Source organism: Arachis hypogaea, chromosome 7 (genome assembly GCF_003086295.3).
Source record: "Arachis hypogaea cultivar Tifrunner chromosome 7, arahy.Tifrunner.gnm2.J5K5, whole genome shotgun sequence".
Taxonomy (NCBI): domain Eukaryota; kingdom Viridiplantae; phylum Streptophyta; class Magnoliopsida; order Fabales; family Fabaceae; genus Arachis; species Arachis hypogaea.
In genome coordinates, this window is record NC_092042.1 from 5,641,019 (window position 1) to 5,692,399 (window position 51,381).

The following is a 51,381-nucleotide window of genomic DNA, read 5'->3' on the forward strand; positions in this document are numbered from 1 at the left end:
TAAGGTGGCAGTAAAGGTGAGGGTATGGTGACGTACCTTGGGGGAGGAGTAAGAACAAGCAATTTTTTAATACAAGAGAACAGAAAAAGCTATTTTTACAAATACAAAAAAATGGATCGTTACAAATTTATTAACGGTTGGGAGCAAATTTATATGGAAATCACTTTAATAAAGACACTAAAAATATCTTTTTTTTTTTAAAAGAGTTTACATGTGTTATGTTATTATTGGACGTCTTTATTAAACCGGTTAATAATTTGTTTTTAATAAATCAGAACAAAATCGATTTATTATAACAACAATCGTAAACCCGATTGTTCGTATTATAATTATTAAACCCGATTCGATCCAATTGATTTACACAATTTGAATCGAATCATATTTAAATGTTTTAATAAAAAGACAAATATATCCCTAACTTAAAAGAGCTCTAGATTTATGCGTCTTTGTAGAAATATCTGCCAATTTAAATTTAGACAATATATTCTGTACATCTGACTTTTTACTTATACCATTTAAAATTTTTAAATGAAAAATTTGTGGTTGGAATTATAGGCCACACAACAATAATTTTATTTTTGTGGTATTCTCATTTTTTTAATTAGTTTTTATTTGTAAACTTTGATGTTTAGATTAATTGACTTGTTGTATATATATTGTGTATAATAATTTATGATTCACTTATCTTATTTTGATTATAATAAAGTTATTTTTTAGATCTTGATGACTCATAATTTTTATATTTCACGTTGAAAAAATGTTTTTAAGTTAAAAATTTTGTTGTGTTCTTATTTTTGTTTTATAATTTATTGTACAATTTTTTAACTGTGCTAGCTAGTGTATGTTAGCTGCTACCATTATTTTAGTAAAGAAAGTGTTGTTCTTATTATTCTTATAAATAAAAATTATTTATATATTAATTCATATAATTTTGAATAAAATAATCCATTGTTAAAATAACTAATATATTATAATAAAATATTTTAATGATATAATTAAACATTTTCATAAATATTAAAAATGTAAAAAAAAAATCAATTTTCGAACACAATTTACTCGGATTCATATATAGTTCCACACAAAATTTTCAAAGACAATTAATTATCTATCCTTGGCTAGGGACCTTCTCTCTCATTGACCCAAGTCACCCAACTCACTCAACCAAGTTTGGGGTTGAGCTGCGGGTCGGGTTGGGAATAGGGTTTCTGTTTCGGATCTGGGCTAGATTGGTGGCCCGGGTCCCTGACAAAAAAAAAGTTTGGGGTTGAGCTATATATGATTTAGGCATTTAGCATTAGCAATCATCAATAGGCTAGGGTCAAATTTGGCATGGCCCCACACAAAAATTGACACATTTATCATTCTCTTATGAAGAAAATACAGAGTATAGACCATTTAAACTTTCAATTGAAAAAGCCAATTAGACATTTGAGGTTATTCAATTATTAAATGCTATGTCAAAATCTAAACAAGTACTTGACATATACCCAACATCCATAATCAAGTAGTCAAAATTCTGAAACAGATACACAGCTAAGTAGAAAGTAGGTAGTAGTCACAAGTTAGTTTGTAATAAATGCATTATATTCTAGTAAAAAAAGTTTTATCAATAAAAATTGCTTTTTTAAATTAAATTTATTTAATTTTTTGTAATAGTAGTCTTCACTAAAAGCATGTTAAATTGTCATGTAATAAGATTTCATTTAAAATTTCACTTTTTTTGAGACGCTAAAATAATACTTTTCTCTTCTTTATTTTATAAATATACATTTCTTTTTTTTGATCAATTTTAAACTTTTTGTATTAACTAATATTAATTTTATCTATTTTTTAAGAAAAAAATATTTTTTTAAAAAAACCATTAACAAATATTTTTATCATTAAATTTTACTTACCAAAATATCCTTTAATAAATTATTCTTTTATTGATTAAATTACTTTTAAAAAAAATTTAATAATTATATTATTTTTTTTTAAAATACCATTCAATAATTTTATCAAAATTTTCGTTAACAATTTTTTTATATTTTACTATTAATTTTTTGATATCTATATATATTATTTTAATATTAAATAAAAAATTTTAGTAAGATTATTTTTCAATATCAATATATATTAATTGTTTACATATTACCAGTGGTAAGATTTTTTATTTAATGTTAAAATAATATATATTAATATCAAAAAATTAATAGTAAATGTAAAAATAATTGTTAACAAAAATTTTAGTAAAATCACAATTTAATAATTAAAAAATTATTGAAGAATAGGTATCTTAAAAAATAATTTAATTATTAATTTTTTTGAAAATATTTTGATAAAAATATAATTTAAGCAATAAAAGAATAATTTATTAAAAGGTATTTTGGTAAGCAAAATTTAATGATAAAAAATTATTTATTTTTTCTTAAAAAATAGATAAAGTTAACACAAAAAAATTAAAATGGATTAAAGAAAAATTTTTTCAAAAGTTAGAAAAGAAGAGAATGTACATTTATAAAATAGAAAGGAGAAAAGTGTCATTTTAGCATCTCGCAAGAGAGGGGAGTAGAATTTTCTCTTTATTTTATGTTTATGAGACTACATTTGATTTTAATGGTAAGTGATATATATATAGATATTGACACAAAAATTAATATCTTTATATTCTGTCTAACAATAAATTAAATACAAACAAATTATAAAAAAATATTTTTATCTTTATTTTCTTTCTCACACTATTTCCACCTTCACGATCTACCACAATTCTTTTTTTCTACCACCATTTCTTCAGAAAATTTCAACCAAAACGAAAAACTACAATAACAATATCAACATAAACAAAAACAATTAAAAAAATATTGGCACCATGTCTGTTAAGACGAGCTCAAACAGATCAGACAGAGCAGGAAGGACTATGAAGCCATGGCAGTTGGTTCTACAAAGAAGACGAAGAGCATAAAGGAGAAGTTAGTCAGAATTTTGGAAATTCTTGTGTTAAATATTGGAGCATATTAACAATATCTTTATATCTTTTTCTTTGTGTGTCCGTCTCTCAATTTAGAGAGCATGTTAATTGTTAAAGACACTTATTCCAGACATAATTTTGTATTTTCGTGTGGATTTTCTTATTGTCTTGTGCTAAGTTGCTAACAAAACAAATGCCCATCCAAAAGACAATAAACATAATAGCATATGTTTACCATTTATTTGCTAAGATAGATTTTTAAAACAAAATATACATATAAATACATGCATTTAAATACAAATATTTATTACAGTTTTATCTTTATAAAAATTTTAAAGTTCCATTATGTTACATTGTAATTCACATACACCCAAGCCAAGAATTCTAAAGGAATCATGGATACTATAAAATATCACTCCATAAATATTAAATAATTCGCACTCCATTTTTAATTTTTCTTGGTCAAGGTACTTTGCATCCTCAACCAAAAATTTCAGCCTAACAACACTACACATGGGCCTAGGTCCATTACATATGCATGGCCCCTAATTTGAATTACCCCTCAAGATAATCCTTTATCCATCACACTTTAGATTAGTAATGCAGATTTGAGGATTGTACCAAAAAAAAAAAAAAAAAAGAAAAGAAGAAGAAGAAGAAGAAAAAATTGAGGACTTTATTTTAAGACCAAATACATAAAATTTGTAGTAAATTTTGTTTAATATTTTGTTCACTCAAAAAATGATAACAATGTAATATAAACATGACACAAGTCGTTTATGTATTCTATTTTTGTATTAAAAAAAATAATCACTAACCACAATATCAAAATATTTGTTAAATATATCTTATTGTTAAATTTTAAATTCGAAATTCTAAATTTTTTTAAAATAATATTAAAAAGGTAATTTATTTTATAATAAAAAAAATAATATTAACTAATTAAAAATTAATCTGTTAATTATTCTATTTTTAAATGTTCAGATATTATATTTCATCATTTCTTACTAAATTGGTAACATCTACCAAAAAAACCATAAATAAATAAAAAAATTGAAATTGGTAAGGGTAGGGTAAGGTATGGTATGGTATAATGTAGTTGATCAGCTGAAAGAGGTAGTTCTCCTACCCCAACTGTATTCAATTAATATATAACATGCATTCAACCGTAATTTCTAACATCTCCACTCCATCACCACACCAATTAACAACTTTCATTTATTCTTCTTCCTTTCACCTTAAAATTACTTATTATTATTATCATTATAAAAATTCCAATTTTTCAAACCCCATTTTCCTCACTCTTTTTTTGTGTGTGTAACTAGCTAACACACAAAACACACACACTCTCTCTCTTCCCAAATCCAGGTAACACTCTCTTCTCGCCATTGATTTTGCATGCTTCTCTTCTTCGTCAATTTTCACTGAGGAAACTCTTCTTAAGTATCTTAAATTTATTTCCTTTTTTTATTTTTTGGGCACATAACACTGCTAAACTCTGTTAGTTAGTTGCGTTCTTTGGAATCATCGAATTCTTCCTTCGTTGAAGTTCGAATCTTTTTGGTAGTTCCTGCAACCCCATTTTACTTTTTCTCAAAAAAAGCTACGAATTTTTTCCATTTCCTGCTTCAAAATTGTATGATTCGAAATTTGGAACTTCCGTGTGATATCGGTTTTTTGGATCTTAAATATAATCCTTCGATTTTGTTGCTGATAGTGTTTATTGAAGTCGGTTTGTCTCAGTTTCAAGGATGAAGGTCACTTTGGTTTCTCGGAGCGGAAGAGAGATTGTGAAAGGTGGCATTGAGCTCAATGATTCTGTATGTCTCTATTCTCTTCTTCTTCTTATTTTTTTTAATTATTATTATTATTTTTAGTTCACTGGTAGTTTTGATTTATGATTTTGATATCCCTAATTTTTCACAAACCAAAGTTCCCAATTTTGTGCATCTTTGTTAATTGAGAGCTTTGTCTTCAGAGTTATAATTTATGGTTTATTTCATTGTTTCTTTGACACAGGCTACTGTAGCAGATCTTCAACGTGAAATTCACAAACGAAGTGAGTGAGTTTGTGCTTTTCTTCACTATGTTTTGTGTATAATTTTTATTTTAGAGATAATATAATATCACGGTTATTTATCTGGGCTAGATTCATGAAAATGTCTGATAGATATTACTAGATATACTGTAAGCTTCTCCATTATGGCCTTATTGGTTTATGCAAAAATTTCTGTGCTTACTATTTAGTGTTTAATAAGGTATTCATTTGTTGAAATTCCTTTGATCTTTTAATTTGTAAATAAAGCATGAATTAATCTTTTTTCACACTGTAAAATGAACTTGAAGTTTTAGTACCACTTATTAGATTCACAAGTCTTTCTTCAGTAGTTTCTTACATGAATCTAGTCTTTTGCTATATTGTTGAACTTGAAACTTTTGGAAACCTTCGGCTAATGAAATTCAACCTAAATCTTGTTGAGTAGGTGAACTAGAAGAATTGTTTTTCATAATATTAATTCACTACACTTGAAATGATAAAATGCTTATATAGGCAGCATTGAGTTATATTGATCATTAACATGATTGTAAATTTCACTTTAACAGCTAAGAAGTATCCTGAAAGGCAGCGCTTGACACTTCCGGTCCCAGCAGGATCAAGGGAAAGGCCCATTGTCCTTAATTCCAAGAAGAATCTAAAAGAATATACTGATGGAAATTCAGGAGTCTTAACTGTAGTATTCAAGGACTTAGGCCCTCAAGTTTCTTACCGCACACTCTTTTTCTTTGAGTACCTGGGACCTTTGCTTCTCTATCCAGTCTTCTATTATTTCCCTGTCTACCAATTTTTCGGGTACAAAGGTGAACGTGTCATCCACCCTGTGCAGACATATGCCTTGTACTATTGGTGTTTCCACTATGCCAAACGTATTTTTGAGACATTTTTCGTCCATCGCTTCAGCCATGCTACTTCTCCTCTTTCCAATGTGTTCCGCAACTGCGCATATTACTGGACATTTGGGTCTTACATTGCTTACTATGTGAACCATCCAAATTATACCCCAGTAAGCGACCTCCAAATGAAGATTGGGTTTGGGTTTGGCATAGTGATGCAAATTTCAAATTTCTATTGCCACATTATACTTAGGAGTCTTCGCAAACCTGAGGGGGACGGTGGATACCAAATCCCTCGCGGATTTCTCTTCAATATTGTTACCTGTGCAAATTATACCACAGAAATCTATCAGTGGTTGGGTTTCAACATTGCAACACAAACTGTTGCAGGTTATATTTTTCTTCTTGTTGCTACTTTGATCATGTCCAACTGGGCTTTTGCAAAGCACAGGCGTTTGAGGAAGGTATGTTTCGTTTCCCTCTCTAGTTTGCAGTTATTTAACTATATTTAAGTAAATAAAAAACAATTATAAGTTTGCTAACTGTCAGATTTTAGAGTTTTGAAAGATTCGATTCCAATATGATGTTAAACATGTTGATTGAAATCTGCTACTTATAAGAGTCTTATCTGTTCTTGGCTATCTGAATTTAGTTCTTTTGTTGCTATTGTTTGTGGTGGATCAAATGTGATATAAACGATTAGCTTATGTTAACCTTTTAGAAAATTTTAATTGATGAATGTTTCATTGTTGGTGTTTGCAGTTATTCGATGGAAAGGAAGGCCGACCCAAGTATCCTCGTCGATGGATAATATTGCCGCCATTCCTGTAGACAAGTTACCACTTGCTGGTAGGATTCAGAGACTTAAAATTGTAGTATGATGAAGTTTTTAGTGAATCCTTGAGAAATTGTCTTTCAATTCTTAGAATGTTTTAGACTATAAATTTTATTCCCAAAAAACATTGATGTTAGTATGTTGCAGAAAAATCTGCAATATCATTTTAAGATTATACTACTGGGAATAACCGTTCCTTTAGAATATGCATCTTGTGTTGATCAATTTGATGTTTGTGTTTTGTTTTGGGGCGGTTTGTTACTTTTAATCTTTACTTGGTCCAATGTTATTATGTTGGAGACTCACATACAAAATTGTTAATTGAGAACTGTTAGATGATTTGATATGTTTGGCTAAATTGTTATCTAATAATTTTCAACTAGCAACTTTATATGAAAATAATTACATGTGAATTTTCACCTGTTATTTTATTATTCATCAGTTTGGAAAATGATCGGCTAATATTCCACGTCTTACAACCCCACAATATGGAGGCTTAAAATCTACCATACCATGTAGTGTTGTTGCTTATTTTTGTGCTTTTTATTTGTTGCTTGAAAAAGTTCTCCAGCTTACCAGCTATTCATTAAAGGCATTTTATTAAGGAGTGTCATACTTTTTATTATTTAAATGAATTTTTACTCTTCATTTATTATGTATTATATTAAAAATTCAGATTTAAAAAGGTAATTTGCTAATTAAGTTAATTTTTTTAGTAAAATTATATAAAACATGTACGTTTAAAATTTATTCATTTATTTGTTACTTCTAATCACATATCATTTTCTAAGATGCGATACATTTTTTTTTATTTTCTGAAGTGCATTAACATTTGTTCCACATCTCCTTATTTTATACTATAATTCATCAAAATATTGAGTTTTTACTTGTTATTGCTCTTGTCCGAACCTTTGACCAGGTTTATGTGCAATTAGAGTTTTAAACATATTGCTGGTTAACTAGGATAATATAAAGCCACTAACCTTTACATAAATTCCATTAACCTTTTGAAAGTGCAGATACGGATACACAGTGCTACTTGGATTTTTGTATCTACACTAGTTATGTTGTAAGGGTTTCTCAAAATCATATTTAACAGAATCCAAAAGTCCAAGTATAATGCCTTAATCTTGTGGGATATGGCAGATATTTTATCATATGTTAGTAACCTTTAGCCATGGATTTTATGCGACTAATAGCTTGTTTTCCAGTCATTATCGAGGATTAAAAACATTTTGATTCTCATATATAGATGGAAATGATCCAATACACATGAAATTCGTTCTTATTTATGTTCTCGAATATATTTATCACGTCTTCAACTTTTCTTCTAACTTAAAGCTTTGATAAGGAACAATAAACTTCCAATACCTATTCTTACTAATTTGTGGCTGCCACAAGCCTACAACCCACTTTTAAACATTATAAAAAAAATTATAAAATAAAATAAACAAAAAACTGTAAAAAAAAAAAAAAACGCACTAGTTCACAAGGGAAGAACAATAAGATGCAAAATTAACTACCATCCCAATCCTCCAGCGTATAAAATGAGTAAATGTCGTAACGACAAAATTCTTGAAAATTGTTACCATCAAATCCCACTCTGATGATGATCCCATATACCGCATTACAATTTCATATCATCATTTGTAGATCCAAAAAATAAGGCATGCTTCTAGCAGTATCAACTAGCAGATATAAATATGCACTGGCCTTCCATGTATTAGACAAACATACAAATTAACTAAGATAAAAGCCAACCCATTATACCACATTTCTCATCATCTTCGCATTCCTCGTCCACGGCCACGGCCGCGGAAGGCACCTCCACGACCTCTACCGCCCATAGCACTTGCGGCAGCATCTCCTTGTGCACTCTCAGACTACACATGTTGAGCAGACGAGACATTCAAAACCAAACACATACATTTCTCCTACTGATATACCGTGAAATTATAAATATATTCACTTTACTATTTTTTACATTGCTCGAATCATGAACATGAAATGGACTATGAAGTGATTTTAATTGCAATCAAATGAACTAGTGATGAATTGATAATAGCTATCAAAGGAATTGACTGGCAGTGACACTATAATTATTATAATGGTAAGTTAGGTATATCAAAAATCCAAGTCCAAGGCAGTATGCAAATTACTAGCTGCTTAAAGAGCATGTGTTTCGAGCTTTTTGAAACTAATGGTGGAGAGGAAATAAGTCGATAGGAGAATAGTGTCATCAATGGTTCTATCGAAATATAGTACATGAAATAATTAAAAAGATGGAGAAATATAATTGTAGAACTAGTCAGAAATTCACCTTGGGGTTTTTAACTGTTTCATCCACACTTAGTATTAAGCATGCGGCTTCTGTAGCAGCATTTATAGCATTAATCTGCAAAATTGTTGATTAGATTACACAACACTGACATCAAACATTAAAATAAGAGTACAAAGTCAGGCAGATACCTTGACAATTGCAGGCTCCCAGACAAAGTTAGTAAATGAGTTAGCAATTCCACCAGTGCTTATATCCACTCCATATGGTGCTCCCTCACCTGTAACAATCAGGAAACGATAACATTAGCCAAGATTGTTTATTATGCAAATGATCTTAATTATCCATGAGTATCAAACAAGCAAAATTTTAGCACAACACAAGCATCATGCATAAAAGAAATTGTGTTTTAAGACATTGCAGAAAAGCATGCATATTGGAGGAATGGCAACCAACCAGATGGAAGTGCATGTTTCTGTCTTAGTTTGTTCAGCACATCAGTCGCATCAAACCCAGCATTGTCACATAATTGTCTGGGTATAACCTGAAAATTACACCATAACTCTAAGCATCAAAATTTAAAAAAAATATAATATAAAATAAGAAGGGAAAACCAGGGGCAGGGGGAGGGGAAAAACGAAAACCTTCATGTCTCACTTCTTACACTACATAATCTAGCATGCCTATTACAATATGTATTTATTGACGCAACTTCAAGATAAGGTCATTCTAACGTGAATTCAACTGCCAGACTACTTGAATTGATAATGCTTTCTTCCCAGCTTCCAATATTTAGTACAGAAATTAAAGTCTCAGATGCAATGAGTACTTCTAAAAGACTTGGAATAAAGAATAATACTAAGATAGAAAAAGTTAGGATAGTCACAACATTTAAAAAAATGCAAAAGAGGATCCTTTTGTTCACACCCCAAATATGATATTGTTGTTGTTCTTTTTTCGAAAAAAAAAAAACTAAGAGTCTAATTTCAGTAGAAAATAGAATTCTGAATTGTAATAAACTATTGTTATCATTCTAATGAATGATAATCAAATTTTAGTAAACAATTTCTACTTAGTCTATTTAGTACTTAGTCTATTTATAAAGTAGAACATTTTTATCAGTCTCTTTTTTTTATTTAATGAATAATGATATCTTCTTTATATTGCTATTTTCGATTATTCCAATAATAAAATTTCGAAACATTAAAAAAAAAGTAAGTGGACCTAACCCATTGAATCAGAACTATATCTACTATTCTGATATTCAAATTCGATATAGATGAAATTTATCTTTTTTTTTTAGACTTCTTTTTGATTTGTACTTCGTAAGAATTAGTCGATATTTACGATTAAATCCTCCCGTTCCTCAAGATTCTATAGGAATATTTTTATATTCCCTTTCTACAGCTTATTCCAAGCTCCAAAAGCAAGGCATAATCTTCAGCGAAAATACTAATTCATTTTGAACATGACAATGCTGGAACTTAAAAATTATTACAGACAACTTTTCGTACCACTGAAGTTTGACTGAAAAAAAATATACATAATAAAGAAAAGTAGTATTCATTGATTTGCATCGTTTTACAACTTAAGACATTAAACAAAGAAGCTTTTGTTGGAAAGTTATCAAAGCACCCATTACTCAGCATTGAATGACTTATAATAGAATAATAACATAACACATAATACACCACAACCATAGCCATCATACTCAAATTCCAGAGACACTTACCTCTAGAGCTTTTGCATATGAGTTAATGAAAAGCTGAGACTTTCCTGCTATTGTTCGTGCATGTTGCCTCAGGTATCGACTTATCTCCATCTGTCGACATGAACCACATATTTACATCCACATCAATCAATTCATAATTCATCAAGATATCAAACTTATAAATTTTGGACACGTACATCTATAGCACCTCCACCAGCAACTACAGTTGAGTTTTTCAAAGCCCTCCGAACAATCATGATTGCATCATGCAAACTTCGCTCTGCTTCCTCTATGAACTGTAAGAGAATCAATTATAAATCCAAGAAATGATAGATCTATATAGAAGGACATATAGACAGGCACTGCACAACCACTAACCCACCTGATCAGCTCCTCCACGAAGAACTATGGTGGCTGTTTGTCCAGATGGACATCCATTGAATATGTTGAACCTTTCATTTCCAACCTGCTTCTCCTCAAAAACCTCACAAGTTCCAAGTACCTTCATGCAAACAAATCACAAGAATTTCAGCAAATAATATAATACAAAACACACAAACCATGATCAATCCCAAAAAATAATGCACAACCTCATCAATGATGTTATTGACAGATGTTTGTACAGTTCCACCAGTTGCAGCAGCAACCCTTTTTAAATCTTCTTCTGCTACACGACCAGCACAGAAAATGTCTCGATCTGCAAAATACTGTTAAAATAGGACAAATAATAAATGTCTCTGGAAGTTGTTACGAAAGCAAGTAAAAAAGAAGCATGCAACATAAGTTGCAATTTGGAAAGGTTTAATGATTTCTGTGTGCCTGAAAGGACAAAGAATATGGAATAAAGTATGATAAGATTTGACCAAGATTGGAGAATTAAAAACCTGTGTAGCAAGATCACCAATAGCCAATCGTGAAAGAACTACTTTTGCACCACTGTTGACACATTTATCCAATTTGTCATAAATAATATTCCATTCGGCGTCAACAATTGATTGATATTGTGATGGATCAGATAATCTGTAAAGAAAACGAGAAATAGAGGGAAATCCATTTAAGCAATTAATCTTTCAATAGAATCTCAGCAGTATCAATAAATAAAAGACCAGATAAAATTTCAAATATGGCCACCTGATTTCAGCATTTTCTTTCTCCGATTTTAGCTCCAATTCAACGTTTAGCAGTAGTATCTTTGGATTGAGAAACTTCTTTGGCTGTTGCTCAAACCCAGCATATGAAAATGTCTTTTTGAAGGCAACACCATTTACTAGAAATGAGTCCCGCATGTTACCACCGGGAACCTGTAAATTAAACACCAAATCGATTTCCAAAGCACAACCTCAGAACAACACCATATCTGCCAACACAATGGTGCAAAAACAATCAATGCACATACCTTCTTGATTCCAATCATGTTCAATCTATCATCATTTCCAATTGCAATAACAGCATCCACAACCATCGATGCAAAGAATTCTTTCTCTCCACCAATAAGTTTCGAAGAGAGCGTGGTAGAAGCACACTTTGCAAGCAAGCTTTTCTTCTCTTCCAAACTTTTACCCTCTATGCTAACCGCCAGCTCTTTAATCTTCTCAATCGCCTACACCAACAATCAATCAGAAATGAGAATCTCACACAAGGCCACAAATCAAGACACAATCTCAACTACAGAAGAACCAAATTTCAATACCAATGTGCATGCAGTCCTATAGCTCCTAATCAAATTCTGAGAGTGAACACCGTCTTCAATGAAGGGCTTGGCCTCCTTCAAAAACTCAGCAGCAAGCAAAACCACAGTGGTGGTTCCATCACCAACCTGCAAATTAACAATAATGGTGGCCATTCAGTTATAACTGTTACTAAACTAGCAAGCTAGTTAGTTTCCTCCTTCCATCATCATTTCTAAATTAGTTAGTTTACTAATATTCTAGCATTTCTAAACCCGAAATGGAAAGAACCATTCAATCATTCTCCAATCTCCAATTACATTAACAATGACACACATCAGAAGCAAAAACAATTAAAAAAATGCAGGTCCAGAAGATGGATCTGAGCCGAGGTGAGTGAGTGAGTTGAGAGTGATGTACCTCGGAGTCCTGTGACTTGGCGATGTCGACGAGGATCTTGGCGGCAGGGTGGACGATGTCAAGAAGCTTCATGATGGTGGCGCCGTCGTTAGAGATGGTGACGGATCCCTTGTCGTCGTGAATGAGCTTGTCCATGCCGCGTGGGCCGAGGGTGGACCTGACGACGTCGGCGACGGCGGTGCAGGCGTTGATGTTGCTGACTAGCTGAGCCTTCCCCTGAGACGTGTCTGTACCTTCCTTCAGCAGTATGATCTGCGGTTGCTGCAAAAACAGAGAGAGAGAACACACCACACATTTTCTTCAATCTAACTGCACTTTCACAGAGAAACATAAACAGGGAGAGAGAAAACATACCAGCATAGCTGCCATGGTTGCGAGAGAGAGAGAGAGAGAGCTAGGGTTTAAGTTGGAAGTTAAACGAGAGCAGGAGGGTGAAGTTTCTGGTTGGTTCGTTCTGTTGCACAGGGAAAGTGAGTGTGAGTAAGTCACTAGTGACGCTGAGTCCGATTCAGTCACCTTTTGGGCCTTTCACCCTCACAGCCCGTTTATATATTTTTTTCCACCCCACAAGGATTAGTATTCACCTTGCTTTCAGAACCAAAAAAAAAAACATATATATATTCACCTTGTTTTGTTAATCACCAGTCTAAATAAACATGCAGTATAGAGCATAGACCACAGAGTCCCCAAAAGGAGAAAGATATAGACATATAGTATACAGAATATAAAGGAAACAAATGAAAAAAAATACTTACTTTGGTTTCTAAAGTTACACTCCAGTCACAATTTAGTCTTTGAAGTTTCAGATTAATAAGACATGCTCCCTTACAACATATTATATTATATAAAAATTTTCAATCAAATCAATAGATGCAAAGTTAACATTCACGGCAAAAACCCAAACTAAAGCCAAACTCTTTTCTATGGGTAATAACTAATTTCTTACGGGTTAGACTCTATAAGCTCTTGGGGTGTATATTTAGTTAGAAGATAAAAAGAGAAGCAAATTTTACTTAAATAAATTTCACAAAAATTATATGAATCTATAATACTCGAGAGGAATAGCAACAACCACACTTGAATCCATATCTGTCCACTATATGCTCATAATAAAAAAGATAACAAATGGTGCAAAACAATATATAGGATCAGCCTAGTTCAACACTATTGACAAGCTAATTGGCGTAAGTTTTCTGCAATTCAGTGTTCCGCTGTTGTGAATCAGTTCTAATTATAAAGATAGGGGGTGCTCGGTATGATTAAGTGATAATTCTTATGCTTGAAAACAGCAGAGCAATGTGCCTATGAACTAACTTCAACAAAACAAATAAATAAGAATATCTCTGTAATATCCAGTGTGGCTAAAAACTGAAAGACATAGGAAAGGAGTTGTTCAATTCAATGAATAAAAGATACTTCAGAAGCCAATGCAACAAGACAAACCCCTATCCTTTCTGGTCCCCCAACTAAATAGAAATTAATGTATCAATGGACGTTGGTACATACACTAATCATATTATCATAAAAAAGAATTATAATACAACACATCAAATGTCTCGGTTAAAGAAAATATCAACACCCATCCAATGATTCTGCAGGGTTAGGTTGTCAAAGCTTGTATTGTGAGCAGAGGATGATCCAAAAGGAACCCCAAAACAGGTGGTGAAGGATCGACAGAAACCAATCTAAAGCCAAAAGTTGATGCCAGCAATCTTACTCATGTTTTCAATTTTCCTCTGCAATTCAGAAAATTCCCCCCCAACTCAAAAAGACCCTTTTTTGTGCTTTTTTTTTTTAATTCCAAAACTTCACAACAAACAGTGACCTCAACCACATCATCTGGTCTTCAAGAGGTGCAATTAGACACATCTCTGCTTGATCTGTTGTATTTCATATGGCTCCTGACTAGTTGTCCAGCCGCAATAGCAGACATCAGAGACAGCTCTCCTGCTAGAACAGCGCCAGCGACAATTTTGGCCAAGAGTCTTGAGTTAGATCCCGGTGATTCCTTGCTCGGGCCCTTTACACCGAGCAAGTTCAAGCATGCAGACTGAGATGCAAGTTGAGTCCCACCCCCAACTGTTCCCACCTGAGAAGACAAGCAGTCACACAAAGATTTAGCTATTAAAATTGAAGGGAATAACAATAATGAAGTTACTGGATTAAGATGCAAAATTTTAAATCACCTCAATGGAAGGCATAGTCACTGAGATGTGAAGGTCCCTCCCTTCGTTGACGGCTTCCATCATGGTGATGCAATGGGAACTCTCAACATTCTGAGCTGGATCTTGACCAGTGGCTAGGAAAATGGCAGAGACAATGTTACTAGCATGGGCATTATATCCTCCAAGAGCTCCGGCAACAGCAGAACCAGCAAGGTTTTTCAGCATGTTGAGCTCAACCAAGGCAGCAACATTGGTCTTCAGTACCTTTGTCACCACTTCTTCTTTGATAATTGCTTCACAAACAATTGATTTGCCACGACCCTCAATCCAATTTACAGCAGCGGGTTTCTTGTCCGAACAGTAATTTCCTGAAGACCAAGTCAGCAGTTATTTAACCATCACATTGTAGATCTAATATTCCCGTTAAAATAATTTCAAGCATACTGTGATTATAGACATCAAAATCAAATACCGGACAGAGAGATTAATAGAGTATGACAGAAAGGATACCACCAATTAAACTGGAAAACTAATAAAATGAGTGGATTAACATGGTAAAAGAAATAATCAGATAAAATACTAGATCATAAGGAATCCAAGCAAATGAAACATAACTGTTGATGATAATTCTGATTGTGATGTCATGATTCCTTTTTTCTATTTTTAAGTTTTTAAATTAAAATTTTGATTCAGTGTTCATAGTTTTAAGAATGTATGGATACGCAAATTAAATATGAACATTCTAACAAATAAGATTAAATTGAATGCATACTATTTTCACACACACACACACACAGAAATTATGTGCATGACATTTCTTTTTATCAAAAACCAATTAATAATAAAGGTTTAGGAATATTGGTCTGATTTTAACAAGCAAATGGAACAAACAAATCAAAACTCAAATAACTAACCAACTTGACAATGTCCACACAATAACCTCTACAATCACACCATCGCAAGGCACAATTCTCCAATTCAAACAGATAAATGATAACAACATAATATAATATATATATTTAAAAAGCAAAAATTTCACAGATGATATAATGAAATTGGACCACTTCCATAATTGAATGGGGACGAAAAACCAAACAATGTGATCGCATATGAAAAAAAAAATGAATTATGTCAATTGAATGCTATCCATCACATCAGGCATACCAAATAACATCACAATTAATTTAAGTTGTGAAAAGGAATGTAAAATTACCAGAGATGCCAATGACATCCATGTCAGGGAAATCGTTTTGAAGAAAATCAAGAACATTCTGCACTCCTTTGGAAACCATGTTCATCCCCATGGCATCACCAGTGCTGCAAGTGAATCTCAAATAAACGTTCTTCCCTGCCATAGCACACTGAACACCCTGAAGCCTTGCAAATCTACTGGACCTGAAACCACGCATAAAAAAAATTATCAGATCCAAATTTCAACACAAATAGAAATATCCTAGAAACGAATCCACAATCTAGCCCTCCGTCTCTTCACTTTAAATAAGGGATCAACATCAAACTCAGGAACACCAAAAATACAAATAAAAACAAAAGAGAAAAAAGGAGGGGGATATTTATAACAATAATCTCTCCACCAACAGTCTTTCACAGAAGAGGGGGCGCAAAATCAAAGGCCAAAGGCCAAGGCATTAAATTGAGAGGAACCTCTAAGAAGAAACAAAAACCATTAGACTAGGGTCTAAAACTAAAAGTGCTCTACACCTTAACACCCTCAAATTTCCTCTTTTACCATTTTTGGAAACAAATCATGCAACTTTCAAGTGAATGATGTAACTACAGCTATAATTCTCACCTAACAAACACCACCCAACCCCAAAAAGAAAAGACACACACTTGTCTTATGAGACTCTAGTCCATGCAAGAACAATCCATCACCATCAAAACAACAAGATTTTCCCACACACAGAAGTACAGAACCATCAACCACCACCATTACAAAAAGAGGCCACATAACGCCCATCTCATACAACTTCTGACCCAACAAAAATAAAACAACTTAATTATTATGGCATAAATAAAAAAGTTTACTCCTGGTGCACCAAACTTAAATCCTTCAAACAAATATTTTACCCTTTTTTTTAAAAGCATCAATTTATATGCATGCATGCACAGACATTCATTCAATCATATACTGCCAAAGTCATTCAAATGAATCCACAAAGGATTAGATGACATTTGCCGGCAAATCAATTAAAATATAAAGGATAAATTAAAATAAAATAAACAAGAACACCAACCTGTTGAAAACAACGGAAAGTGTATCAAAATTAAGTGGGTCCTCCAAGAAGAACTTCAATTCCGCCGCCCTCTTCGCAGTGCCGAACCTCACCACCGGAGCCCTCGACATCCCATCCCTCAACACAACACTGCTGGCCCCACCGCAGGCGCTGATTGCCTTGCATCCCCGATTTGTGCTCGCAACGAGGCACCCCTCCGTCGTCGCCATCGGCACAACATACTGCACACCGTCCAGAAGCAACGGCCCCGCCACACCTACCGGAATCTGAACGTACCCCACCGGCATCTCACAACACTGCCCCAAAATCGAATCGTAATCGAACCCTTCCAATGGCAGACCCTTCAAGGATCTCCCGGTAACGCGTTGCAGCGCGTCGCGGCGAATCGCTGCAGCGCGAAAACAGTCACCGATACGCGACTCAAGCGAGTACGACGGTGTCCTGCCGTCGACGACCGAGCAGACAATCTCCTCATCGTCGGCGGAAGAAATCGACGGAATTAGGGTTTCAGGCTGCTGTGGCTGCGGCGGAGGAGTAGGGAGGATCTGAGTGGCGCGGCGGTGTTGCTCAAGTTTTTGTTGTTCGTTTTCTTCTTCTTCTTCCCATGCGTCGTTGGAGTTGCGGGCGATGAAGGATTGGACGAAATCGATGCCGAAGAAGCCGAGGAGGTAGATGAAGGAGGCGATGAGGGAGACGATGGCGGAGATCTCGGAGAAGGTAAGGAGGTGGAGAGGGGTGGAGGTGCGGATCTTGTCGCGCCAACGGTGGAGGAGGTAGTAAGCGACGGAGAAGAAGAGGGTGAAGAAGATGGCGTTGGTGAGGTAGAGAGGGAGTGGGAGGGCGTCGGAGGCCTTGGGAGGTGTAGTGGTGGTGGTGGTTGTTGGTCTCTTGGCCGCTGCGGTCGCGTTGGGGGGAGGGCGGCGGCGGAGGTCCATTGTGAAGGGAGGGGGGTGGGAATGAGAAATGAGGAATGAGAAGAATAAAAAAGGGAATGCGAAGAGAGAGAAAGAGAGAGAGAGAGAGAGAGAGAAGCGTGGATGCCAGCGAAGGTGGTGAATGGGGAATGCTGAGCTGCCACCGGGGACCCTTCAGCTGCCTTGCTGTTTCATTTGCTCTTTCTTCTCTTCCCCACTACATGCATACCTCCTCCAATTTTCAAACCCTTCTTTTTCAAATCAAATTATTCATTTACAATCTCCTCAATATTTAAAAGCATATAATAAAATATGTCGATCAATTAATAGACCAAAAGAATAAAAGTAAATCCTCTTAATTTTTTTTAATTATTTGATAAATTATTATTCAATATTTTTTTTATAATTTTACTTAAATAATTTAAAGTAAAAGATTGTACTTTATTAAATAATTAAAAAAATAAAAAAATTTCATTTTTTAAAAAAATTAAATTAATAATTAAATAATAACTAAAAATAATAAATTCTGATAATTTTTAATATTTTTTTTACATATTTCACTAAACAAATGATATAAAAATATATAAAGTAATCAATTATTTTTTATAATTATTTTGTATTTAAGTTAATAGTCAATACTAAGTCATTTCGATTTTTTTCTAGATCATTGACTTTCTAATATTATTTATAAAAAAAATTCACAAATGTAAATAACTATTTTTTTCATTATATTTACTTTATCTTTGAGATAATGTTAGTATTTTTTTTTTTTGATAAAAATGGTTGTCTATTAACATTTTTGTATGCATGATGGACAATTTCGCAATTTAAAAAAATGTGATTAGTCACCTAATATTTCTATATTTGTCTCATTAAAAGTCAAGAAAAAATAATATTTTTTAGTAAAATTTGTTTTTTTTCTTAAAAACTAATTATTTAATGTAGAAAAGGGTCAAAGGAATGGGAAACTATTGGTTATATACTTATATATTAGTTGAAAAATTGTAAAATAGTTTTTTTTCTTCGAAAAAGTTTTGTTCTTTTATTTTATCTATTCATTTGTGTTATACATGAAATGTTGAGGGCCATTGGACATGTGACATGTCTATTCCCTTCTTTCCTTTGCGTACATTTGTCTGCTTATAAGTCATAAGAAGAAACAATTTGGATTGGTCGAGTAGTCAGTCTCACTCGTCTGCTTAAATAAGTGTTGGGAATTTGAATTTTGCCTTGTGCATGCAGCAATTCATTGGCCAGCAACAGACCCTTAAATAAAATTTAGATTCGCAACAAATTACTTCTTAATATGTCAGGTTGGGAAATACCGTAGAAAACAAAAAAAAAATTATAAGAAGAAAAAAGTATCCACCCTTTAATATTTAAATCCAGAGATCATTATAGTGTTTTTGTTTAGAGATCAATTTTAAAAAAATTATAGTGTTTCTGTTTAGAGATCAATTTTAAAAAAATAATAATATAATTTAAAATTTATAAATTAAATCAATGTATAATGTGAATCTTTTTCCTTTTTGACAATAGAATGTAGGTAAAAGTTAATAGTTGTATGAATATCATTCCTGTAATTTTTTAAAAATCTTATTGAAAAAAAAAAACATTTTAGAAAATAGTGAGAGTAGTTTTAAAGAGACTTCTACTATGTTTAAAATGTCCTTGTCAGTTTGCTTTGTTATTCTTCCAAGTTCCAATACGATTTTGATTTTGCTTAATCAATAAAAAAAGTCATCTTCACAAAAAAGTGAAAAACATACCCAACAAGGCATGCTAGAAGTTTCCAATTTCAAACTTACTTTGCATTTTAATTAATTATATATCATATCGTATCTTATCTAGTTATATCTTTTCAAATGGGAGTCAAATAATATTTGTTGTTTTTACAATTATTGAAAAGGTATAGAATAGATAAAGGGATCGCTTTAATATTCTTTTAGTATAAGCATTAGTTATCTTTTAAGGAAATTTTTTTCCCTTTAGGCTTAGTGTTAACTATTGAGGTTTATAATTATAATGATCAAAAGAAAAATTAGGAATATTTACCATGATCTAAAGCAATTAAACAAAGTTCTATATTAAAACCATAATATTTGAATATTTATAAGAACCTAAAAATATAACGTTGAGACTTAAACATTAGCACTCGTTGAAAAAACTTAACACATAAGCAAACTAATATCAGTTGATTAATGATCAAGAATTAAAATTTTGAAGTTTCAAAAAATTTAAAATGAAACACATTTACATTTAGATACAGAAAATGATTTGATGTGTTTTACACTTAATAGAAAAAATATTATGCCAACAATAACATGACCAATTATTATATGTTATTCATTTATTTTTTCATTAAAAAAAAATTTGATCCTTAAAATAGTTTGGCCAATTCATATGCAATTTAAGAATTCAGTTTCATTGGTACAACATTTTGTATGCTTCTTCTTAAAAGAGTAAATGGCTTTCCACATAGAAACAAAATAGAATAACTTTAAATTCATTAACACGTTCTCATAATTCCATCAATTACTACAAATGACAACTATGCAAGTTCAATCAATCTACATGGGGTCACTCCATATATGCATTCATGTCTTTTTGCATTTGCATTGTACCTTTCCACCATAATAAAACCCTAAAACCAATTGCTTTTTTTCTTTCTTTATTATCCTGAAACAAAACCAATTTCCTTTAAGGAATGATCCAAAAAATACAACAAATCATAGGGCACTGACAGCATGACTTGCCAGGGAATAAGCCAAATTGTTGGGCCTCTCTGAATTCATGAAAAGCTAGTTATCAAATGCACACAACTTTGAAATCCTCGCAATTGGAAAAAAATCATGGTTTATGTGAATTAATTCCTAGTGATTGTCTCTAATTTATTGTTTTTAGTTAGCGTGATGAGATTAGAGGAAATTAGGGAAAGAATTGGTTAAGTTAGAGAGAAATAAAAGAGAGATCATTCCTGAATTCTAAAGATGAAAAGATATCGATTACCTTTTTTTTTCTTTTAATTACATTCTTACTCTCCTAATTGGGTCTTGAGTTTGCTACTTTACTTTTACTCATTAGTCATTACATTTAGCTAGGGAATTATATCATTATTTCCTCATAAATGTTTCATAAACAATTGAGCCAAATAAATATCCCAACTTATAACAACTATTTAAAGTTTAAACTGTTGTTAACTATGAAATAAATTTTCAATGATAGCACACAAAAAAGACCAAGAAACCTTGGTATAAATAATGTAATTACAAACTATTCAAATGTCCTCTATCTCAGGATACCCCTTGCGACCCATAATGGGTTTGAATTTCATTGTTTGCCTGTATCTATTCCTAATACCTTCTTTTATTTTCTTATGAACTTCATCCTCTAACAAGCTACTCTCACCTGCTTTGCAAACTGCATCACAAACCAATGCATATGTATACTCTCTAGGTATTAACCCTCCATCAACCATCTCAATAAGAAGATTCCAAGCATCAAGAACCTTGCCAACTTCACAAAGGGCATGAATGATAGGTGTGTATGAACTCGAACCGGGTACTCCATGATTCGACCTCTGCATATCCCTTAACATCTCAATAGCTCTATCAATCTCATTCACTGCACTGAAGTATCTTATTAAAGAATTATAAGTAACTCTATTAGGGACACATCCTTTCTTCTTCATGTCCTCAAACAACTCCAATGCTCTAGCAATGCGATAGGTCTTGCAGCAACCATCTATTAAGGCATTGTAAGTCACAACATCAGGAACAAATCCCTTGAAGAGCATGAGCCGGAAAAGGTGATTCGCTTCCCACAACCTCCTCCTTGTGGCCTTCTTGCACCCGGTTTGTGTAGCATGCCTACAATAAGAGCTTATCAAAATGGTATAAGTAAATGTATCCGGTGGGCACCGGAACCCTGGCAACTCCATCTGCTCAAGAAAGAACCTAGCCTTCCTGAAATTCCCAACCCTACAAAGCGCATTGATTAATGTATTGTAAGCATAAATGTCCGGTCTGCAGTGAAGCTGCCTCATCCTATAAAATGCAAACAATGCTTCATTAGCCAGCCCTACTTCTCCTAGGACTTTTATCAAACACGTAACGGTCTCTGTGGTCACAAGCTTGGAACTCTCTTTTCCAGACATCTCTTTCAAGAAATCCCAAAGAGCAGTGAATCTATCTGCTCTGGCCAACACAATTGCCATCTCGCGACACGTGACCTCAGTGTGGTGGAACCCAAAGCGAGTCTCAACCCATCGGAAGAACTGGAGGGCTTTGTGAAGACCAAGGTTGACCCTGCCGGGGTCCCTGTGTGCAGCAGGGCCAAGCACAAGGAGTTTGTGGTGGAACTTTCGTTGTTCTTCATTGAGGTTGCGCTGTCGGAGAGGAGTGCGGTGTCGGAAACTGGTTTGGCAGCCAATCGAGCGAGGGGCCCTAAAGAAGCATGAGGGGATGAACCGAATCACTTGTGAAACAGCATCTTCTGTCCACGAGGGAGAGGGGGAAGGAGGTCGATGAGCATGTAAGGGAAGGTCTTTGATTATAGCGACGAGTGTTTGCTTAACGAGGTGTATGTGAGAATGCCACAGAGGCTTTGCTACCATCATCCAAGAACTCTAGTCTTCAATAAGAGACATGCAAAAGAATACACAATGCATCTTAAATCCAAGAAAAATACTACCTAAACAAGGTTAACTATTCAAATCAGAAATTCAAACTATGGACGATAAGAGCAGAGATTTTATTACAACTGACTTCAAGTCTTAGGGACTTGATTCTTGAAATAGGTGGAAGCAGTTAGTAAGCCTACAAAGCATATTAAAAGCCACGTAGAACAGAACTATATTTTAGGAGTATGTAAACTATCAATTTATATACCAAAGGTTTTATTTATAGTTATACTCAATCCAACAAAGAAATATTAAAATAACTAGCTTGCAAATATATAGTGCTGTGTAAATGGAAATTCTTCTGGAAAATCAGTAAATGGAAATATATAGTGCAGTGTAAACTATCAATTTATATACCAAAGGTTTTATCAATTCGGTTTTGGACCGAAAACCAACCGAACTGACCAATTCGGTTGCTACAAGATATCAACCAATCGGTTGTGTTGTTTCCACCAAACCGAACCAAAAGCGATTTGGTTCGGTCGATTTTATCGGTTTTTAAATCTTAATTGATAGGAAATCATATACATTCTCAAATCCAAATGTTCGATAAACAAGAATAATGAGTACCACACATCCAAAATTCAAGATACAAATGTCTTATAAACAACATCTATACACTAAAAAATTTAAGTAACTAAATAAAATCCTGTCACAAAAATGAACACCAAGAAATTCTGCATATTAGTAGCAGAATAGCTAGTTTTGCCAAATTAGACACATTCAACTATCGAGCTTCAAGATTTTTCATCAAGCTATTGAAACATATAAGCTTCAAGAATAAAAAAATTGAAACAAGAAGTCAACAACTAAGATAAAAAACCAAAGCAACAACATACACCTCAATTCACTTCAACAACAATATCAAGCTAAGAAAGCGTTCTTTCACATCATTCATTTGTAGCAGCAATAACAATAAGAATTATATTTATAGCACCAATAATAACTACACTTTTAAGTATAATAAAACTTACATGGTTAATACAAATTGACTACCTAACTGAAGATAAAATTATAGAGCCAATTAGCCAAATACACAATTAACTTTCATACACCAATACGCTAACAGACTTTGAATATTTAAAAAACAGCAAAGTTCATATCGACTAAATTGAAGAGATTGAAAGAGAGAAGAAATCATTACATTAAATTGAAGAAATCTTCCCAAACGCTCCGACAAAAGAGACCTTCTTATCAGTGTAGAACTATATTCATACATAACTATAGTCAGGGCTTAATTAAGAGAAAAAAGAATCAGAGAAAAAATAAGAGAGCAACAGAGATTCAGAGAAGGTTATTTTCAAAATAGAAAAAGTAAATAAATAAAATACTAATCTCCGAGGAAGACAGTAGCAGGAGAGGAAGCTCCGTCATGGACTGCTCGGGGACGGAGTGAGGAGTGAGGAGAGTGAGAGCCGCTGGTAAGAATGGAGAGGGAGTGAGACGGTGGGAGTGAATCAGATTCAATGGGAGAAGAGAGTGAGAGGACAGGGGGAGGGTGGGATGGAATGGGAGATTGGAAGCTCTGATTCAGAGGGTTTTTTTCGCATATTTCTTGTCAAGAACTAGTCCGCGGCAAATCTAAAACTTACTGTTTGATACTGGGCAATAAATTACTGTATAAACCAAGGTTCCAAGAACCGGACCGGTCATCAAACCGCTCTGATTACTGGTTCACTAGTTTACTGGTCTAACTGGTCCAACCGTAGTTCAATCGGAAAAACCGTTTTAGAATAAAATAATAAATAAATTATAAATAAACATCCTAAAATATAGAAGAAGCTTATGAGTGACTATCGTTGGAAGTTTAGAACTAGGAGGATTGGGATTAACAACATCATTCGACACAGGAGGTAGACAAATTGTTATCCATAGATGTATTATTATCAAGAATTGCTCCATGATTAATATTATCATCCATAACTGAAATCAATAAATCATCAAAACAATCACAATCTAATCTAACTATAAACTAATCTATCTATCTGAGCATAATTAAGTCACAAAATTGCACAACACAGCAACAGCATATTAGTATTACTCTCCCAGCAGCTAAAAGCCTAAAAGTAAATAGAAGTCATTCCTCTGCTCATCAAACACACACTACAAAGCTAACCTCACCTATTACCATCTACTTCTCATTCCTTTGATTCCTTCCCTTAGCTTCTTAATTCACAATCATGGCCGTCTTCACATTTGAGGATGCAATCACCTCCCCCGTGCCCCCCTGCCAAACTTTACAATGCTATGAAGGATGTGGATTCTATCACCCCTAAGATTATTGATGACATCAAGAGTGTTGAAATCGTTGAGGGAAACGGTGGTCCTGGAACCATCAAGAAACTCACCATTGTCGAGGGTCAGTAACTATTCAATTCAGTAAACATACTATATATGAGATAATCATAGTTGTGAATTGTGATAATAATGATATATATGCAGATGGAGAAAGCAAGTTTATATTGCACAAAGTGGAGGCAATAGATGAGGCTAACTATGCATACAACTACAGCGTTGTTGGTAGAAGGACCCAATGGAGAATCCATTGGGAAGCTGAGTGTGAAGTTCCACTCCAAAGGAGATGCGAAGCCTGACAAGGAAGACATGAAGAAGGGTAAGGCCAAGGGTGAAGCTCTCTTCAAGGCTATTGAGGGTTACGACTTGGCCAATCCTGCTCAATATTAGAACACTTTGTTCAATGTTGCAGTTGTTTTTTCTGGGCATGTTTGTGTGCAAGTGTTTCAAGTAATTGGTTTTTTTCTATATAATCTAAAACACAAAACACAAAACACACAACCCTGAGCTAAATAATTAAATAATCATCTACAAATTCAACAAAAACACAAAGCAGCAGCAGCAGCAGCAGAGCAAAGCCAGAACCCAAAAATCAAATAATCATTCACGATTTCAACAAAAACACAAAGCAACAGCACAGCAGAGCCGCAAAACACACAACAACACACCAGAACCCAGAACCCACAGTAGAACACCAAAGTCAGAGCAAATCAATGATTTCAAGAAAACACAAAACCCTATAATCATTCAATGATTTGTTGATTTCAGAACAGAGATTCAAAGAATAAAACGAAAATCGAAGAACAAGTGCACACCAAAGCCACTGACCTTCGAGACAATGGCGACGAGACGATGGCGACAGGACGACCGCGAGCAGGACGAATCCAATGGAGGATGGGCGCCGAGCGAGGAAGAAGACATCGAACAGGGGATTTGACTTGGATAACGCCGACAGTACAAAGAGAGACTCCTCGGACAGCCACGGGGGGCGGCAATGGGTCACTCCGTTCGGCGGCGATGGAGGCTAGCTAGGGTTTTCCCTTTGTGTTTTCTTTGAATGAAAGTAACAAAAAAGAGGAGAGAGACCAGCAAGCAGCAACGCGTTATTCTTTTCCCCTCGAAACGACGTCACATTAGGCAAACCGGCCGGTTCAGCAGTTTTTCTCCGATTCTATTATGAGCGGTTTTTAGTGATGAACCAAACCGTTTACAGTGTCGGTTCCCGATCGGACCGGTTTAACCGACCAATCCAATTCAATTTTAAAATCATGATATAAACAAAATAAAATTCGAATTTCAATATTTATTTAAATAGACTAAGGTTTAATTTGAGTAAATAATTTAATTAATTTAAAAAAAAAAATTTAAATAGATGGTTATATTATGTTTGAATTTTTAATTTTAAAAGTATTTTATTTTAAAAAAAATTATTTTTTTCATAAACACTTAAATAATTTATTAAAAAGCTATATTTTAATTTTAAAAATCGTACTAGATATTAATAATATTTTTTTCATAAGTTAAAAATAAAAAAATTACTTATAAATTTATTCAAACAAATGCTAATAAAATAACCATTAAATTAACCTAACTTGATTGCACTGTTTGAAGGCTAATGATTACAGAAGAGACAAGTCAAAGTTGGAATATGTGTTATTTCTGTTCGATTTGGTTCAATTTTTTACGAATCTATCATAAATCGAACCGAATCGATTGATTTAATAAAAAAATTCTAAAATAATATAATTTTTTCAGTTTTAAAGTCGGTTGTTATAAAATTCGATTTGATTTTACAATAAAGACTAAACGGATTTGGATCCTCTCAAATTTGAATTTCGAGAATAAATATGAAAAAGAAACTATTTAAGTGTAGAGGATACAAATCCAAAATAAACCTTATACATGAATTAGGAATTAGAGTTTAAAATTTAAAATAAAAAATAAATAAGAATAATAATTTTTTTAATAATTAAATTCGTACTGTTTTATTTTATTGATATATTTCACTTTACATCATTTATTCTACTGACCAAATAAATAATATAGTATAATTGAACAAAATGAATAAATAAAAGACCTTGCAATTTACATTAAAACACCGCAATATTAGTCACACTTAATTAATATAAATTTGTTAAAAATTGGGAATAACAAAGTAATGAGTACAGAAAGGAAAAAAAAAAAAGTCTAAAAAGTTAATTATAATATAAGCCAATTTAAATTAATCTCTTTTTATTTTTAATTTTAACATTTTAAACATTAAGATAGTGGGAGGTTATAAAATAACTAACCTATTTTTCAACTGGCTCCACTTGACTATACTCCTAGTTAGTTAAACTGGAAAAAATTATGAACGAGTTACAGAACTTGCACAATCTGTTCCTGTATCATCAATTCCATCATCATCTTTATCATCATTGGATTTTGATTTTAATCCTTGTTTCTTCTCCACTTGTTCCATATCATCATGATTATGCTTATCCACTGTCTTCTTTATTCTTCTTCCGGAACCGCTTTTGTGTCTCCTCTTCATACTCACTCGAAAGGATATTGGGAGTGGGAAGCCCCTTAGTGATGAATCTGATAGAATCCTCCCACATGTATTACAAGAACTATAACACACACAACGTTGGAAAACATAGTGAAATCATGAGTATAATAAAATTTTTCTGAATCATAATTAATTATATATATATATATATACATATTATACTTACTTGGACCAAAAATCACTAGAGTAGGTTTCGCGTTTGACTTGGGAAAACTTCACACAATGGTCGCACCACTCTTTGTCCTTCTGTATCTCCGTCTTTGTCATTGTCACTTGTCAAGTTGAAGAAAGGATTGAGAATTGGCTATAAATATAGCTTTCTGTTGAGTACTTGGGAACCAAGGAATGAGACTTTGATTAGGTTATGTGTGATATACTGATATGTTCAACAGTTTCACACTATATATAACAATAACAAAGATTCTGTTTGATTCTAAAATAACACATTCCACCTTTCTAGATTGATTTTTATTTATTTATTTTTTAAATAAATAATTGGTACTAACAATATGGAAAAAATAAATAAATAAATAAAAAGATTCTTTCATAAGTAGTTGTAATTTGAATAAGATTCTTTAGATTTGATTTTTAAATTAAAAAAAACTCTAAAATTAGATCGAATTATGTAATTGTAACCATCCATTTACATTCATGTAATTTTTTAAATAAAGATTAATCTAATCCAAATTTTTAAAACTTTAATTGATTTTTAATTTTGATTAGATAAACAATTTTGACAACTATAAAGATAAATATCTTAAAATCTCAAGACTAGTTTTATTTTTTATTCCAAAGAAATATGCTCAAAAGTGTATTTGCATCAAATAACGTAAACTAATTATACGAGCTATAAATTCGCAACTTTGCCTACATTGAAGGTAAATTAATTACTGCTAACTTTGGTAGAAGAAAATTAAACTAATCTTTTTAAATCTTTTTTCCTTTTTTTGCTTTCTTTGTTTTAAGAGTAAAGGACAAATCCGTTCCTAACCTTTTTTTTTGGACATTTTCGTCTTTGAAGATTGGAAAATATATTTATGTCCCTAACCCTTTTAAAATGCGGATAAATTTATCCCTCCGTTAAAGTGATTTCGTTGGGCTCAATGAAAAATGCTAACGTAGCTCCGTGGCGCTGACCTGGCCGTTACGGAAGCACACGTGGCATGTAACTTTATAAAACAGGACATATTAGTTCTCTCACACCAAAATGTGTAACTTTTTTAAAATATGACATATTAGTCTCTCGCCCCAAAACGATCTCGTTTCAAAACAGGACATATTTTCCCTTGACTCCCTCTTCCACCATCACCTACGCTGCCCTTCCTTTCCTTGCCCTATTCCCATCCCTTTCCATACCCTCGCTTACCCTAACGCACTCCACTCCCCTTCCCATGCGCACCCTCTACACCACACCCAACAATAAAGACAAATATTCAAAGAACAAAGAAGAAGATAAAAAAAAAGGTGTTGCTTTTCTTTCTTTCTCCCTCTTTCTTTCTTGGAAATCAGTGTGAATGACCCATCAAAATTTCATACACTGAAATGCTTATTTGATTTCAAAGCTTGATTCTTTTCATCGTTTCCGAATCTGAGTTCCGCTCTGTTCCTTAAGACATCACCAAATTACTCTTTTTTATATTGAAAACCAAAGCCATTGGTATGGGAAGAGGCAGAGGAGTTGCGGCTCTGAAACCCACGGCGGCGGTTGCAGCGGCGGAGGTAAACGGATCAGGACCGATGCCAGTATTAAAAGAAGTTAGATACCGCAGCGCGAGGAAGAGACTGTGGGGAAGATTCGTCGCCAAAATCAGAGACCCGTTGAAGAAAGCAAGGGTTTGGCTCGGAACCTTTGATTCGGCGTTGTCCTTCTCGTGTGCCTCATCTAGTATTGTGGTTTCAACATGATGACCCTCCCCATTGGTTACATTGGCTTCAACACCGTTGGACTTTTTGGGAAGCTTTCTTTCAAGTTTTTGGGCAGCTTCGAACTCTTCGGACTCATCCTCTTCAAATCGTTTAGGAAGTTCAATAGGACTTTGAACAGCTTCCGCATCATGCTTTGCAGTGTCAACATTTGGAGGCTCTTGTGCCACAGGCCGTTGAGCAGCCTCCAACTCCTTGTACTTGGAAACTATCTGCTGCAACTCATCATTAAGATACAAAGTCTCAAAAAGTATCTCTTCATCATCTGTGGTGCTTTCCGCAATTTCCTTCATGATAGAGACTGAGTGCTTGCACTTGTCTAGCAAACTGAGAGTTAAATCTTTCTGCGAAGGAACGATAAAATTATAAATTCTATCAAGAAAATGTTATCCCACAAACTGGATTACATGGGGGGGGGGGGGGGGGGGAAGGGGAACACATCATTTTCTATCTACAACCTATCTCCATTTGATCCATGCCCTTGCATTTAAAAGCAAGTAACTGAATCGGAATTTCAATCTTCACAAATATATAGAACATACAAAATCTCCATGATGTAGTGAATAAAACACCAATTTATTATACTAGATAGGAATTAGACCTTCAAGGTTTTGGGCTCTGTCTCAGAATTTATTATGCTAGATAGCAATTCAAGACTGTTTCGTGCAACTACAAGAAGCTCTTTCTTCTCTTCAGCTGACATGTGTTGGGACCGGAAGAAAAAGCCAAGTCATCCATAGAAACTAGTCCAGCTTCGGGAACAGGGTAGCTTGAAGGAGGGTCTAATCCCTGTTGTTGAAGATAAGACCCTAAATTGTGAGGAACACCGGGCGAACTTCCTCCTCCTACATCAACTGGTTCAGCCCTTTCTTGCAAACTCTGCCATCAACCACAGAAAAATCAGAACTCAGTTAAACCCTAAATTAAGAATGTAAAGCGCTCCAAAATTAAGCACTTTCATCTTCCCATGGCAAATTCAATTCTGACATTCAATCATATATAATGATGCAAAACAAGAAAAGGAGGGGCAGCGTAGGTGATGGTAGAAGAGGTAGTAAGGGAAAAATGTCCTGTTTTGAAACGACATCGTTTTAGGGCGAGAGGACTAATATGTCCTGTAGCTACACGTTTTGGCGTAAGACTAATATGTCCTGTTTTATAAAGTTATGTTTTATAAAGTTACATGCAACGTGTGCTCCTGTAACGGCCAGGTCAGTGTCACGGGAGACACGTCAGTATTTTTCGTTGAGCCCAACAAAGACACTTTAATGGAGAGGTAAATTTGTACACATTTTGAAAGGGCCAGGAACATAAATGTATTTTCTAATTCTCGAGGACGAAAATGTCCGTCGAAAAAAAAAATTAGGGACAAATTTGTCTTTTACTCTTGTTTTAAATAACCTTGTAATGATGTGGTAAGTGATAAAAATACTAAAATAGAAAAGAATAGATTGTCAATTGATATTGTCAAATATAATATTATCACACTATATATTTTAAAAAAAGTATTATTTGCACACCAAATTCAGCGATTAAAATCACCTGTATAATTAACTTACTTTTAATATGTTTTATACTCCAATGTATACTCTACATTGATAACTGATTTTTTTAGCTAATTTTAGTGTATATTTTTAAGGAAACTAAAAATTTGAGAGATATTATATATTAAAAAATCACACTTAATAACACCAATTAAAAGGAAAAATTGAAAAGATCCATTTTGGCCAATACATTTTGAAAAGGGATCATTGTCGTACATGTTACAATCTAATTAGGCAAGAACGAGTGAGACACAATGCAACCCACTCACACTTTCTCGACAAATTGCGGCAGCAATGTCCATAGACTTGCACACTAGTGTCAAAACTTTTCTAAGAGACGAATTTTTGGGATCGATTTCAATCCACAAGCCCATCTTCCATCTCCAAAGGATCAGATGTTAACTAAGATTTTTGCTTCTTTGATTTCTTTCCTGATGGTTGTTCTGATGATCCTATGATGTATGTCTCAGCATTTATGTTTTCTTCGGATTTGCGCATCCCTAGCTTCTTTGCTTTTTGCTGTTGATAAACCAAATTTGGATTCAAGTTAGATGATAACACATTCAAGAGACACTCCTAGTTCGACATTCATTTTGGCAAAATGGAAATTCTGCTGAAGTTACCTTTAAGGACTTTGCCATGTCAGCTACATTATTATTATTAGCATCTTCAGATTTATCCACCGGCTTTGCAGGTTCCTGAAGAGTGCAAATAAAATTTTTACAATGCAATAAAGAACATTAAAAACAATATGCACGGCAAAATTTGTATCGAAAAGTAGAGGATATTGCAAAAGAAATATGAGAAAAACCTTGGGTGGAATGAAGGCCTCTTCTCTTTTTCTTTTGTTCTCAGCAGTTTTTTCCGCTTGCTTCTCCTGCTTCTCTTGCCATTTCTTTGCTGATTTCTTCTTAGCACTTAAGAAGTATTCTCCAGTTTCTAATTCAATATCAACCTGAAACACCATCAATTCATAAATTAACAACAAACCACAGGATGTCAAGACAAGAACAGAACAAACACAATTTAAAACTCGTATGAACATAACTCCTGAGAAAAGGGGAACAAAGGCAGGAGGTTGGAAGTGATGCTAGAAGGGGTCAATAGGTCAGAAGAGATTATACTAAGCAATGATAGAATGAAATCCAACATGACAGGAGATGGTAGTCATTGTCTCACCTTACTGGGCTGTTGAGGAGGCGGGAAAGGAGTATATGGCTTCTTTTCTTTAGATTTAACCTTCTTTTGCTGAACATTTTTCCTACAAAAGGTGTGGTGTCATAAAGCTGCAGCAGAGTGTGGGTACTATGAATGTTAATACAAAATATCAAATGAATGCAGGCATACTTCTTGAACTTTGGAAGAAACCTATCCCAGTTTTCTTGTGCAAGGGCCGGATCCTTTTCAAGTTCTTTCTTCAGCATAAGAACCTGACAATGTGAAAAAGAGGGGAAATTTGAGAAATTTTTGATACCTGAAGTTTCATACAATAAAATTAGTCTACAGAAAATACAAGTACACTAACCTTAATGTTGTACACAGGATGCATTTTATTCAGCATGCATTCTTCAACAATCCTCCTTACTTGCTTCAAGCCTTTAAATGAACCCATTGCAGCAACTGTATTTCCCTGTGGAATTGAGAACAAAAATTCAAAAGAAGTCAGTTCATTCTCTAGTCCACCCAAATCTTGGATCAAGTTGAAGTCCATCTTAACAATCTAGAGCAACAATTAAAAATTACCTGGACAAGAATGTAGCAACCTGTGAGTATTTCAAGGGCCTACACAATAATATAGTGGGAGAGAAGTGAGTTACAAAGGCGAAATCAACAACCAGCAGTATGAATATGAAGACCTTGGAAGAGAGCTAACAAAGAATCCATCCCAGAGTCGAGAAAAATCAAAATCCTTAAAAAAACAACATACCTTCAATGTGGAAGAATTGGGACCCACAAGATGTTGTCTTCTTTTTACAAAACGCTCCTGCAAAAGTCAATTGAAAGGCTTCAGCTTCACTAGACAATATATATACCACCTGAACAAGCAGAAATAATATCTAGCAAACCCTCTTAAAATCTAGGGGAAAATTGAGAGAATCTGCAAAGGCGGCTAGAAATTCAGGCAATGCAACGTAGAAATTACCTTATTGCGAACCAAGCCACTAATTTTAATGATGTCACATTGCACTTCATCGTCAAGTATTTTGATTGCCTGAAATCAACGGAGCCCAACATAAGAACCAAAATGCAGCACCAGGTACAAATATATGAAATAAAAAATATCACACAGAACACAGAATTCATCAGTTTGTTTAGGCGCAAAGACAACAATGCTAGTATGCTATGTCATAGGTTTTTATCAGTTTATCAATTTTCAAAAGAAGTCACTCCTTTTAGGTCTATAGACTCAAGCTTATGAGAACAGCACTTAACACTGGACCTTCGGGGGTCATATTTTTCACTTCAAAAAACCTTTTTCAATAGTCTGAAACTTCTTATCCTAGTAAAATAAATACTTGTTTTCCTATATCATATTTGGATTCCATCAGAAAGCATTACATTAAAAATTGTTTGAACCTAAAATAAACTAATTCAATCACACACTTATTGCACATACTTGAGTACTTGACCATACAAGCTAGGCTTATATTCACTCTCAGAAACAGAAAACACCAATGCTGAAGCACAACAAACAAAGCACATACAAAAAAACATAACAATAAGAAAACCGCTACAATTATAAACTATTCATAGCTTTAAGATAAACACAATATCGAATACCTGAGGAGCAGGAACACTTCGTGAAAGAAGCTTAATAAGATCCCTAGCTTTGACAATAATGTAAGGATCCCTCGTCTTCCTGGTCGTGGAAACCGTCATTGAACCCTCAACCTATAAAAATTCCAAATTGCAAACAAAAATTTAAAACCATAATTAAGCACATGAATACTCAAACCCTAGCGGTAATACTTAGTGGTAATACTTAAGAGAATTAATTAGGTTTTACCAAGTTGAGCTCGCAAGAGATGCCAAATTCCTTGAGCGCAGACTTCACCAAAGGCCAAGCTTCCTGAAGGTACTTCTCCCGGTACTGAGGGAAAAGAGTGGAGAACGAGCTAACCTCAAGCATGCCGCCTTCGTTCCAAGAAGGATCGAACTTCTCGACCTTCCAATGATCGATGTGAGGGTCCTCGTCCCATGGCTTTGGCTTGTCGTGCTTCCCCTTCCGCTTCTCGTTGGTTGGAAGTGGTGGTACCAAAGCGTCGCCGTTTTGGTCCGTCGCGTCGCCATCGCGTACCATGGTGGGTGTTAGGGGTTTGCGGTGGAGCCGCGGTGGGAGGTTTCGAGGGTTTTGGAGGGTTCAGTGGCTGCTGGAATAAGTGGAGAGGAGTACTATTTGATGGTTATTCTGTTCTTTTTTAACTCTCTCAAACCTTTTTAAAGGGGAAAAAATGACGAAGTATAGTTATCAGAACCAAACCGATAATCGATCCAATCATGCAACTGGGTCACTGGTTCAACCGGTGGATTACCGATTGAACTAGTTAATCCGGTCACAATTAAATATAAATATAAAATTATAAAAAATAAGCTTAAAATTAAGAATTCAAAAGCATGTATTCACAAACACATTAATAACAAACAAGTATCAATTCTTAAACATAACTAATGATGCAAAAGTAGAAAATAAACTAGTCACCAGTACAAAATACTTTTTCAATTTAAATAAAGAGAGCAAATCATGACACAATAAGTAAATTAAAAACTAATTAAGAACGAAATTCAACAAATTATACCAAATCAATACTGCTTATGCAAGAATCAAATCAATCAATACTAAAAACCAAACCTATTCTTACAGCAACAAATACAGCTCATTGCTATTCAACAATAAATTCAACTATGATGATTAACAGCAACAAAAAATTTAGCTAAGTAATTATTTCAGCAAGGCAGCAACAAATTCAACTCAGTGATGATTTTCATCAATCAAAAGATTAGCTCAGTGATATTTTCAACAACAAATTTAACTTACAACAACAAATTCAACTTACAAAAACAAATTCAACAAATCCTAGTTCAGTCATGATGTAAAGCAACATTTAGATCAGCAACAAGGCATATTAATTGATTAGCAATTCAGTAACATCTCAAAATACAGGGAGAAGGGAAATCTGGAAAAGAGAGAACAGGGGAAGCAATGATGCAGGGTCTCACCAACTATCCACGGCCCACGGCGACGGAGAGAACCCGAAACCAGAAGACGGCGAGGGACGACAACTCCACGGAAGGCGACGAAGCAAGCGACGACCCCCACGAGATGCTTCCTCCTCCAGCAACGAGGAGCTCAGGGACGAGACTCGAGTGAGACGACGAGGAAGGCCGCAAGACGAACGACGAGACTCCGGCGAGGGAGACTGAGAGAGACTCCAGTGGGCTAGGCAGTGAGAGAGAAGATAGAGTTTAAGTCTGAGAATTGAGGGAGAAAGACGTTCTTCGAGATGAGCGACAAGAGTTAGGGTTTTGGTTTGAAGTTGGCGTACGACGCCGTTTCATTTAAAAATTAAAAAAAAGTAAAAAATAACCTGGTCTGGGTTGTATCACGTGGTTATGTAATTAATGAAACAAATTCTAATTATAGTGAGTTAAATATGATGTGTGTTACTCAATAAAAAAAAATTGAATTAGTAAAATTTTTAAAATAATAAATAAAAAATACTCCTCCCATTTTTTGTACAAAACAGAAAAATAGAAGTTATGATTTTTTAAAGAAATATGTGACAAAAGAAAAAAAAAGTCCATGAAAAACAACCGTTTTATTTTTTTTTCCTAGCCATCAATAAAAAAGTGAAAGGTAGAAAAAAGAGATAGAAAAACAACCAGGAACAAGAACTTATTGGGAATTCGTAGAATAGCTTAATTGAATAGAACATTATATACTCAACTGTCAATAATACAAAGATTATTAGAAACGTAAAAGTGTAGTACGTCCATAAGTTATAAGTTTTTAAATTAGAATAGATTCTGACATCAAAGAATAACCATAGCTCAAAAACAATCTAATATAGATTTGGATATATTTTGAATTATATTCTTATAATTGATAATTATAAATTTCAAGATCTTCTATTATAATTTTTGAATTGATTATAGAAACTAAAGCTAACAGACCAACAAGCTAATCTTTTCGCAAGGTTCTGACCGGACCAGTCATCGAACCACTCTAATTACTGATTTACTGGTTTATTAATCCAACCGATCTAACCTTAATTCAACCGAAAAAAACCATTTTGAAATAAAATAATAAATAAATTATAAATAAACATCCTAAAATATAACTCAACCCATTTTTGTCTCATGACAACACTATCATTCAGACAACATAATCATTGAATACAATGCAAAGCTACTTATTCATTGAGATCTCACATTATACAAACAACTTTCATGACTTAAGTTTGCACATTTTCAGCAAACAATTGTAACCAGTGTTATTTTTTCTTTTACGATGATATGTACAAATCACGTATAGTACAAAACTACGAACTAACTGGAAATAGATATGACTTATGAGCTTAGATGCATGATTATATAGTGTAGTGAGGTGAATTTTTGTGTCTGTTGCTAACATGAGATTATACAATGCTCCCCCTGTGAATTTGCCTCCAAGAAACATTATAATATTCATAAATTCACAAAATGTTTAGTCTAGGGAACCAGAGAACATACATACTGGACTAGGCAAGTAATGCTTAACTACATTGAATAAATTTGCATGGCCTTGACATGACTTTGACTAATAACACATATACAAATATGCATTGAAAAAGTACAAAATTTCAATAAACATTACTAAACAGAGGCAAGAAAGAACAATCATCATTCAGCAACAAACATTACAAACAGCAACAAGTAATCACACTATTACCAAATTCAAAAAGAATGAAAACCAGATAACCCCAATCATAAACACCATTACCAAATTAAATAAAAAAATCAACCCAAAATCACCTTGCAAATCAAAAACTCAATCTCTTGAACTCAATAATTACATCAGATATCCAACTAAATAATTGCATCACAGTTATCATAAACTGATTTCAAAGCCTAGATGCAGAGTGAAATTAAAAACATGAAGCATATAATAAATCAAAAGATCACCAATTGCAAATTTTTTAATAAGAACAGAAGTTAAGAACAATGAAAAATGAAAAAAGATTCAACAGTTTTCAACCCAATTTTAATAAAGCTCATCACAATTATTAACAACAACAAAAAGTACTGAAGGAACAGTGAATCAGTAACAGGCAGTGCAAATTTAAAATTTAAAAGTTATCAATTTAAAATTTATCATCAAATACAATCAGTAAGCAAAGCCAATCAACCAAGCACTAACTAAGTATTCTGTTCTGATTATGTGACTGGGAAGCAACAAAGTCAGCCACAAATTCAAGTTACAGCAACAAATTTAACAAATCCAAGTAAAGTCCCAATTTACAGTAGCATTTAGATTAGCAACAAGGCAAATTTGATTAGCAATTCAGCAACATGCAAAAATACAGGGAGAAGGGAAATCTGAAAAAGAGAGAACAGGGAAGGATGGTGCAGGGACTCACCAACGGTCGACGGCGTGTCGGCGACCACCCCACGGAAGGCGACGAAGCAAGAGACAACCCCACGAGTTGCTTCTGCCGCCGGCAACGAGACAGACGAACCACGAGATGCCAGTGACTGAGACAAGACTCGAGTGAGACTGGGAGGCAGAATCGAGCAGAGACAACCACGGACGACGAGCAGCAACCAACACGCACAGCTCGAGCACTCACTGGCGGAGGGAGGCGCGAGCAGCCGAGCACAGAGGAGAACGGCGAGATGCGAGCACCCAACGTGGAGGATCCGGCGAGAGGCCCGAGAGCACGAAGACGGAAGTTCTTGAGTGCGATGGGCGGCGGCAGCAGTCTCTCACTCCGACAGACCGCGACAACTATTGGTGGAGGCTAGGGTTTGAGGCTAGGGCAGTTTGCTCTTTGCTGAAGGAAGGAGTTGGAGAAGGGGGAATGGGGGATAACGCGTGCTTTTTGCCTTTCAAGGAAGGAACGACGTCGTTTTCTGTAAACCGGCCAGGTTCCGGTCCGGTCCGACCTGCCGGTAACCGGCCGGTTCAGCGGTTTTTGATTTTGCGTTTTACACACTAAATCGGACTATTTTCTTTGCCGGTTTTCGGTTCAACCGGCCGGTCCAATTCGGTTTTCAGAATACTTGTCAGATTTTGATTTTCTGTATATAAATTCAGTATATTTATACTTTTTTTTGACGGACAGTACATTTATACTTATATTACACACAACTTTTCACACAATTCAGGGTAACGAAAAAAATATTATAACTATAATTTTAGCTACATAAATTATTATATTCTATTTTTTATTTGGTGAACTAAACGGGATCTAGGCCCAAAGAAAAAAAACCAATAAAAATTTGACTGGGGCGTAACTACCACATCATGTAAGGACTCCTTCAAGTACTGTGGCACAGTATCTAGAAAGATGAAGTCGAGGGAGGGTGAACTTAAGGCCTTAAGCTCCTTCTACATAGTTGGCAAGAAAATTGTCCACCTTCTAGCGGGCTCATTATATATTTGTATTCTATAGCATTAGGCCTATAAAATGTTGGATGATTCGATAAACGTTGTAACAGCAAGATGGAGATATCTTTGATGGTGGGACCAAAAAAAAAAACTTTGATGGTGGAAATAATTTATGGTAAAAACTCAGGTGCACCTGAAAATTAATAACCAAGAATCGTTAGATAAAAATTTAATCAAATCAGTCAAATTAAATTATTTAACGGCTCTCATTCTCTCAAGTATCAACTGCACACGGCTCTCAACTATCAAATTCTCTCGACTATCAACTTCTGACTGCACCTAAATTTCTACTATAATTTATAATAACTTGTTTCTTTGAATTAGACACATGGCTTTTTCCATTCTTTTTCCTCTTCGATTAGGGGAAATAACTTATCAAACTTCAAAATGCATTAAAACAACCACCACCGAGATTATCCATTGCCTATTGAAGAATTCAGATGAAAATAAAATGAGTAATTACAAAAAATTCCCGGATTCACGTACAATTCGATCGTGCACATACCCAAACACTAGTTGCACATAAATGTCTGCTAAAATTGAGCAGACCCGTAAGAGTAAGAAAGTGGCTACTCAAGTTTAAAATTCATAAATTTCCAATAGCCTGAAACCAGAATACTTAGAACTAGCATTCCCATATAAGGCCCTAGTCATCTATTGCTTATATCAGAGAAATATATTATTGTACAAATAAAATGTTGTGAGCTAGTCACTACCAATTGTGATAATGTTATCATGAAGAAAATGATTGCTACAAAATGAATATTTTTTGTACATGGTACACAACAACACCACCTAACTAGAAGGGAGAGAAATGAATGACTTGACTGAATCAGAGTCGGTTCTCAAGCCCTTCCCTTCACTCTTTTCCCCTTCAAGACCCAAACTCACAAACACATGCTAAGAGGGTTAAAATATAGCACAATTAACTAGAACGAAGACAGGAGCGATAGTCCAGCAACCCAATTATCCACTTCTAAAAGTATATTCAGTGTCAAAAGTCTACTACTCCAGAGGTAGCTCATTTTTAGTGACTTCTCTGCACTAGCAACATACACATCACTTGTGACATTGACAATAAAAACCTGCATACGCATACCACTAGTAGTGGTCTACCTCTTTTTCCTAAACTACTACCCATTGAAACATTGGGAAGTTGGACAGAAAAGGGTTTTCCCTCTCCTTTGCCTTTATCATTTTTATCAGCATGATCACCTGCATTTACAAAAGATTCAGAGAGATACCAGTGTGTGACAACAGATATCAGATTCTTTGCCTGACCCTCCTACCATTTGTGTCACCACCTTCTGATAGCTGCGCCCACACGCTCTGAGATTTTTCCCCTCCGCTGCAATTGTCACTCTCACAGCCCGCAATTGTCTTCAAGATCTCTGACTGTAGCCATGGGCATTTTTCTTTCATATGCTCAAATCCATCTGACCTCATAACAGCTAAAAGTCCATACAAAACAGGAACCGTCATATGAAGTATGTAAAAAATTAAGGTAAAGGAAATAACAAGGTCAATGTTTTTAATTAACTCTTTACGCGATTCTCTACAAGTGTATATGTATGTGTGTGTGTAGCCTGACATGTTTGAAAAATGAATCAAGGAAGTCCATAATACTGATAACTAATTATGACGCTAATGAAAATCTAATGATTGTGGTGTCCAGTGTGTTCATCTAAGCCAAGGAAACTGCTCCTTGTGCCCCAGAATCAGAGCATGGAACAAAAGTCATCCCAGCAATTCATGATCCATAATTTTCTAAAATCTCAAGAACAAACAAAACGAAATGCAAAACACAAACAAAACGAAATGCAAAACACAAACCCCTCACCAGATGCTGTGTTTTATATTGGAATATGCAAGCACAGAAAATTAAAAATAACTAAGAAGGGAAAAGGAAGGAGTGAAAAAAGAAAGTAGTGGAATAAAACTAACAAAAAGAAAGGGGGGAATTCTAAATTTGAAACTTTATCTGCATTCGAACCATGTTTCATTTCAGGTCTAATTTTAAGTTAGCCATCACTAACAAAAACTTGCAAGGAAATCATCCCTATTAACGTGTGTATGATTACAAGTTGAGAAAGAGGTAAAGTGATGACAATCAAGCATACCTGCTAGATTTTGAGCAGCAAATTTTAGGCAAACAGATTTTAACTCTGTAGCATGGCAATTGTCAGCCAAAGTCAAAATATTGGCCACGGAACTCACACAAATGTCCTTGCAAAGACAAGATTCACACATCAGTTTAAGCCTCTCCAAGCCATACTTGTCTGCTGCAGCTAACAACTTCCCTTTCAATGTATCCGAAGCTGGAAAATCACTATATGTGGTAGATGGAACCATGTCCACCTCTTCTGTAAGGGTATCCCTATAGATAAAGTGCAGCATGGCCTGCAAAAGTAAAAGGAAAATTAGGATACCTAGGTAGGGTGCATAATGTTTGTACCTATTTTGCAAGAAAAATACTTTCAAAAATATTTTTTCTGAGTTTATGGAGAGTTGCAGACTGCTTTTATAAGCGCTTCTTTTACAGAGAAAAATCATGATTAGAAAATAATTTAATGTTCTGCTTTCTTTTCTGAGATGCATGTGAGAAGAAAATTCTGGTTTTAAGAGATGCAGAAGAAGGGAGATTTATTAAAAGTATAAGCAATTTTAATAATTATATCCAAATGCAAAAGAGATTTTTCTTATGATTAAATCAGTTCTGCATAGTATCTTAAACATATATTTTTAAATGTGGTACTAAAAGATTTTGACAAATGATGTACAAAAGCACAATCGAAACAACTCTGACAGGGGGCATGTGGCAACTATTAATTCTTATATAAGTTTTTTACTGTGAAGGGTGTGTAGATGTGTTTTGTTGTGGGTTCTAAATTTTATTATGTGTTGAAAAAACTCTCTCCTTTGGAAAAGACATGTACTTGGTAGGTTTTTTTGCCTTGGGCAGACTATTTCTTTCTTCTCTAGCGAAAAAATGAACAGCAAAATCATTTAACAAGTTCATTTTCAAAGCCACGTGCTGCGTCTATATATTGGCTTACCTTATATTTTTAATGTTTTTTATGCAAACAGAAATGGTAACCTTCAATTTTCAATGGATCAGTTAATCAGCCCGAGCATCGCGCGGGTCGTACATATACTAGTGACGTACAGAATCACATGGCATCCGCAAAATCAGTAAAGGCGGGAAAATAAAATAGAATGGCTGTTTCTTTCTACATTTGACAACAATCGTGACTGGATATGGAAAGACTGATGTGCCACATCATTCATTCGTATATCCTCATTTCATACTAAACAGCTATTTATTTTTTAAAAAGGCTTATCTTTTTGCAATTTGAAAACTTTATCTGTATTTTCTCCCTTAATTCCTGTAATATCATATTTCTATATAGAAAATCACAAAGTCTAGCAAAAGAACTCAGACGAAAACACAATAACTGAAAGTAAATCCTAGCCAAATTCAATGCCATGAATGAAAGAAAATCAGGAAGGGGACCAAAATAATACGTTTTTACCTTAAAAACCTTAGGTTCTAAATCTGATATTGTGATCTCTCGCTTTTCCGCATCTAAGCCTTCGAAAAACTTCGAACGAAATTGAGGGGATCTAGCAGCCAACACTAACTTATGAGCAGGAAACTTCTCCCCAGCTACATTAAAAGTAACATCTGACCCTTCCATATTTTCCAATAGCATACCAAAATGAGATCCGATGTCTGACTCTGGTACACTGATAGAGTGAAGTTGCGGACAATCTGTAGCTGAAACCACAACTCCAACTGTACAGTTGATTTTCAAGCAATCGTTCTTAAGAAAATCAGAGGTTTCAAGCACAGACCGTCTGAAAAACCGCTTGTACCCCCTGCAAGAATAGATAAACTTTATCATCACTTCACAATCATCAAAATAGCACAGTACTTTTTTTCGCATTAACCCAGCATCCATTTCAGCGTCTAATTGGCATAAAGAGGAACAAAAAGGAATATGATGATGTATCGAAGACACTAAAAAGGACAGAATTAATGGAACGCGCGTTTTTTTTCCGTTAAGCATTCGATTTGTGCATCACAAGACACGGCAAAAATAACAATTATCCATATAAATTACAATAAATACTATTCTGACCAGTATAATGTTTTCAATTGAGTTAATTATGAGCAAGAACGACCCAATCAAGAACAATAATGAACTGTGCCTCTAAGTCTAAGGAAGAACAATAATGAACTCACTTTGAGATGACAATGTTACATTCCAACTCCACTTCTATCATATAAAAAATTATTCTCTCCTCACACCATCATTTTGTATCCACAAACATTGAATTATGAGCGTATCAAATATACAAAGTTAAGAATATTGCAGAATGGAGGAAATAATCATGAAACTGAGGCCAGATAATCCCTAATTTCTCCTCACATATGCAACATAAGCTTCATTACACATACAAACACCATGAAAAATCAAAATCGAACTAAATATCACCGCAAACCAACAGAAAAGAAAAGCAAAATCAAACTCGGAACACAATAGAATTGTCATAGGATTCATATATAAACTAGGAAAAAGAAAAATCGAGAATCCGTAAAACCCTACCACATGCTTCCCTTGTACTTGAGGGTGTAAGGTCCACTCTCAAGCGACCGATCGAAGTGGCTATGGACCTTATGCTTTCCCTGTCCACTCTGATCAACAAGCGTGAGCTCGAAAAGCGCCCTCACATCGGTTCCTTCGCTAGCGAGAGCGATGAACGCCGAAACGTAAGCTGAGTTATCCTCCGGATTCTTCCCGTCGGGGTAGAAGTAGATCGCCCACTGGTAACCTCCGACACAGAAAACGTCGCTCGCGATGTGTTTTCCGATTCCCATACCCTTCGCCAAAGAGTAACCCTGGATCACAAACTTATGTGAGCCGTTCACCGTCTGCGTCACCGACCGCGAGGTCGTCGGAGACATCAGCGCCATCGCCGTCGCCGACTTCTCCGGCGTCGTCGAGGTTCCGGCCATGGCGGTTGGTTGTTAGCTATCTGCTATCAGAATCGCAGATTCATGCGATTTCGGTGCGAAACGAAACGACAACGGAGAACGAATTCAGCTCAATCTGAACGGGAAATGAAATTAAATTGAAGTTGAAATGGAAATAAAAACGAAAGTGAACTGGATTTGGGGAATCTGAGGAATTTGGAATCTAAATTCCAATTTTGCTTTTATTTAATTTAACTCTCTTTTTTTCTAATTTTGTTTTTCTTTTTTTTTTCTGGGAAGGCAGAAGAAAAGAGTAAGAGTTTTGGGTTTGAGATTGGTATTGAATTGGGTGCGTCAGTCGTCACGGTCTGGAGACTTCTGAGGTAACGGTGGTTGACGTCATTGGGGGAAAATTTTTGAAATTAAAAAATTGATAGTAATAAAATTTCGAACTAATCAAATTACGTTAAAATTAATTGTATGTATGTGTATAGAAATTTTAAGAGTAAGATTTTCTAGAGCAAAGAAGTAAGAGTTTAAGACAGCGTTGAGGTCGAATGTAGACCTTCTAGTGTTTTAAAAGAAATTTGAGATTAGCTCAAAGGGATCCGCGTGTGTCTTTTTAGTTTTTTAGGACTTTTTTTTTACTTAATTGTTTTAAATTTTCATTCACCAAAAAAGAAGTAAGAAGAAAGAAGTTAATAAAGCCATAAAGTTAATTATTTTAGGATTAATTTGAAAAGTTTTAAGAATTATTTTTTGGCTTTTAATTTTTGAAAAGTCATATTAACGATGATTGACACAATTTTTTACATATGTTTTTAATTATTTTAAAAATTATTTAAGAATTTTTGAAATTTTTTTAAAAATTATTTTATCACTTTTATTTATTATATAATTTTAAAATATATATTTTTATAATAATTTTTTAAACACAAAATTAACTTATTTATAAGTTACTTTTAATATAAATTCTTATATTTTAAAGTTTTTTTCAAAAGCATTTAATTAAGTTATACCTAAATTGGTCCTTAAATTAAGATAATAAAATACATAATTTATAAAAATTATAAAATTAATATTAATTAATTTTTCATTTTATCACTTTAACAACGTCTTTATTATAAAATATCTACATTTAAAATTTTATTAACTTAATTCATAATTTTAATAGGTTAAAATAAATGAATCTTCGAATTTAATCTACTTTAAGTTTTTAACAATTCTTTTATATAGTTTTTACAATAATATTTATATAATAAGTATGGTTTTAACTATTCTACTTATATATTAAAAATTAATTATTTATATAGAATATATATTAAATTATAAAATAATACATTTATTTATATATAAATATATAATAGTTATTTTTTAGTACACATATTATATAGTTTGTTATGATTTTAGTGTAATCTTCCAAAGCATATGCAACAAAATTAGTAAAGTTTTAAATTTGTTATTAAAAATAATTAAATTCCTTTAATAAAAGGTACTGATACGATTTATTATATATATTTTATATAAATAATAAATTGAATGAAGCTAATTTAATTTAGAGTAAAGTATATTTTTTGTTTCTGAAATTTGATAAAAGTTTTAAAAGTACTTCTAAGTTTTATTTTATTTTAATTTTGTCCTAAAAGTTTTCGATTTGTATCAAATATATTCTCGACAGCTAAATTTTCAAAAAATTTAAGACCAATCTAACAATAATACATGAAAATTATGCTTGATTTGATTGGGTTAAAGATTGTTTTTATGAAATTATTGTTAAATTGGTCTTAAATTTTTTGAAAAATTAGCTAGATATATTTTATGTAAATCGAAAACTATTGAGACAAAATTAAAACAAAATAAAATTTAAGGATATTTTTAAAATTTTTATCAAATTTTAGAGACAAAAAATATATTTATTTTTTAATTTATACGTAAATGTTTAAATTGAATTGTTTGATTCAATTTATATAAATATATTTAAAACGGACGTATAATTAATTTTTATTCAAAATATTTACGTAAAATTATTTTTTAATTAATTTATTGATATAAATTATTTAATTTTTTATTTTAAAATAGTATGATCCCTATAAATTTGTGAAGTATTAAAATGTCAAATGTGCCCTTGATTTTGTGCAAAGTCTGGTGACGTGGCGGGGTATTATTGGAAGAGGGGGAGCCTATGAAAGCTTAATTTGAATCAAGTTAAGCAGTTTTACTCAATAAAGTGTTCAAAAAGGAAAGAAAGAGAAGGTAGGTAAGGTTAACAAACGTTTGTAGAATTTAGGCTTTTGTGGATAAAAAAAGGTAGGAGCATGTCTGATGTGATGTGAGTAGGGACTAGGGAGTGGAGTGACTTGTTAACTCTAACGGCTGGGCTTTGGGCTTCGAAACTTTTATTAATAACATTGGGTTTGGGTTAGAAAGAATGGTTCTTTGTTTGGATGCGAATGATGATTATCGATCTATTTCTTTATGGTACACAAATAAATAACGCTAAATTGCAAAGTGCTTTTTTTTTTTTTTTGAAATGTAAACATGTATATATTCAGTTAGAATAGATATTATTGGTCTAATAGTAGAGAAATACTAAGATTGATAGCAACCAAGTATAAGGTAGTTTGGTAACTGCGACTAGGACATTGAAATTATTGGATTTGGCTATCAAGGGTTAGAATTAAATTGTTAGTTTTTAGACACAAAATTTTAATTTTTTTTAATATTTTTAAAAAATAAAAATATAAAGAACTGAAATTTTTAAAAATTAAAATTAAAATTTTAATAAGATTTTGTTACGGTGGGTAACCGGAGATTGTCTGAATGGATGGCGTTGGCTGGCCCAAATGTGTGAAGGAGGAGGTTTTCGTGTGAGTATGCAACTCGGGAGACTCCGTCCGACTTGTGCTTGTAAGTGAATGGGGAGTGGTACCTGCAAAGACACTCCGATGCCTAAGTTAGCAAGAGTGTGAGCAGGTCTAGAGAGTATTGGGCTTAGAGATACCTGAGGGGTGTCAGTGTATTTATAGTGGTGAGCCAATAACCACCGTTGGAGTAGTGCCGTATCTTTAGGGTGTTAACCGTCCCATTATCTTAGGGAGGTTAAGATATGGCTTTATGAAGCGGTTAGAGAGATTTTAGGGGCGGTTACTCATTTGAATGAGTGTTTATCTGCCAGCTAATCTCACGCCCGACTTCTTTAAAGTAAGTCGTGGTTGATACCGACTTCTTATGTGAAGGTCGGCACTTAACTAGGCTTAATCCTTTGGACTAGGCCTTTTATTTGGGCCTGGACCTTTGTCATTGGGCCAGGGTATGAACAGTGCCCCTACTTGAGCCCAAGGTCTCTTTAGGGCTTGGGTTCAAGTATTTAACTCGGGTTCGTAGTCGACTTTTTTGGAGGAAACACGGGTTTTTAAACCGACGTGATTTTCGCGACCTTTTGTTTCTGACAGTTACGTCTATTCAGGCGTCGTGTCCGTTAGGGATGCACTTAGGGATTGATGGCTTTGGTAACGGTGCATTCTCATTAATGACTGCTTCGTTTTTACCATTATGCCCCTTAGCATATTTATAAGTACTTTCCCTCTCTTTCCTTTTTCCGTTTCTGCAATCTTTCAAACTTCTTCTTTCTTTGTTCGTGCTGTGTTTACACGTACTATATTCTCGTGCTCCGGAGACTTCTGCTTCTTCCTATCTTCATTTCCAGAAAAAGGTTAGTTTCTTTCTTCCTCTTTGCACTTTTCGCATGACTTTACTTTGTAGAGGAATAGGTTTGTAGATTTCTGTTCGGTTCCTTTTCTCCTCTCTAGAGACCTTTTTTTATTTTTCCTTTTATTTTTTCCCTTTGTAGGTTTCCTTCATTTTCCTTAGAGAAAGAAAAATGGCCTCCGTAGATTGGGTTGACGTTACTGTTCTGGGGGAGGAGCCGTTGGTTGATGCGGAGTTTATTACTCACCTTCGCACCCACCATCGGCTCTGTACTTCAGATGAGGATGAGCCTAAATACGAGTTGCTTGTTCCCGGTTTAGAGGACCGAGTTTGTCATGGGAGAGCCAACGAAACGGCTCCCCATTTCTTTTTTATGTATGAGTGCATGATCACCCGTCTGGGCGTTTTTCTGCCCTTTTCAGATTTTGAAATGTCTGTTTTGCAGCATTGTCGGTTTTCCCCTACCCAGCTTCATCCCAACTTCTGGGGTTTCTTGAAAATTTACCAATTTATTAGCCATGCTCTGGATTTCCCGACTACTCTGAAAATCTTTTTTCATCTTTTTCATATGACCAAGCCTTTTAGTGGGCTGAATAATAAACAACAATGGGTTTCCTTCCGAGCCATACAAGGTCGGAGGATTTTTACCCTTTTTGATGAATCTTTTCATGACTTTAAAAATTTCTTTTTCAAAGTGCAAGCTGTAGAGGGTCATCACCCCTTTTTTCTGGATGATAATTCTTTTCCTCGCTTTCCTTTATACTGGCTGGAGGCCTCCCCTTACGAGAAATATGGTTTGGATGACCTGGATGAAGTAGAGGCTGTCGTCGTGGGGTTCCTTCGAGAAGTGTGGAGGAGGGCCCCATATTTGGATACTAAAAAATTTCTCCAAGGGTCTCCGACCTTTGTCCAATCACAGCTAGGTAGTTTTTTCTAGTATGCTAAATTTCCGACTTGTTAACTGGTCATTCCGACTTGTTTGATTCTTTAGCTATTGTTTTCTTTTTCAGAAATGGCAAAGACAAACGCTCAAGAATCTTTTCAGAGGGTCCAGGAGGCTAAAGCTAAGTCTCGCGCTTGGTCTGGTGGTGCCAAGGTTATCTCTCCTCCTCCTCCTCCTCGGAATGTTGGAACTCTTTCCAATCCTATGGTGATTTCTTCTTCAGCTCCCCCTCAGCCGCCCTCCGTCGTCCGACCTTCTCCTGATCCCAAGAAGCGCAAGATCTTAGAGTCTGGCTCTTCTGGGGAGGTTAAGGCGGACGCTCTTGCATTCGTCCGAAAGAATATCTATCCTTATGCTCGTATAGGCATGGATGATATGTCTGTTCGGGGCCACCTTACCACTATGATCGAGGAGAGCCTTAAGGCGGCGGGGGTCTGCGGCAAGCTCTTGGATATCTTTGATAGGGCTCCTCTCAGCTCTTTAGGGGCGACCTCGAGGGTCGAGGAGCTGGAAGGGAGGCTTCATGTATATCAAGAGCATGAGGGAGAGTTGAGGAAGGAAATTGCCAAGCTAAAGGAGGAGAGAGATATCCTCCGGGAGAAAGGGAAGGCTTTGCAGGCCCAATGCAACATGGAGATGGAATTGAGGAAAATGGCACAGGCCAGCTATCAAAGCTTATTCAAGGATCTTGTGTCTGTAAAAACTGACCTGTTGAATTCTCGGAAAGCATATGAGGAGTTAGAGGACTCCATTGCCGATGGCGCCGAGGAGTCTTGGAGGATTTTCCTGGAGCAGGTCAGAGTTATTGCTCCTGACTTGGATCTTTCTCCTTTACATCCTGACAAAGTTGTCATCGACGGTGCCATTGTAGATCCTCCTGTCCCCGTAATTGTTTCTGAATCAGAGTTGAAGACTCGGGGGCAGAGGATCATCGAGTCTCCTCCTCGCTCCAAAGATGCTCCGAGTACTTCGGTTATTCCTCCGACTTCCTCTTCTTCTCCTGTGGGTGCTTCTCTTCCTGGTCCCGGCGGTGCTCCTCCTGATTCTGGTGGTGGTTTGCCTGCTTCTGCTGTGAAAAAATGATCTAATGATCTTTGGCTATTTGGGGGTCCGGCTTGTGGTCCCCCCATTTTTGAACTCTTTATTTATTTTGTTCTGGGTTGTGCAGTTTGAACAATTTCTTTTGGCCTTTTAAGGCCGTAAACAAAATATTTCAGTAAGTGCCCTTTTTGAATAAGGGTTTAAGTTACCTTATGCGTGTATGCTTTTATAATTTTGATATTTCAAAACCCTCTTGATCTTTCTCTGAAAACCTTTTTATTGGCTTGTCTTGTTTTTTCGAGCCATTTAGCTTAAGGGCTTTTATGCAGCCTTTAAACCTAGGTTTTCCAATCTCTTTTTGTTATCCTTTATACTCAACTTTGCTTTAGTGAGTTTTTATGACTTAGGTTATTTTTGTGATGCGTTTTTCATCTATTCGGAGTATTTCCGAGTTTGTTTTACTCGGGTTCTCATTTCGACTTAGGAGTCGGATTGTTCCCGAGTTTTTTACGATCAACTCATACAACTTCTTTACGCCGACTTGTACCTCGTCATTTTGTCCTGACGATCATCTAGGTCGGTTCATGGGATTTTCACGTTTTGTCGAGCTTAAGTCGGCGCGTTTCATAGAAAGACTTAGAAAAATAAAGAAGGAAATTATAAGAGATAAATGAAAAAGATCTTTATTAATTTGGGGGTACCTTCTTGCTACTAAGGGTCTTGATAGCCTATTTCCCTTAGCCTCTACTATGATGCCTCGTTAAAAACCCTTCTCCAGAAAAAAACCCTTTTGGGAAAAAATTATGGAGTTGGGAAAAGAGTACATCAGGGAGTAGAGTTCACTTTTAACTGTAGTACCTTTTCATATTACAAGCATGCCACGACCTTGGTAGCTCAGTGCTGTCCAGGTCGGTTACTTTATAATAACCTTTCCCTAACACTTCCTTGATTTTGTATGGTCCCTTCCAATTTGCGGCGAGCTTTCCTTCTCCTGATTTGTTGACTCCAATGTCGTTTCTGATTAGGACTAAGTCATCCGGGGCAAATGTTCTTCAAATGACTTTCTTGTTGTACCTGGTAGTTATCCTTTGTTTCAATGCCGCTTCTCTTATCTGGGCATCTTCTCGGACTTCGGGGAGCAAATCGAGCTCCTCTTTGTGTCCCCGTACATTTCCGACCTCGTCATGGAGAATTACCCTTGGGCTTTGCTCATTGATTTCTATTGGAATCATGGCTTCTACACCATAGACTAGTCGGAAAGGTGTTTCTCCTGTGGCGGATTGGGGGGTTGTCCTATAGGCCCATAACACCTGAGGGAGCTCTTCAGCCCAAGCTCCCTTTGCTTCCTGTAGTCTCTTCTTTAGTCCTGCCAGTATGATTTTGTTGGCTGCCTCGGCTTGCCCATTGGCCTGTGGGTGTTCTACCGAGGTGAACTGATGTTTGATTTTCATACTGGCCACTAAGCTCTTGAAGGTAGTGTCGGTGAATTGGGTTCCATTATCCGTAGTAATGGAATAAGGTATCCCATATCTTGTGATGATATTTTTGTAGAGGAACCTGCGACTTCTTTGAGCGGTGATAGTGGCTAATGATTCTGCTTCTATCCACTTTGTGAAGTAATCTATTCCCACGATCAAGTATTTAACTTGTCCTGGCGCTTGGGGAAAAGGACCTAACAAATCCATTCCCCATTTTGCAAAAGGCCATGGAGAAGTGATACTAATAAGCTCTTCTGGGGGAGCCACGTGGAAATTTGCATGCATCTGACACGGTTGACACTTTTTCACAAATTCTGTGGCATCTTTTTGCAAGGTCGGCCAGTAGAATCCAGCTCGGATTACTTTTCTGGCTAGAGATCTTGCTCCGAGATGATTTCCGCAGATCCCGCTATGTACTTCCTCCAATACCTCGGCGGTTCTTGAGGTCGGTACGCACTTTAGTAATGGCGTTGATATCCCCCTTCTGTAGAGGATATTTCTCCCCAA

The 51,381-nt window shown here is 34.8% G+C and overlaps 7 protein-coding genes across 28 annotated transcripts; 1 reads left to right on the forward strand and 6 right to left on the reverse strand.

The window, feature by feature from the left end:
- The first annotated feature begins 4,090 nt into the window (after window positions 1–4,090).
- LOC112702185 (very-long-chain enoyl-CoA reductase) lies at window positions 4,091–7,032 on the forward strand. 5 transcript variants are annotated; one of them, XM_072199938.1, is made up of 5 exons: window positions 4,091–4,510; window positions 4,677–4,767; window positions 4,967–5,006; window positions 5,552–6,303; window positions 6,602–7,032. In XM_072199938.1, the coding sequence occupies exons 2-5, from the start codon at window positions 4,699–4,701 to the stop codon at window positions 6,668–6,670; spliced, it is 930 nt and encodes a 309-aa protein (XP_072056039.1). In that variant the 5' UTR covers window positions 4,091–4,510; window positions 4,677–4,698; the 3' UTR covers window positions 6,671–7,032. The 5 variants fall into 5 exon arrangements, with proteins under 5 accessions (XP_072056039.1, XP_025608905.1, XP_025608907.1 ...); XM_025753120.3 differs by having other exon boundaries at window positions 4,104–4,315; window positions 4,665–4,767; XM_025753122.3 differs by having other exon boundaries at window positions 4,119–4,315.
- Window positions 7,033–8,159: 1,127 nt separating this feature from the next.
- Window positions 8,160–13,268, reverse strand: LOC112702187 (T-complex protein 1 subunit eta). Its single transcript, XM_025753125.3, has 14 exons — window positions 13,105–13,268; window positions 12,751–13,011; window positions 12,354–12,479; window positions 12,060–12,263; window positions 11,795–11,964; window positions 11,548–11,683; window positions 11,254–11,370; window positions 11,046–11,165; window positions 10,861–10,959; window positions 10,685–10,774; window positions 9,409–9,496; window positions 9,144–9,232; window positions 8,995–9,069; window positions 8,160–8,557 (listed from the first exon to the last, which is right to left on the reverse strand). Exons 1-14 carry the CDS (start codon window positions 13,117–13,119, stop codon window positions 8,456–8,458), a joined length of 1,692 nt encoding a protein of 563 aa, XP_025608910.1. The 5' UTR covers window positions 13,120–13,268; the 3' UTR covers window positions 8,160–8,455.
- An 810-nt stretch (window positions 13,269–14,078) lies between these two features.
- LOC112702186 (3-hydroxy-3-methylglutaryl coenzyme A reductase 1) lies at window positions 14,079–18,366 on the reverse strand. The gene is made up of 4 exons (XM_025753124.3): window positions 17,171–18,366; window positions 16,129–16,310; window positions 14,937–15,283; window positions 14,079–14,839 (listed from the first exon to the last, which is right to left on the reverse strand). The coding sequence occupies exons 1-4, from the start codon at window positions 18,103–18,105 to the stop codon at window positions 14,597–14,599; spliced, it is 1,707 nt and encodes a 568-aa protein (XP_025608909.1). The 5' UTR covers window positions 18,106–18,366; the 3' UTR covers window positions 14,079–14,596.
- A 2,895-nt stretch (window positions 18,367–21,261) lies between these two features.
- Window positions 21,262–26,176, reverse strand: LOC112702188 (pentatricopeptide repeat-containing protein At1g77405). Of its 17 annotated transcripts, none has more exons than XM_072199946.1 (5): window positions 25,889–26,152; window positions 25,270–25,436; window positions 24,887–25,091; window positions 23,910–23,970; window positions 21,262–22,716 (listed from the first exon to the last, which is right to left on the reverse strand). In XM_072199946.1, the coding sequence occupies exon 5, from the start codon at window positions 22,700–22,702 to the stop codon at window positions 21,362–21,364; it is 1,341 nt and encodes a 446-aa protein (XP_072056047.1). In that variant the 5' UTR covers window positions 22,703–22,716; window positions 23,910–23,970; window positions 24,887–25,091; window positions 25,270–25,436; window positions 25,889–26,152; the 3' UTR covers window positions 21,262–21,361. The 17 variants fall into 17 exon arrangements, with proteins under 17 accessions (XP_072056047.1, XP_072056051.1, XP_072056045.1 ...); XM_072199950.1 differs by having other exon boundaries at window positions 25,270–25,355; window positions 25,889–26,141; XM_072199944.1 differs by having other exon boundaries at window positions 24,887–25,132; window positions 25,889–26,119.
- Window positions 26,177–28,715: 2,539 nt separating this feature from the next.
- LOC114924205 (uncharacterized) lies at window positions 28,716–31,127 on the reverse strand. The gene is made up of 2 exons (XM_029287857.2): window positions 30,136–31,127; window positions 28,716–29,878 (listed from the first exon to the last, which is right to left on the reverse strand). Exons 1-2 carry the CDS (start codon window positions 30,235–30,237, stop codon window positions 29,219–29,221), a joined length of 762 nt encoding a protein of 253 aa, XP_029143690.1. The 5' UTR covers window positions 30,238–31,127; the 3' UTR covers window positions 28,716–29,218.
- Window positions 31,128–31,229: 102 nt separating this feature from the next.
- On the reverse strand, window positions 31,230–38,158 carry LOC112702192 (KRR1 small subunit processome component). Of its 2 annotated transcripts, XM_025753139.3 has the most exons (13): window positions 37,696–38,133; window positions 35,297–35,516; window positions 34,086–34,512; window positions 33,860–33,970; window positions 33,222–33,290; window positions 33,006–33,062; window positions 32,822–32,860; window positions 32,604–32,708; window positions 32,426–32,508; window positions 32,258–32,339; window positions 31,890–32,033; window positions 31,702–31,776; window positions 31,230–31,597 (listed from the first exon to the last, which is right to left on the reverse strand). In XM_025753139.3, exons 3-13 carry the CDS (start codon window positions 34,377–34,379, stop codon window positions 31,481–31,483), a joined length of 1,176 nt encoding a protein of 391 aa, XP_025608924.1. In that variant the 5' UTR covers window positions 34,380–34,512; window positions 35,297–35,516; window positions 37,696–38,133; the 3' UTR covers window positions 31,230–31,480. The 2 variants fall into 2 exon arrangements, with proteins under 2 accessions (XP_025608924.1, XP_025608923.1); XM_025753138.3 differs by lacking the exon at window positions 35,297–35,516 and having other exon boundaries at window positions 37,696–38,158.
- Window positions 38,159–39,445: 1,287 nt separating this feature from the next.
- Window positions 39,446–44,299, reverse strand: LOC112702191 (BTB/POZ and MATH domain-containing protein 5). The gene is made up of 5 exons (XM_025753137.3): window positions 43,337–44,299; window positions 42,260–42,605; window positions 40,847–41,126; window positions 40,016–40,177; window positions 39,446–39,941 (listed from the first exon to the last, which is right to left on the reverse strand). Exons 1-5 carry the CDS (start codon window positions 43,744–43,746, stop codon window positions 39,754–39,756), a joined length of 1,386 nt encoding a protein of 461 aa, XP_025608922.1. The 5' UTR covers window positions 43,747–44,299; the 3' UTR covers window positions 39,446–39,753.
- Between the last annotated feature and the right edge of the window lie 7,082 nt (window positions 44,300–51,381).

Excerpts from the sequence above, each read along its gene's own strand:
- LOC112702192 (XM_025753138.3), bottom strand. The coding sequence starts at position 34,379 with ATGGTACGCGATGGCGACGCGACGGACCAAAACGGCGACGCTTTGGTA. Across the intron at positions 32,034-32,257 it reads CTCCTCAACAGCCCAGTAAG|GTTGATATTGAATTAGAAAC; the intron begins GTGAGACAATGA and ends ATGGTGTTTCAG. Across the intron at positions 31,598-31,701 it reads ACATGGCAAAGTCCTTAAAG|CAAAAAGCAAAGAAGCTAGG; the intron begins GTAACTTCAGCA and ends GTTTATCAACAG.
- LOC112702191 (XM_025753137.3), bottom strand. The coding sequence starts at position 43,746 with ATGGCCGGAACCTCGACGACGCCGGAGAAGTCGGCGACGGCGATGGCG. Across the intron at positions 40,178-40,846 it reads TGCTGCTCAAAATCTAGCAG|CTGTTATGAGGTCAGATGGA; the intron begins GTATGCTTGATT and ends ATGGACTTTTAG. Across the intron at positions 39,942-40,015 it reads AGAAGGTGGTGACACAAATG|GTGATCATGCTGATAAAAAT; the intron begins GTAGGAGGGTCA and ends TTGTAAATGCAG.
- LOC114924205 (XM_029287857.2), bottom strand. The coding sequence starts at position 30,237 with ATGTCAGCTGAAGAGAAGAAAGAGCTTCTTGTAGTTGCACGAAACAGT. Across the intron at positions 29,879-30,135 it reads CAGAGCCCAAAACCTTGAAG|AAAGATTTAACTCTCAGTTT; the intron begins GTCTAATTCCTA and ends GTTCCTTCGCAG.
- LOC112702187 (XM_025753125.3), bottom strand. Across the intron at positions 12,480-12,750 it reads CCAAGTCACAGGACTCCGAG|GTTGGTGATGGAACCACCAC; the intron begins GTACATCACTCT and ends GTTAATTTGCAG. Across the intron at positions 9,070-9,143 it reads GGGAGCCTGCAATTGTCAAG|ATTAATGCTATAAATGCTGC; the intron begins GTATCTGCCTGA and ends ACAATTTTGCAG.
- LOC112702188 (XM_025753126.3), bottom strand. The coding sequence starts at position 25,981 with ATGTCTTCTTCCTCGCTCGGCGCCCATCCTCCATTGGATTCGTCCTGC. Across the intron at positions 22,712-25,888 it reads TCGTCGCCATTGTCTCGAAG|AGTTCTTGGATGATGGTAGC; the intron begins GTCAGTGGCTTT and ends ATTGAAGACTAG.
- LOC112702185 (XM_072199938.1), top strand. The coding sequence starts at position 4,699 with ATGAAGGTCACTTTGGTTTCTCGGAGCGGAAGAGAGATTGTGAAAGGT. Across the intron at positions 5,007-5,551 it reads ACGTGAAATTCACAAACGAA|CTAAGAAGTATCCTGAAAGG; the intron begins GTGAGTGAGTTT and ends TCACTTTAACAG. Across the intron at positions 6,304-6,601 it reads AGCACAGGCGTTTGAGGAAG|TTATTCGATGGAAAGGAAGG; the intron begins GTATGTTTCGTT and ends TGGTGTTTGCAG.
- LOC112702186 (XM_025753124.3), bottom strand. The coding sequence starts at position 18,105 with ATGGACCTCCGCCGCCGCCCTCCCCCCAACGCGACCGCAGCGGCCAAG. Across the intron at positions 15,284-16,128 it reads GGATGTCATTGGCATCTCTG|GAAATTACTGTTCGGACAAG; the intron begins GTAATTTTACAT and ends CTTGGTCTTCAG. Across the intron at positions 14,840-14,936 it reads TGACTATGCCTTCCATTGAG|GTGGGAACAGTTGGGGGTGG; the intron begins GTGATTTAAAAT and ends TTGTCTTCTCAG.